A 72,089-nucleotide genomic window follows, 5' to 3' on the forward strand; every position below is an offset into this window, starting at 1 on the left:
CCCTAGTTTCTCCATCCTCCCCTCCAACCATGAGATCATGCCGGGCGGCAGTGTGAACATCCCGTGCGTGGCGGTGGGTTCGCCCGTGCCCTACGTCAAGTGGATGCTGGGCAGCGAGGACCTGACGCCCGAGGACGAGATGCCCATAGGTAACGCCTGATCGCAAATTGTTTGAGATAGTCGCAATTATTGTTGTCTGTCGAGAAACGGTGGAAATAGTCGACCTACAAGCGTATGCACTTGTAGATTGACTAGTTACGGTATTGAAAAATTATGTTGTTAAAGGAGTAGTTTACCCCCAAAATGACTTTTTTTTTCTATTTTTTTCTCTTGATTATAGCAAATGTACCCCCTTTGATTCCGGATGCAGACCCTTGGGTCTCCATCCGGAATCAATGGGGGTACATTTATTGTAATCAAATTTGTCTTAGGAAAGCGACAAATACAAAACAATATTATTGAAACTCAAGTCTCCATGGTGTGAGTAATCAATAGAAAACAAGTCGTTTTGGGGGTGAACTAATCCTTTAAGCGTGTCCATTCTCCTTCAGACGCCCAAACTTTTCTTTGTAAAGGAGGTGATATAAATAACAAAATGTACGTCATTCCAAGCTTTGGCTGGGCGATTCCAGAACTTTTCCTGGGAGACTGTGCTCCTCCAGATGTCCTGACTCTCCGAAAATATCCGGGTTCATAAAGTCTACATTACTGGTCCCGGTCATTGGTGCCAGTGAAATCATTTGTAGTATTTTTAAAACACACACACAAAAAAAGGAAAAAAAAAACATTGTGATGATGGTGCCATTCCTGCCCCGCAGGCAGCAACATGCTGGAGCTGAACGGCGTGATAGAGTCGGCTAACTACACCTGCGTGGCGATGAGCAGCCTGGGCATCATCGAGGCCACCGCACAGGTCTCCGTCATGAGTAAGTATAACTCGGCATGGCTCGGCATGGCTCTGGGGTAGAGAAACTGCCATAGAACACAGAGGGTTCCCGAAGGATTCCCAGTTCGATCCCAGGCTCCCCCAGAGTTAGTGCCGAAGAGTCCTTGAGCAAGACTCTGTCTGAACCTCTAGTTACTAGTGAGCAAGTGCCTTGCATGGTTTCCTCCGCCATTGGTGTATGAATGTGTGCGTGAATGGGTGAATGTAATGCACAATCTCTGTAAAGCGCCCTGGATAAATGCGCTAAATAAATGCACCAGTTACAATTTACCATATATAACTCCTGGATCTCCTTGCATTGAAAGCCAACATCCTAACATCCTACATATTAATTTGGGGGTCCTTGACATGAAAACGTTCTAGAACCACCGTCCTTAGTCAAACGATTACAGTTTTGGGGTTTTTATGTTTTTGTTGTTTTGTTAACTCGAGTTAATTGATCATTGATTGAACATCGGGCCAGCCATTGTTGTCGAGTTGTTTTTCTAACAGACAGACAGATAGACAGACAGACAGACAGACAGACGGGCTCAAATTAAATCCATATTCTGCAGAGAAAACCATGCTGCGTATTGGCTGAGGGGCTGAGAGACTTGTGTTTTCCCCATGCTTCTGTCAGTGAGTTGGCATTCTAATATAAAATAGTTTCATGGACGGGGTCAGTTATCAGAGCTGTAGTGTCCAGGGAAGCTGTTTAATATTGCACCATGGTTTTCTGGTTTTATCCCAGAATGATTCGTTACCAAACGCTTCAAAGACCATGAGAACACGACTTTATGCAGCCAGTATGGTATTGCGACGCCACAAAGGCCCCGAAAACAAGGCTCCAAACAGCCCAAAACAAACTAATTAGGGTCCTGCTTAACCTTCCTCCTCGGACTCACCTCACCGTTATTCACCAGTCTAGTCTAGTCTGGGGTGGCTCAAAGTAGATGACAGACCATCTTGCAATGGGCCTGGTGTACAGGATACACTACATCATTAAGATACCCATGTAACTGCAAAATACTTCAAGGATGTCCACAATTACAACACCAGAGGCAGCACCACAGACCATGGTCAACCCAGATTCAGCTCAAACAAATGGTCAAATTCATTCTCCTGCTAAACCACTGAAATGTGGAACGGCCTACCGAAGGCCTTAAAGGAGTGTACATCCCTAACTTCCTTTAAAAAACGCTCTGAAAAAAAGAAGAGAAAAAAAACATCTATTGTAAATACCATTTATTTTGCATTGGTTTTTTTTCTGATGATACTGCATAGTACTGTGTTCTGTCTGTCATTCAATGTTATATGAGTTAAAATGAAGGATCTCAATGGAAACAAGCCACAGCTTACCTGAGTTTCCTTTTTAGTTGACCTTGCACCAGTGAACAAGATATTGCTGTACCTTGTCCTTTTGCTATGCAAACTTATTATAAATACTTCAATCAATCAATCAATCAATCAATTAAAAAACTATACTCAGTGCGGCGTTCAGCTAGCCCATGGTTTCTCCAGGAAATACCTCATCTACTTTTCTTCTTCTTCTTTATCTGAACAGTTCCACCAAAGGCCATACTGAGAGTTGACCAAACAGATATCCCTGTAGGGGGCAGTGTTACACTGAGCTGCTCTGTGGAGGACTCATCTGAATGGAACTACTACTGGTACCAACATAACAAGGACTCACTGATCATGCAAGATGCTCTTCAGTACTCTACTGGACCAATCAGGGTGGCCGTAGGTGGACACTACTGGTGCAGAGGAGGGAGAGGAGAACCAGTTAAATACACTAGTTACAGTAATGCAGTCACCATAGGCACACCTGGTGAGTCATTTCATTTCATTTGCTTTGTTTGCTTTGTTTGCTTTGTTTGCTTTGTTTGTGCGTGCGTGCGTGCGTGCGTGCGTGCGTGCGTGTGTGTGTGTGTACATAACAGTGTGTCTGAGGCCTAAGCTGAATAGTGTTTTGTATTGTTTATTGCGACCGAAGGTCGCATTATACCCTGACAAACCTTGTCGCTTGTCTGTCTGTCTGTCTGTCTGACTGTCTGTCCGTCTGTACAGGAAGTGATGTCAGTGAGTCACAGTGATGTGGTACAGAATGACTCATATATGGGCATAAAAAGGATGTCACGTGACATCACTTCCTGTACTGACAGTCAGACAAGCTACAAGATTTCTCAGGGTATAAAAGTCCATATATGGTCATTCCCAGAAAAAGAAAAACCTGTTATGTCCATACATGGAGATTTCTGACGTCATAAATCCCAGGTCGAAAATGAGAATGTTAGGGTACCATATATGGCCCATATATGGAGTTCCACAGGCTTAAAACCAAGGCCCTAACTCACCAAGGCCCTGCTTGGTATTACTAATTAACATACGTTGTATGCCCATATATGGAGATTCCTATATTGTCAATATTAAGGACATTATTAAGGATATTATGTTATCAATATTAAGGACATATATGGGAATGCCCATATTTGGTAATGTCCATATATGGGCATGTTTTGACATAACATAAGAGAAATGCCCATCTCCATGTATCTGCATAACATTTATTGTATGTATATGGATACATATTATTATTAATAAAGGATAAAATAAAAAAGTCCATATGGGCATTCCCAGAAAAAGTTAAAAACCTTTTATGCCCATACATGGAGATTTCTGATGTCATAAATCCCAGGCCGAAAATGAGAATGTTATGGTACCCCCTTATGCCCATATATGGAGATCCACAGGCATCAAACTGTCCCTAACTAAGGCCCTAACTCACCAAGGCCCTACTTGGCATTACTTACATACGTTTTATGCCCCTGGAGATTCCTATATTGTCAATAGGCTATTAAGGACATTATTAAGAATATTATGTTATCAATATTAAGGACATATATGGGCGGCGTGTTCCTCCCTCCGCATCATCAGCGCCCACACCCTAGGGGTGGCGATAGGGCCTTTCTGTGTGGAGTTTGCATGTTCTCCCTGTGTCTCCTAGGGTTGATACCCTCACAAAAACATGAACAAACTCCCCCCAGAATGACAACAACTAACGCTGTGGTTGGCCAGATGGCCAAGAATTGGCGCAAACTCGCCCTTCTGGGGAGGTCGCACTCGCATGTCACCCTGAGGTCGCAAGTCACCTTGAGGTGTCTTACTAGTAAGTAGAATAAGTCAAGATCAGGCAGGATGGTTACTGATTTTAGCATTAGCATGGCACGTGTTCCATGTTTTAAGATTTGTTTTGGGGCTTTCATGCCTTTATTGATAGGACGGTAAACTGACAGAAAATGGGGAGAGACACGCAGTATACAGCAAGTCATCAGAATCAGGATTCGAACCCACGACACACTGTCAGGCATCAGAGGCTATGTATGCACCTGGACCGCTAGGCCATTGGGCACCGCCATTACAGTGCCAGTCGCCAGGTGGTGTACGTATAGGCCACATATTTATAAAGGGCACTAATCCACACTAGTTGACAAGTCCACAAACCGTCAGTTCATCAATTCGAAGAAGATGTCATCTAGATTGTGTAAAGGGTGACTTTGCCTCTTTTAAAGTAACTAATGATGAATGCAAAGCTACTCATGTGGCTTTCAGCTAGCCCATGGTTTCTCCAGGAAATACCTGATCTACTTTTCTTCTTCTTCTTCTTCTTCTTCTTCTTCTTCTTCTTCTTCTTCTTTATCTGAACAGATCAACCAAAGGCCATACTGAGAGTTGACCAAACAGATATCCCTGTAGGGGGCAGTGTTACACTGAGCTGCTCTGTGGAGGACTCATCTGAATGGAACTACTGGTACAAACATAACGATGATGCTCTTCAATACTCTACTGGACCAATCAGTGTGTCAAAAGGTGGAAACTACTGGTGCAGAGGAGGGATAGGAGAACCAGTTTACTACACTAAATACAGTGAACCAGTCTCCATAGGAACACTTGGTGAGTCATTTCATTTGCTTTGTCAAAAAAAAAAAAAAAAAAGATATGGTGAGCTTAAAAAACATTTTACAGTATAGCTGAGGCCTAGGCTCATGATACAGGCAATCATAACCAAGATTGCCGACCAAGACCACAACAAAGAGCGCTATTCCTATTTGGCCATAGGAGATAAGACTGTCAACGCACTAGTTTACTTACACACAAGTGGCCAGTTAATCAATTTGAGGGCAATGACATCGGGAGCGTTTCGCTGTTTCTACGTGTCATCTTTTCGACACCCAAACCTAACCCTTACCCTAACCCTAACCTCCATGGGGTGAGTCGCTAACCCTCCCGACGCTCCGTTGTCGAAATGATGGTCGTTCGAAAGAGCGAGATTTCCCCATGACATCTGGATTATTTAAAATATGTCTATTTGTAGTGAAGAGATTGTGTGTAGACGGGAAAAAAACTCAGGACTTGTATTGGGATCTGGGCAACAAAGTAGGCTATATAGGCAGTGTTGTAGTGCTAAATTTGGAAGTGTGGGCACGCACCGACGCACGCACATGCATGCGCGCCAATGCGCGTGCACGCGCGCCAATGTGCATGCACGCGCGTCAATGTGCACGCGCATTGCGTGACGTTTTAAAACAGGTCTGCGCGGCGCAGAAATAGACAGATAGATACCTTTATTATCCCAAGGGGGAAAATCAGTTGCCCAGAGGCAGCACAGCAGTAGGCTATAAGGTTATTTACAAAGTTACAGAGAAGAATGAAAAAGATAAAAGAAAAACAAGAACAGAGTACAGTAAAGAGCAAGGTACATCAAGAGAGTGAACAAATAATATATAAATATATAGGCCTATATAAATATATACATAAAGTGTCCTTAAGCACAACTATCAAAATAGTACAGTGTCCAAATCAAAAGTGACCATAGCAGTCAATGCTAGTTAGTGCAACAAGTCAATGCTAGTTGCTACAAAATAAAAGAAATAGCCTTGATATAGACCAGTGGTTCTCATTCTCAACCAATAATTTGATGACTTAGATCATCATCTAAACCATGCAAAATAGCTGCACAACTGCTATTTCCAATTCCATTCTCAAATATTCTATTACCATCTGCTGTGTCAATCATGCTCATTTCAGCACGACAGGCGAGCCTATTTCAACCAATTGCTGGGTCAGAACGACCTGTAATATAATATCAATATTTCCTATAGACTTTTCACAAGAGATATTTCACAATTCACACGGTTAATGCTAGCCATAAATTATAACTACCAGGAGAGGGTGCTAATATGCGGAGGTTAACCTCCGCATATTAGCACCCTCTCCTGGTAGTTATAATTTATGGCTAGGTTAATGCACGGCGGCATAACAGAACCGTTTTAGGCTTAATATAATAGTTTTAATATACCGGTAGGCATTATGTCTTACCTAACCAGCCCTCCAGTAAGAATAACACATGTTTATTTACTCACGTGTAGCAGCTGATGAGAATGCAGCACCACGTTGCCGTAGTACAGACAGTGCTGGTGGTGTCTGCATGTTTGACTGGAATAAAACTCGGGTAGATAATCCAAGGTAACAAAAATTCACAACAAACAAACTAACTAACTGCTAACAGGCTACAAACCGCTTTAATTTTGAAGAAGTAAACACAGACAGTGTAGTTGGTTGGTTGGTTGGTTGGTCAGTGACGTGAGTCTTATCCCATAGCCCGAAGGGGCAGTCAGCTTGGTGGTTGGTTGTCATGGCGATATTACAACCAATCGGTGGACGATCTGCTCTGTACCTGCTTCTGCACTCTGTCTGCGGTACAGTAGGTACTTGTCGTGCCCATGCATGATGTGGTTCTATTGGAGGTGGTTGGTTGTTGTCAGTGTTGACATCACGAGTTCACGGGTAATCGCGACCAATTAGATAGATTTTTGAAAGTTTAAAAAAAAATTAAAAAAAAAAAATTAAAAAAAGATTTTTTTCAAAAAAAAAATCTTTTTTATCCCCCAAATTTTTTTTCGGGGTGTGTGAGAAGTGTGGGCACGGCGTGCCCCCGCGTGCCCCCCCCACTACATCCCTGTATATGGGTTTAAGTGGGTAACATCATAGGCCTATTGCTTTGTTCAAGAACTGTAGGCTACACCTAATAACTTGGTATTCTTAGCTAAAGATTTGACATGGAGTATAGGCCGTTACAGGCTCTTATGTCTAAAAACAGATCTATATGTAATTTTGTATGCTAATTTGGATTTCATTTTATTTCATTCAAACAGAGGGCAGGTCTGTTGTGATACTGCAGCCCAGTTGGTCTCACATATTCATGGGAGAGACCATCACTCTCAAGTGTGAGATACTGGGGAGAAGTGACACAGACTGGATGTATGAATGGATCACAACGAGCTTAGCTTCAAACCAAGCAGAAAACCAGGCTGAATTTAGAATCAACGGTGCCTTTGTTTATCACAGCGGTGTCTACGCGTGCAAGGGTTGTGGCAAAAATGACCAGCAGTCTTCAACAGGGTGGAGTGATGCTGTTAAACTGAAGGTGTCAGGTAAGTCCGAACATATCTCCTTTATATAGAAAATGAGAATATTGTGAATTGGAGTGGCAACTTCAACTAGACTGCATTAAACTTAAATATCTTCAATAGACTATGTCAACAATGTTTCTAATTCCAAGAAATGTGCTTTCCAACAGCAAAACCCCAGTCTGTTCTGAGTTTGTCTCCTTCATGGTTGAGTCCTGCAGACTCTGTGACTCTGAGCTGTGATGTTAAAGAATCATCTGAAGGCTGGGGGTTCTACTGGTTCAGAGCTGTTCCTACACCATCACACAACAACTACACTTATGAGCTCTTACCTGGTACCCACAATGAGACTGTGGAGGGTTCCTACGTCATTCATGGTCCTACAGGCACAGGAGGATATGTGTGTAAAGCTGGGAGAGGAGACCCAGTTTATTACACCACATATAGTGAAACTCAGTTTGTGTGGTCTGGTGGTGAGTGTGATCATAATTCATCATTTGTTTTCTTACCTTCAACCTTCAGGACGGATCCAGTGAATGACTGACAGACTGACTGACTGACTGACTGACTGACTGACTGACTGACTGACCGATCAAATTATTCTTTCTCACCCTAACCCACTTCCCCGCCACCGTTGCCCCGATCCATGCCAAACTATGCACACACACTCCTTGGCTGCCAAACCACAACCTCCACCGCTCATTTCTCACATGGCCCTCTTCTAGCGCCACCATGAGGCATATTCTCGCAAAACACATTTTTGGACACTGCTCCTACAGATGTTGCCCTAAAATCACGCAAAGCGGTGCACAGTATCTCTACAGTAATGTCATCAACATCTGTCCCATCTAGCGCCACCATCAGGCAGATTTTTGCAAAACACAATTTTGGACACTGCTCCTATAGATTTTGCCCTAAAATCACGCAAAGCGGTACACATTATCTCTAAAGTAATGTCATCAATATGGATCTGTCCCATTTTCCATATTCCCTCCTGATTGCCTACCATTGCCTTCTAAAGTTTGTGTATGTGACCTGGCGGTCGCTTATCTCCCGATTAGGAAGTCTTACTGGTCTATGTATTTCTTTCACATTGTCTGATCTTGTTCTCAATTTCCTTGAGTTTATTTCACAATGTCATTGTAAGTGCTCTGTCAAGCAAAGATTGCTCTTAGTTTGACCTCTGGTCCTGTGTTGTGTTCTAGATCATCATTCTTCAGCCTCTCTCACAGTGAGTTCTGACAGAACTCAGCACTTCATCTCTGAGTCTGTCTCACTGAGCTGTGGGGGAAACTCAACCGAATGGAAAATCAAGGGTTATAATGATCGAGGAAAAGAGTTATCATCTGGGCTATTAATGAATGAATCTACATGGATGAGAAACACATCTACAAATGACAGCGCAGTGTACTGGTGTGAGTCTGCATTGGGAGAGTACAGCAATGCTGCAAACATCACAGTACATGGTGGGTCCAGTTCCTTCATTCACTATACAGTACCTAACAATATTGCAGTATATCAACTCAATAAAACATTATTTTTTTTATTTGTTCAGTGTGAATCCTAACATCCTGTTTCAAAATGATTAACTGTTTTTTACAGATGGTCCTGTCATTTTGGCGAGTCCTGTTCACCCTGTGACAGAGGGACTTTCTGTGACCTTTCGCTGCAAACATGAACGAGACATGCCACTCTCCAACGTGGACTTTTATAGAAATGAAGAACCGGTCCAAACTAAAACCAATGGAGAGATGATCATACCTGCTGTATCTAAGTCTGATGAGGGATTCTACATGTGCCGATATTCTGGAGGAGAGTCACCACGGAGCTGGATGGCAGTGACATGTGAGTATACTAGTAACTGCATACAAATTGCCATCATAGTGTCTATAGAGTACCGTATTTTCAGGACTATAAGGCGCATTTAAAAGCCTTTAATTTTCTCAAAAAACTACAGTGCGCCTTATAGTCCAGTGCGCCTTATATGTGTCCCAATCTCCCCAGGAGCCAGTCATTGCAATTTTTTTCATTTTCATTTTTTCATTTCATTTGAAAGCTGGGGATCATAGCTACAAAATGATATATTGGTTGTGGAGATTGACCCAACAGTTTTGAAGATATGGCTTATAGAATGATGCCATGCTGAAATAGGACTTTTGAGATATTCAAGTTTTAAATAAATGTCTAACCTGCAATGACCTGACTCCGCCACATGGGGAGCAATCTTCAATTCAATCTTCAATTCAAAGAAGCTTTATTGGCATGAGAACACAAACGTTTACACAGTGGTGGAAAAAGTACCAACATTTTATAATAAAGTAAAGTATCAATTCTGCAATGTAGAATCACTCTGTTACAAGTAAAAGTCCAGAATAAAAAATGTACTTGAGTAAAAGTACAAAAGTATTGGTATCCAAATGTACTTAAAGTACCAAAAGTAAAAGTACAAAATGTTTGAAAATAGCAGATCTACAAGCTCACAACGCGTCGCACCGCAATGCGTTGTGAGCTTGTAGATCGTCTATTTTCAAATAGCCTTGGTATAACATAGGGCTAAAGTGGTTTATGTATGTTTTAAACTTTAGTTATTGCTCTCTAAAAAGATAATGCCACAACAACAGCATCTCAAGCATTATTGGGCTAAATGTAAAGACGCTACAGTGCGCCAACCGTGAAGCAGTTTAACCAATTTGCTACATACGTCTACACAAACGGTCAGATTACAAAGATAAATTGCTTAGTGAAGGCTCACAGATGTCACCATAGGGTTCGCTCCAGCAGAATGTCCCGTAATGATCGTATTATTTAATGAGGAGCATTTTAATCCGATCGGTCGTCGTTTCCTTAAAAAGGTATTAATGTATCTAAGTGCAGTACACCTCGCAACCGATGGGGTCGCATGGCTGAAAAACAACAGAAAATGGCATCTGATCGGATTAAAATGCAGTTTATTAAACAATACGAAAGATACGGGTAATTCTGCTTGAGCGTACCATACTGTGACATCTGTGAGACTTCAGTAAGCACGTTATCTTTGAAATATGAAGGTTTTTGTAGACGTACGTAGCAAATAGGATTAACTGCTCAACACGAGGTTGAAGAGAACTTATTACGTGTGCAACAGGGCTAACTGTGCTAAATGTAGCATAATCAGTGTTTGTGTAACTTCAATCAGAAGGATTATTTGACCTGATAATAAAACACAATCTACAGGCTTAACCGCCTCGCGTTGTGAGCTTGTAGAAGAGAGCAACAATAGAGTTGGGTCACGTTTTATTTGTTTATAGCCTGCAGCTAGCGCTGCAGCTAGCGCTAGCTAACGCTAGCTAGCGTTAGCCGTTAGCCACTCATAGCCAGTCAACCAGAATAGTCTACTCTAAAGTCAACTTTCCGACGGCGAGTGAACGATTGCATTCCATCCATGTTTTCTTGGCTGTCAATTTATTGTCCAAAAAAACAAACACCCTGAACGTTAGAATTAGATAGTTTAGGACGACACTGATCTATTCAATGCTAAGCTAACTCAGTGACAAAGGAAGCTTCCGCACCGGAGCTTCACAGAAGACAAACGCATACGTCACAGACGCCTCCAGGCAGGAACGGATCATTTCACCAGCGTAGAAGAAGAAACAGCGGAAGAACGGCGGAAGAATAATAAATAATAATACACAAAATCATACATTACGTGGTTAATAATTGTTCATTTGGAACACACGTGGCATTAAATTAATGGGATAAATACTGTGGGTTGCTTCGCTAAGTAATGGAGTCCCGATATTACCGCATTTGGCTACAAACGGCTAACAAAGGCTGGCTAGTTAGCATTTTAGCTAATATAAACTGGGAGGACTAACAGAATTATGTACCGATCTCTCACATTAATTAAAAAAAGTCTTATTTACATGCAGAGTTAAGCTCTGGCGTTTAAGTGAAATGTAGCCTAGATATTATGAGATGCTGTTGTGGCATTAAAAAAAAAGAGCAAAAAAAAAAAAAAAAACATTTTGGCTACAGGGAATAATGACAGTCCCCGAGATGACTAGCTGCTGGGGGTGCTGGGACACATATATGGATCATTCATTGACATTGACATTCCCTTTAGCACAGCTCCATCTGTTGGATGCATAACGCAACGGTAGCGTCTATTATGTGCGCCTTATAGTCTGGTGCGCCTTATATATGAAAACAGTTTGAAAATAGACCATTCATTGACAGTGCGCCTTATAGTCCGGTGCGCCTTATAGTCCAGAAAATACGGTAAATGCTAAAAGTAGTTGTTTGTTTCCAATGCTGTTTTCATCCTTCAGTGTCTGGGACTGTGGAACAGAGTTCTCTACATGTAGTGGGACTGATTGTAGGACTTCTTGTTGTGATTCTTCTGACCATCTTTCTGGTCCTGCTGTGTCGATACAGAACATCCGAAGGTGAGAACGACTACATTAGATGGATCATCTACATTACAATCTAGATTATAATCACTGAACAACTTTCCATAAAACATACTGAGGCGGTTGAGGTTGTTCTGTACTGTAGTAACCCTTTTTATATTATCATTAAGACCACCATCAGACCACAAACATTATTTTGTAATAATTGTGTTATTTATTAGATTATTGTGTTTTTTTCTTTACAGGTCAATGGTGTGTCAGGTAAGTACAGTATTGATCTCTGTCTATTCAGTATATATATATATATATATATATATATATATATATATATATATATATATATATATATATATATATATAATATTTTAATTGCAGGACCATTCCAGGAACCAATCCGGACTCAGCTGAATACCAGAACACCAATCAAATTGGGGCTCCTGCAGATGTGTACCTCCCCCTCCGGCACAGTCAGTCTTTGAACTAATCATTATGTTCTTCTGTGAAAGGACAACTGATTCTAATCTGAATTAATTATAACTTAAAAAATGCGTCTTCGTTCATGAAAACAAAAGGGTTCTTTTTGGAAGCACATTCAAGTCAGTTAGTTGTTCCTAATTAGCAGAACAATGAACTAAATTGAAACCATGTTTAAAATAACAAAAGTAACCACCACATTAATGTCTATGATTATCTCTAGGGGACCACGCCATCTATGAAGAACTCCAGCTCCCCAGTGACCATGCAAATGGTACAGCATGCTTTCAAAGATCCAATCCAATTATTGTAATCCACTTGCATTTTAGTTTTAATGGGGATTCTTAATGTTTTATTGTATTTGGTTCTGTATGAAAACAGTACAGTATCAAACAAATGTTTAAATGTTCTCACGCAACACTCTTGTCCAGAGTTATTCATATTTTTAGGCCAAGTAGTAACTTTTTTTTCACCCCTTTTTTCAGATGGAATTGGAATTGAACAAAACCCTGGCAACCAACTGCAAGGTGAATACACTAACAGATTCATCAAACTGTTCTAATTTAAGCCTCATTCAGCAAAGCCTCTAATTGTCTTTCAACACATTTTCACTCACAGAATCACCAGGGAGGCGTGAGATTCCATAAAAGGAAACGCCTTGATAATGGATGTGGAGGTAATGCTCTTTTCTTATTTGCATTATTTTTTATTTTAACTTTTTAATCCAGAGAAAAGAGTTATTGAAGAGTGGCGTTCTAACCTGTACATTTATACTGTAACTTTGTTTCAGGTCCTTGGATAGAAACGTGTATAGTACAGTAGGACAACCCAAATTGAAAGATGGTTGGTCATATCAACTTGGAAGTTATGTATAAATAATAATATATAGCCTATGTGCTAGCATAACGGGAACTGACTGGCACTATACATCAAATATGACTTTTATCTTAGTTTTTTCTTAATAAACTTCTCTCAATGAAACAGTAATTGGAAAGTGGGGGAAATGGAATTGTTTCTATCTAGACTAACTGGCTTAAATATTATTTGTATTTGGTGACTATAGAACAATTAGCAGCCAGCAGTATCGCTTCCTCAAGATCTGCAGCCAACACTCTGAGTTTAAAGATGACAGTTATGAAATACATTAGGATTCACATTAATAATAACATAACAGCGAGAGGAGTCCCTGTTAAACTGATCCCCATTCCATGTCCCCTTTACAATATGTACATATGTATGATATGTTTAAATGATCACACACTGCAGTGGGTTCTCCATACAAGACCATGATGATAATTCATTAATTATGTTGTATATATACAGTACATACAAATCATATTGTTTTTCATATCTGGTAATCTGAAGAAAAAAATAATGTGCTTCTGTGTCAAACATTCCATGAGGACCACGTTTGAAAATGTGTTGCTATATGGTTTCTATAGCAAAATTCCTCAGCTGTGATTCTGTGATCTCAGATGTACTGGAGGACAGTGGTTAATGACTATTAATACAGCATAATCATTTTAACCACATTATCCATATTGTACTGGCTATTCAGAAATAGCAGATATACAAGCTCACAGTTTGAGAACATTTTGAGGTCAGGAAACCTATGTGCTTTGTAACGTTATCTGAGGATCTAACAGTAGCAAGGTCAGTGTCATCTTTCAATTACTTCTGAAAACCTACTTTAATTTGTGTATTTGATTGTCTCTTCTAGCCATGCTTATTTCCTTCTGTCTTTTTTTAATTGATTTTCATTACATTTTCTTTCATATTTTTTAAAATGTACTTGTTTTTTCTTGTTTTCTTTTGTATGTTTTATCTTGTTTTTAATTATGACTTTACCCCTTTTTGAAAAATGCTTTGAAATAACTTTTTTATTATTATTTTCTAAATATATTCTAATGTTTGTTTTAATTTTTACATGTTATGCTTCGTGAAGTGCTTTGTAAGACTGTTTTTTTTTAAACTCATATACAAATAAAGTTTATTATTATCATTATTATTACCAACGTATATCTCTAGTAATGATCTACAATCAATACATGATTATTATTCACTAATAAATTCAGGGTAACAGTTTTTGTGACATGATATTAATCAATAAATGCAAGGTAACAGTTTTACATTTGACATGATATTAATACTTGCAGGGTAACAGTTTAATAGATGACTCATTCATGATATTAATCCAGAATGAGTCATCTATTAAACTGTTACCCTGCAAGTATTAATATCAGCAAAATTGATATAGCCTACTTTGATTCCATTAATGGTTCAACCATAGACATGAGCCTCCCGTGGGCATTGGGCCATGTGTAACCTTTGACCCCCTGAAGGCAGGTTCAAAGATTAATGCCATTTCATCACCATCCTCAGATCACGCACACGTACGCATTGCGTCCATATGGCATATGTACGTGAATAAAAAACTTCAAAATAAAAGCAATGCAGCTTTAGTCCATGCATGAGGTAAAATTAGAAAATGTGTTTATTTTGTCATTTGCCATTAACCCTACACGGGCCGGTCAGAGTGAACCACAGGCCCAGGTCTGCTCTAGTCTTTGCTATAGTGAGTCCCCTGGGCTATGAGACAACAATTACAGTATATGTGTATATAGCATTTATGTTAAATACATAATGATAAAAACGTGTTGCACCAAGGCAGTTAAAATAGGCCTACAAATAAAATCTAATAAAGTAAAGAAGGCAAAACGTAACATGAAGAAGAGTCCAAGTCACAGTTAAAACAGGAAGAGTGTTTTTATTAAAGCTATACTGTGTAAGTTGCTCAACTGGTGGTCTGTAGCAGTATAGCAAACCGCGGTCGCGTTTGCTTTTTCCGTCCGTTTTTCGCTCGCGGACCGGGCCGTCAGACCACCGCGTCCGCCTCGCCTCGCCGAGACGCTTTTAATGAGGTCTCCCGTGTCCTTCTACGAGCAGCGGTTGGGGAGTTACATGCTAGACTCCTCCAGTGTAAACACTGCAGTGTACTTCCTGAAGGCGTGTTTCCTAAACCCACCAGAGAGCCCGGCAGTGTATGTTCTGCGCTGTGATTGGCCGGCAGTGTATAACCCTCGCTGTGATTGGCCGGTAGTGTGATGACGCAATTTTTCCGCGAAAACCGGTCCCGGGCAGGGATCATAGAAAACATATAAAGAGAAGGCATTTTAAGATTTGTTTTATAAAAAAAGTTACATGGTATAACTTTAAGACAAATGCTGAAAATAAAAATGAATCCATCTCCTTTGTAGTGTTAATGGAAGAGTGTGCAGGTGATAAAGTATGCTGGTGTGCTAAGGGATAAGGAGTCCTGGATGGGGGATGAAGTATGGCTATGAGGCTTGGTAATACATTGGCGTGACCTAAAGTGATAATCTAAAATGACACAGATGCTTTTATAGGGTTGAATATAAAATATAAATTGTTATTTACGTGTTTCTATAGTCTAGTTGCTCATTTGTTTGCTCTTTTTTGTGATTATTGTTTACACCAATGGTTCTCATCATTTTCATGTCAAGGACCCCCCCAAATTAATGTATATTTGTCCACAGATCCCCATCTGAAATTATACATTTGTGCAGGGGACCCCTGTATCAGATTTGTTTTATGATAAAAAAAAATCCCATATTCCTCAAGATGGTTTTGAAAATAGCTGGGCTACAACAACTCACAACAATATGACAATATGACCCTGGGCAAAGAACAAACTTTGAGCACTGTGTGCCAAGATGTAGGCCAGATGTAGGCCACACTTCGGGGCACTTCGTCCCAGACAAAGACAGATGTTGGAGCTTATCTCCTTCCAGGAGTGCCGCTCAAAACATTTTGGCCTTTGTCAGGAATACACCCACCATGCAAACAAAACAAAAGAAATTAGCCATTTCCACTTGGGGAATACTCTGCAAAATATGTCTAAAAGTGGCTTTATTTAATCACAGTCACTGGGTCAGAGTAGAAATAAATTGTCTTTGTAAACAAAATGTTTCACTATAAAGAAGTCAGAAGAATCTAAGCTGTACTGTTGATATGTTGCTGGATTAAATGATGAATTAACCATATAAAAAATGGGTCTGAGACAATGTGACATGTCACTTTTATTGTGTGAACAGTTTCACAGTCGACCGGTATGCAGCTGCCATACCCTGGGTCCAGGGGGGAAAATAAAAGTTACTTTTAAATATCAATCCATGAATGTCTATCTATCTGTGCTGGTTATTATGTTGTTAAATTACAGTAAAATAACTACAAATGCTACATTTTACAAAATGTTCACAAGGTATTATAATTATATTCGCCACTTATATTCTCCCCATCTTGACAAAATAGTACATTCCCAGGTTCCGCAGGTCAGCTGCACAGGTGCAATGCATTATTGTTAATTGTGGCACGTTTACTAACATGCCAAGTTTGGCTGCACTTGAACAACCGTTCCAGGCTGCCATATCAAGCCCAAGAAACCATAGAAACCCAGGTAAAAACGGACACAATCCGATTCTTTGCACACGCACTGTGGGCATCTTTACCATACCCCAGCTTTTGCTGAACTGACGCCACTGCCGGAGACTAGCTGTAGGCTACACAGATGCACGCACACAAGCACGCACACAGGCTATCTAGAATCTAGATAGATACAGTAGATAGATAGATGTATGTTTATCATGCAGCTCAGTCTAACAGGAAGCTGTAACAGCTTCTAAAATAGAAGGTGACACAGGATGTGGCAGGTTGTTGTTGACACACGCTAGCGGTGGTGTTTACCTGCTATCCTGGTTCCTCTGTAGCACTAAACTGTTTTATCTGCACTCGGCGGCGTCAGTTCAGCAAAATCTAAGCCGGTATGGCAACATGACTGGCGTCTTGCACGCACGCGAAGGCACGTGCACAAGAAACCTACCTAAAACATACCTTGCCATACCTAATTGACGCCTCTGTCTGCACTTGACGTCACTGAACATTTACCCTGGAGAGACATTTACCGTAATACTGAACTTCTGAGAAGCTCTGGCTAAGAGTGTGAGCTGAATGTCTGAATTGTAAAACCTACTTAAAAAGCATTAGTTTGACATAAATGTATCAACATTTCAAACACCATATTTGAATCCAAAAATTATTATGAATTCACAGGGAACCAAAAGTTACTGAGTTAAACAGTTCATGATTTACTGGAGGAGAAGTAGATGATATTTATCTGTTATTGATATATTCTGCACTGGCTATGTTTGTGTATTTGTTATTTGCAGCCTACTGTACCAAGCTGTAGATTCTGAACAGTTATTTATTTGAATGTATTTGTTTCCCTGGCACAAAAGGGGGAAATAAATATATATATATATATATATATATATATATATATATATATATATATATATAAAATATTGGTATTAAATACCGGTTATGGGCTAAATGTTATTTTGGCTAAATTGTTATTATTGTTAATTCCATATTTGTACATCCCTAAGTTAAACCATTGCTTCACAAAAATGACTTATAATAAGTCATGTTCCATATCCCATATGCGACGACAACAGATGCAAAAGTGCATGAAACTCTACTGTTTGTTTTGGTAAAGTAAGTCATATAGACAGCCAGAAACACAAAAACTATATTATTTTTTACTAATCACTAATGCTATTGGCCTGCATAAGTCTTTAATGCTAAAGATTTGTTAAACGATAACAGTGCATGCTTCAGCCTGCCTGCTGCTGCTGCTGCCTGCAGTACAGACACACGTCATGGAATGACAACAACACCACCGCAGCATGCTTCTGCACGCAATGTGTGTGCTGAAGCATGCAGCCATGACGCACATAACAGCAACCATTACAGCCTTGGCCAATATATATATATTATATCAATATCTACGCTATCATTATTATAACACTGGCACATGGCCTGTTAGTTCTGCAGATGAAGATTATAGGCTACTTACCTTATTATGTTGGTCGATGTTCTTCCAAACAACTCCACGTTGATAACATGGTCAATCGTCAGTAAACTGTTTATCCATTGTAGTTTTTAGTTGTAATTTGGAGATTGAAAGCTCTGGCTTTGGTGATGTGAACTTACTAGCCTACTGTTGTAAACCCTAAAGCCATGCAAGCTTTACTAAATAACGAAATGTGTCTTTGGACAGTCTGTTTAAATCATATTCACAATTCTACATGTTTTTCGTCTTTCCGTGTTTGAACTCCACGGTTGGGTTTATATCCTGTTCATGTTTGCTTAAACTTATGTAACAGCACTGCCAACAAGTTGCTGATGACAAGGCCATTTATAATGGCAGTGGTCTTCCAACTAAGATCTGCGCCCCTCTTGGCTCTATGGCCCAGGTGCCAGACAGTGCTACACTATAGAGTCTGGAACTACACCTCCTGAATGCTATAGTCTGGAACTACACCTCTTGAATGCTATTGCCTGGAACTACACCTCCTGAAAGCTATATAGAGTCTGGAAATATAAAGTCTGGAACAACACCTCCTGAATGCTATAGTCTGGAACTACACCTCCTGAATGTTATATAGAGTCTGGAACTACACCTATAATGATATATAGAGTCTAGAACTACATGTTATATAGAGTCTGGAACTACACCTCCTGAATGTTGTATAGAGTCTGGAACTATACCTCCTGAATGCTATAGAGTCTGGAACTACACCTCCTGAATGCTATAAACTGTAGGCCCAATTCCAATCCTCTCCCTTACTGACTCACTGACTTACCGGTAGGTGCACGTTCACGTGAAGTCAGTGAGGGCTTGAGGGCTGTTCCAATTGAAATGGGTCAGTGATTTTACTGAGGTTATGTTGTGCTGTTACTATTATTATTGATTTGGCATCGAGAAGCAGAGTCTGACATCATTCATTCCTCCTACATTCTGAAACAAGTGTTCTGTGTTAATAAACACATGTATACAACATATGTTGTAATTTTTATTATCATTAGGGCTTTGATACAAATTCTAGGTAAAGGACTCTCATCTCAACTACGCAGCAACAAAAGGGGAAAAAGAGAAGAGTCGATTGACACATTTATAAAAGGCCTCGGCACGTCAACTCGCATACTGAGTAGTTCACATCCCTAGTTTAGGCATAGCTTTACTGGGGTTGTGTTTAGGAATGAGATTAAGATAAAATATATATAGGCAGCATAGTTTTTCTGAGGTTAAGTTTATGAATAGGTTAAGACAGTTTTACGGGGGTTATACGTTTAGAAATAAGGTTAGGTTTAGGCATATAGTTTTACTAAGGTTACAGTTAGGAATAAGGTTAGGTTAGTGGAGGAGGGTTGTGGTTGGAGAAGTGATGTGTGTGTGTGTGTGGGGGGGGGGGGGGGGGGGGGGGGTTCAACAACCAACCACATCCTGTATTAAATGTTCCATTTAAGAAACACTCCAACGGACGCCTTGATGACACTTTCCTGTCAGAGTGTGTGTGTGTGTGTGTGTGTGTGTGTGTGTGTGTGTGAGTGTGTGTGTGTGTGTGTGCGTGCGTGCGTGCGTGCGTGCGTGCGTGCGTGAGTGCGTGCGTGTGTGTACTGTACGAGTGTGGGTGACACGCATTGTGAAATGTGTAGGCCTTATTTCACTATTAACGCGTTTGTCTCCGCCAGGCCGAAAGGCATGGTAGAGACTATGTTTTGCACCCTGTCCTTCTGTCCGTGGCTTGAGTGCAGTGAAACCGTGCACACACACTCCCTGGATGCCAGAGCAGAACCTCTGCCCCAATATTTTCCACATGTGCCTGCTATAGCACCTGCAGGAGGTTTTGACATTGTGTCTGTACTCTGGTGACAGAGAGGGCCAAGTCATGTCCCCCCTGTCTGTCTGCCTGCAGGTCATTGTCTACATCAATGTTGGGAAAGTTCACTTAAAACATAAACTAGTTCAAGTTCAATACTACATTTCATAGTTCATAATTCCACATTTTGAACTAAAGATCATGGTTCCCCCTAATAAACTGACTTCGTTTTTTAACCATGAATTCAAATGTATTTATTTTTTTAGACGTTGCTGCAAGCTATTATTTGTCAAAATGATTGACACAGCCCATATAGAACCACACACAGCAATTATTTCATCCAACTTAACATTGAGGTGTCCACAATATTTAGGTGCCCACAGTCTTCCTGCACCCTTATTGTGAAGGCAGAAGTTTCTAAACGTTGCGCACATCTGCATGTTTCAGCGTTAGCTGATCTACAAGCCGTGGATATGGCGACGCATTGTGAGCTTGCAGATCAGCTATTTTCGGCATGCAAAATACGTCATACGACGAAGTATACTCAGGCTTTACTTGGGACAAGTTGGGAGACGACATAACAAGGTGGAGGCTCACACACAGCGCTTCATGTGAAGAGAAGCTCCCAGCTGCAGACAGCCCCGCTCACATATCAATGTTCGCGAGGTCTGCGAGTCTGCAGCTGGGTGCTATTGGAGCATGTGAATGCAAAGAAAGACGAAAGACAGGTGACCGCCGCATGAACGGGCCGACGAGTGCCGCTCACAGACGCCAGAATGAACGCGTTCGACAATAACGTTCAACAATAACGTTCATCAAGCGTAAACAAAGAACGTTCCGTTCACGTTCGCCAACATATGAACGTGTTAATAAACAATCGTTCATTGAACGTGTTCAGGTAGGCCTACAACACTGGTCTATATGGAAGTCAACCTGTCTCTCTGCAGGTCAAAGGTCAAACACGGAAGTCAACCACACTGTGTAAGGTGCCCTCCACACTAGGCGCGGTTGCCGTCGGGGCTGCCGCTAGGATCAGCGGTGGCCGCACTGCGATGAGACACAAACACACTCGCTCAGTGAGTAAACACCGCACGGTATTTCACAAAGATGAACACAATCCATCTCTCACTGCCCGCGTACGCATGCACAAACGAGCACGCTCATGGTGGATTTCACGGGACCACGCCCGCTTGCCTCGCCGCCCCAAAACTTCGCTGCGCGGCCGAAAAAGCCGCCCGCCTCTCATTGAAAATGAATTGCTAGGAGGCGGTGACCGCGCCTAGTGTGGAGGGCACCTAAAGGTGGCGGCACTCTACCCGACAATCAGGGCATTCGATTACCCTCCCGTCAATCGGGCTGCCTGCGACTGAATCGTGGCCGACTATCGGGCAAAAATTTCATCTAGTGTGAGGGCTCATCCAATCTCAGCCCAGCCGAGTGGCTCAGAGGGGGCCAGCCCGACTCTTTTCAAAAATGTTTGATATTTTCTGGATCACTACTGCTCTGGAAGACTGGAACAGCAGCGGGGGACTGAGAGAAAATACAGCCGCTGATGGATGCAAGTCTAAGCATAGTATCTGAGCGACAGATCTCTCTCTCTTTTTCTCTCTCCATCTCTCCCTCTCTCTCTAACACAAGCACACACAGACACACTTTTCATACCATCCGTCCGTCCACTAGGTTGTATCATCATGATTGGGATGGGAATTAAAACTCAACGGTTGCGAGTTTGTTTTAGGCCTATATCAAACACAAACAGCAGAAATAACTGCTACCAGTCACTGCAGTCAGTCACACCCGTCACAGACTGCGAAGTTCGAACAACAGCACACATCTCGCTTTGCCCTTGCAAGTCAAAGTACACGCCCAGCCTGATCTACAAGCCCTACAACGTGGCGCGGAGGGACACAGTTTTGGGGGACACAGCCTGTTCAGATTATCTGGTCAGATAATCTGAAACAATTATCCTGTAGTGTTTAATGCTACCCGATTCAATTGCGCCCGATTATCTGCTAATGTAAGGCCAGCCTAAGTTGTAATGTTGGGAACTTGTAGATCATCTAACTTAATACGTGTAAATACATTTTTATCGACTAAACTCAAATGATATTCATTCAACTAAAACTAGTCTTAACATTACAGATGACTAAAACATGACTAAATCTGAATGGAAATGTATTCCAAAGACTATGACTAAAACTAAATCAAAATCTGTTGTCAAAATTAACATGTTTTAGGCTACAATTCAGACATTCAGCTGATGCTCTTATCCATAGCATCTCAGAAGTTCAATATTACAGTAAATGTGCCTGGGTAGCTCAGTCGGTAGAGCTCTCGCCTCTGTACCGCAAGGTCATGGGTTCGATTCCGGGCACCGCCAACTCAGCGTATGAGTAGCACGGCTTGTCGTGCGGCAAGTACTGGGAGCTGATGGTAGGTGTGGCGCTCCACCTCAGCAGTCCATCTCCCAGGGGTCTAGCGCATTGTAACGGGGACAGACTCCCGCGTGTTACAGGCTGTTACCGACAATAAGCCACTCCCCCGACCTACAGTAAATGTCTCTCCAGGGTAAATGGTTCATGTAAGCAAAATGCAGATAAAACAGTTTAGTGCTGCAAAAGAACCAGGATGGCAAGGTAAACAACCTGCCACATCCTGTGGCACGTTCTATTTTAGAAGCAGCACAGTGTCACTTGTTGATGACAGCTTCCTGTTAGACTGACAGAGAGATAAGAGCTGCTTCACAGTCAAGACACTCTCTAATGAAGAGAGCAGGACAGCTGAGCTGTTAAAGACAGAGGACATTCCAGCGTCACATCCAGTGAACAGTGAGTGGATTCCAGTATCCAGTGAACAGTGAGGGGATCCCAGCATCACATCCAGTGAACAATGAGCTGATTCCAGCATCCTGTGAACAGTGAATGGATTCCAGCATCACATCCAGTGAACAGTGCTGAATATCTGGAGACACAATGGATCCAACAGCGATGCTCTTCATTCTGCTCTGGACCTTGAGTACATTTACTCAAGTTCTGTACTCAGGTAAAATTTAAATCTATATCTTATTCAAGTAGGTGTGGTGTCAGGTAAAGTGGGCCATCAGGTACATTGAGCCAATTTCAGTTCCGAAGGCCTTTATCTAACTATAAACTAGAAAATATTGTTCCTTCAAAACAATTGTGGGCTCGCTTCAAGCCAAAAAAACAATGGCTATATAATAGTGGAAAAATTTCAAGATCGCAGGCAGTGCTTTCTTTGACATTACTGACATAAAATGGTAATCGAACTACAATGCAGACAAGCAGTGTTATTACATGAACGGTATGGACAATTAAATCAAAACAAACATATAGCTGCAATCAGCGATAAAGTGGCCAAGCCAGGAAAAAGTAGGAAAGGAAAAAAGCAGCAGATAAAAGCAGGAAAAGCAAGAAAAGAAAGTGGGAAAAAAAAGTGGGAAAAGAAATCAAAGAAAAAGAAGCTGTGTTCTTCCATGAACAGATCTCCGGCAGGTCAGGTAGGTTTTCTTTGGCCTACTGGTGGCACTAATAATAGGCCAATGTGAAAAGGGTGCCACGTGTTCTTGGGCCTTTCACAGCAATTGGATGCTGCATGTGTGATTTGAGGCATTTTGTTCCAAAAATGTGTTATGCAAACAGGCCAATGTGAGAAGGGTTGCATCTGTTCCTTGACCTAGTGGGAATGTTAAAAGTTTCTCGCACATCGCAGACTGTGTTCAAGATTTGAGGCACTTTAGGCCAATTTATCGCTGCTTGCAGCTATATTTATTATTATTATTATTATTAGGCTATGACCCAAAAAAAGAGGTCTTAAACGCAGTCCCGTTCACGACGAGAAACCTTTACCCGGCGCAGCTCCTGCTCTCCATGGTGCTGATTGTGGTCACCAAAGTTCAAAGTGATGAATGCAGAAAGATCAGCAATCAGTGAAAATGGAAACATCCCGGTCACAGATGGCCTTTTTAACACTGACAAATCACAATCTAGAATCAGAATGGGATCATTTATTTTGATCTTAATTGATGGTTTCCCATTGGTCAGCGTGGCTAATATATAGAGTCCCGTGCGCTTTGACAGGCCTTTCATCTCCAGTTTACCACGCCGAGATGGCTTACGTACAGCCAGGAAACCGTGGCGGAAAAGTCCTTATCCACGAGGGGTTTAGATACCAATTAAATAAAAAGATGCCTGGAGGCCGCAAATTCCACTGGCGGTGCTGGAAACAAACGTGTAACGTTTTTCTATCCACTGCCGGCTTTAACCTGGATGAGCCAAACGTGCGCATCGAAGTGCTGAACACCTCACCCCATAACCATCCCCCTGACACTGCATTAATTGCATCCGATGCACTCAAACAGCAGATGCTGGCCACAGTACGGGCCGACCCCTCAAAACCCATCAAAAGGGTTTACGACGAGATGGTGAGGGACATAGATACGGACTCGGAGACGGAGGTATTTGAATTTGGCCATGTGCGGTCAAGGCTGCAGAGGGCCCGTGCGTCCCTTCTGCCCGAAATCCCCGATAGTGTGGAGGATGTTGAAATTTTGGGTGAGTGGGCTAACACCTGGAGTGGGAGACGATTTCTCTCCCACCAAAATAATGATGTGGGTGTTCTGGTTTATGCCACTGACAGCAATTTCGCTAAGCTTGCGAGGTGCCGCGATGTGTATATTGATGGGACTTTCAAAAGTTCCCCCCACCCCTATTACCAGTTCTTGACCGTGCATGCAAAATACATGCACAGGGTTGTGCCCCTGGTCATGTGCCTGGTCACCGGAAAAACGGTGGACCAGTACATGCACATCTTGGCGCACGTGAAGCGCGAGGTGCGGCGTGTCACTGGGCACCGGTGGAGACCAGAGCGTGTGGTCACCGATTTCGAGAGCTCCCTCCTTCAAGCGATCCAGACGGAGTTACCACGCAGCCAGGCGTCGGGGTGCTACTTCCACTTCACCCAAAGCTTGTGGAGAAAGGTGCAGGAGTTGCGCCTTGCAGGTAACTATTTATTTCTTGCGCACATTTCTTTTTAATAGAAAAGTTTGTTCTGAGCCCTAAAACGTTCCCATTTCAGAATTGTGGGCAAGCAAGGCAATACAAACCTGCATGCGTCAATACTCTCTGCCCACACAATAAAAAGCCATATAGGATAGGCCTATACCAATGTCAGGTCCGACTTTCTTTTTTTACACTGCATTAAACTGCTCTTCAGTCTGTTCACTCTCTCTCTCTCTCTCTCTCTCTCTCTCTCTCTCTCTCTCTCTCTCTCTCTCTCTCTCTCTCTCTCTCTCTCTCTCGCTCGCTCAAATAATCAATTAGGCTACATCTGCTGCAAAGCTCCGCAAATCTAGGTCAGATCAGATCAATTAACTCCCGAGCACAGCTGGTGAGACTGGAGTCCCAAAGCACCACTACTGACCATGCACTAACCAGCTCTCCTCAGTCCTCACATTAAACCATAATTTATCTTATTATCAGCCAACATATTGTTAAGCCTACTCTGCATGCTCCATCCATACCGACCACTGCGCAACGATGATACAGTCAGCCTTCACAATCAACCATTGTACCACGCAATTTGCTTATTTTACTTTTTGTAGTACATCCCTATTCCTTTAACAGTAAATGTTCCTTCCCAGGAACCCTAACCCTAACACACACACACACACACACACACACACACACACACACACACACACACACACACACACACACACACACACACACACACACACACACACACACACACATAAATACAATAGATAAATAGATAATTAAACAAATAAATAAACAAATAAATAAATAAATAAATTCATAAATAAATACAAGCAAGCTTAATTGCTTATATGTTTCTTGCTTTACATATAGCAGTTTACAGACAACAGAGGTTATAGGTAGGCAGATGTCATTGATTGACAGTATTTTGTCATGTTTTCCTGTTATTAATTGTGTTGTTGTTGTTGCTGCTGCTGTTGTTGTTGTTGTTATTATTATTATTATTATAAATAAATATTCAATAGCAAAATGAGTGCATTAATAGAGCAAATTATTGTCAGTTCCTAACTGTAATGATACATTTAACTTTTTAGTAAGGAACTCATAATTAACTAACTATTACTCATACTCCATGCATCAATTCATAATGAATGCATGTTTTTGACTGCTTTTTTCCCCACAGGCCTAATGAATTAATTCATTAATGTATTAATTTATTCATTCATTCATTCATCCATTCAGGGCATTACCGGAGGCCAAGAAATGGCCCTCTGCGGCAGTGCATCCAGAAGTGCATGGCAATCGGGTTCCTGCCCGAACCCTTGGTTCGCCCAAATTTCCTGCAACTGACAACAGATCCAGCGACCGTTGCTCTGACTAGGCGCTTCCGTGGTCTGGCAGAATTCTTCCTTTACCTGTTGACGAACTACATTGATATCGGGTGCCAGTTCCCACCGGCCATGTGGAACGTCTTTGAAAGACATTCGGACAACAGGACGAACAACTTCGTTGAGTGTAAGACAATTATTACACATGCAGCTTAACTGAAGTATTGTTCATTTTGTGAAGAAATCAATTAATTATTAATTAACAATAATTAGCTTATACTATTTGTTTGGCCTAAGTACTGCAAGATTTTGCATAGTAGGCCTAATTCTTGTTGTGTTTGTTTCAAATGTTTTAGCGTTTCACAAAAGGTGGAACCAGAAGTTGGACAGGCGCCATCCATCTCTTTGGATCTTCCTCAGGCAGCTGAAAGACGAGCAGCGCCTGGTGGTGGTCCAAACGAGGGCTGCTGAGAGAGGAGAACCCCGACCACCCCAGAAAAAGAAATGAAGGGACCTGGAGGAGAGGATTCACCGGCTCAAGCAGGATTACAACCAGGGGGTTCGCAATGTGGAGGAGTATTGGGATGCTGTGCAGTATTCTGTGCACAATTATCTGTGATCTGGATTGATGTATGCTGGTTTGAGGGTGTAATTTAATTATTTTTGAATAGGCCTAAACTTTTTTTATTTTCAAGGACACCATTGTTTTGTTTGTATTCAGTGGTTCTCATCCGTTTCAGACTGTGATCCCCCAAAATCATATTTTAACTGGGGACCCCCCACCCTGACGAGCACTAAGAGTTGAGGCCACTAATATTTGACAATTTGTCAAATATTGTATAATTTGTCACTTTAGAAATGTGCAGATACGCTCTAGGCGTACAGTTTATGTTGGTTTGTTTACTGTTGAGTGAGAAAAATGGTGCATATTAAGTTAATCATCTGGAGACCCCCCAAATACGCTCTATAGACGTACACTTTATGTTGGTTTGTTTACTGTTCAGTGAGAAAAATGGTGCATATTAATTAAGTTAATCATCTGGGGACCCCCCAAATACGCTCTATAGACGTACACTTTATGTTGGTTTGTTTACTGTTCAGTGAGAAAAATGGAGCATATTAAGTTAATCATCTGGGGACCCCCCAAAATAATTAGGGTCCCAACCCACAGGTCTACCTGGGGACCCCCCCCCCCCCACACCCTGAAGAGCACTAAAAGTTGAGGCCTCCGACAATTTGACCAGTGTTTAATTTGTCACTTTAAATGTGCAGAATGCAGATACATTTTTTGTTGGTTTGTTTACTGTTGAGTGAAAAATTGTGCATATTAAGTTAATCATCTGGGGACCCCCCAAATACGCTCTATAGACGTACACTTTATGTTGGTTTGTTTACTGTTCAGTGAGAAAAATGGTGCATATTAAGTTAATCACCTTGGGACCCCCCAAAATAATTTGGGTCCCAACCCACGGGTTGAGACCCCCTGGTAGTAGCCCCCAGTTACGTCCACAAAGGTGACTTATGTAAAAGGCTAATCCTTCTTTATTAAAAAAAGGAAAATCTCTCTTGCCTGTTTGTCCTTTCATTAAATGGTACTGCTTTTGTCTATAAGACATTTAGAAAGGTTCAGTATTAAGTTAACCCAGTTCTCTGACTTTAAAAGGAGGACACAGAGCTACGTTTAGCCTCTATGGGCATATTGAAGTTGTGTGTGGTGGACAGAAAATGAACAAAGGTACAATATTTGGTATTAACATAGGCTATCAAATAAACTACCAAAAATAATGGCTAATTTAATTCATATAAGATAAGCTAAAACACTTCATTCTACATTTCATGAAGGGAATGCACTGCTGTTCAAGGATAAACAATATAGGTCTGAATGGTGTCAATGAATCAATAGCACCGGTCATTAACTGCTTTCAAGGAAAAATAAACAATAGGCCTAGGCCTATAGTGTGAATTGCTCCAGTCAATGGACCAATTAGCTCCCGCTGTGTGATCAAACAAATCTGATGGTCTATCCAAGGATCAAAGGTATTTTAAATTGGTTTGTAGACAGACGCAATGGATGCATGCAGCGGTGTCAGTTCAGAAAAGGCTAATAAATCAAGAGTTTAAACACTTTTATCAAAAACTCTACTCATCTGAAGCACAATTTTCAAAAAATGATTTAGACTCCTTTTTTGCAGACTTGGACTTACCTAAATTAACAGAACAACAAACAAGTTTAATAGACTCTCCCTTCACTCTGATCGAAATATATAATGCACTTAAAGAAATGAAACATGGGAAATCACCTGGCCTCGATGGCATTCCGCCAGAGCTGTACCTGACATTTTGGGATGAATTGGGTCCTCTACTACTTGAGATGTTCCAACAAGCCATTATGAAAGGGAGTTTTAATAGAGACATAAGTACTGCAATTATTTCACTATTACAGAAAAAAGGGAAAGATGGGACTATTTGCGCCAATTATCACCCACTGTCCCTCCTAAATGGAGATATAAAACTATATGCTAAGGTCCTCGCTCGGCGTCTAGAGACTATACTGCCAATATTGGTTCATCCAGATCAAACAGGTTTTGTCAAACAAAGATTTGCATCAGATAATTTAAGACGACTATTACATATTATTGACGGGGCCCCTAAAACATCAACATGTGCAGTGTTGTCTCTCGATGCCGAGAAGGCTTTTGATAGGCTGGAGTGGGAGTATCTATGGCATACCATGAAAAATATGGCATTTGGAGATACATTTATAAATATGCTTAAAGTACTGTACCATAATCCAACAGCCATGGTTATAACATCTAACCAGTGCTCTACACCCTTCCCCATTGGACGTAGCGTTAGGCAGGGTTGCCCTGCCTCCGCACTATTATTCGCGATATCTCTTGAACCCCTGGCCCAAAAAATCAGAAACTCCCAAGAAATAAAAACAATAACAGTAAATAACACATACCATAACATATCCCTGTATGCGGATGATTTATTATTATTTCTCGATAACACTCCACAGTCACTACCCGCAGCTTTAAGTATCATTCAAAAGTTTAGTTTTATCTCAGGCTACAAGATCAATCTGAATAAGTCAATTTTACTTCCATTAAATACAATACCAAGTAATCCTCAGTTGGATACAGATACGCCAGTGGGTTCATGTTTCAGATATTTAGGTATTGACATATATCCATCCATTGATAAAATAGTGTCAAAAAATTACAAAAGTCTTAAAAAAGTAATCAAAGATGAATTGCACCGCTGGTCACTGCTTCAGATCTCCCTTTCAGCCAGGCTTTCAGTGGTTAAGACCCATATTCTTCCTAAAATAAATTTCCTTGTTAGTATGATTCACTTACCACCACCTCCGGGACTCTGGGAGAAGCTACAGAGCTTGGTGTTTAAATTTACATGGCGCGAACAACACCCACGAATTAGTAATCTAACACTTCAAAATAGTAGGAACGCAGGAGGTTTATCGTTTCCTAATTTTGAAAGGTATTATTTCTCTTTTATGCTCAGGCCCTTGATGAGATGGTTTAATAATGATGTTGAGGTACCATGGGTTAATATGGAGAAACACATTGTATCTCCATATACATTTAAAGATATTCTTTTTTCTGGTCTGTCCCCAAATCTATGTCAGACAAAATTTGGTCCAATTATAGCACATTCAATCTATGTTTGGACACATATTGCCAAAATGGGACAATGGGATACCAAATGGCACCTAGATACCCCGATTTTTGATAACAACTTCCTACTTCTGGGCAGGAAAACAGTTAGATTTCCCAATTGGCAAAATCAAGGTATTCACAAACTATCAGATATATATAGCGAATACGGTCTTAGATCATTTCAAGAGCTCAAACAAATGTATAACATCTCTGGTACTTCCTTTTTCTTTTATCTACAACTGCGCACTGCGATGCGCACTTATGGTGTCCCATGGAATCAACCCCTGATTGTACATCCTCTATTGCGTATACTGAATGGTATAAATGTAAAAACTGGTTTTGTTTCCGGGCTATATAACAAATTACAAGAAAAAGTAAATGAAACTATGGGAAATATCATCGTTTGGAATATAGATCTTAAGGATTATACACCCGAAATAAATTGGCAACGGGTATGGAATAACATCCCATTAACATCTCGGAACTATAATAACCAATTAACACATTACAAATTAATCCAAAGATTTTATTTAACGCCCAGGAAGCTCTGCCAGATCAAAATTTTACAAAATCCCTTCTGCTCCTTATGTCCGCAAAGAACCTTGGGAACATATGTACACATGATGTGGGAATGTCCAGGAGTGTTGACCTTTTGGGCTGCGGTCGCATCATTTTTGTCTGATATAATTGAGCTGGAGGTACCTTGTTTACCACACATTCTATTACTTAATGATGACTCAACTTTAAACATAATATCCCATAAGAAGAGAATTTTTCTGGCTGGTTTAACGGCAGCAAAAAAAATGCTGGTAATGAGATGGAAACCTCCCCATAATCTGAATATCCATCGCTGGAAAACATCTTTTTACGAGGTTCTGAGATTAGAAGCATCCAGTGCCCGAGCGCAAGGTGCAAATACAGAGTCTATTCAAACATTACTCACTGCAGCCCAGAAGGTAAAAACATTACTCAGCTAAGATACTCTACATGTTTTGTCTACATGTTTTGTCTGCCCTATGCTCTCTCACTTATCTGCTGTAATTTCTTATTTCTCTTTCTCATGATATGATTCTGATCTAGAAGCGGTACGATGATGTATACACAGTGCATGCAGGCCATGTTTCCCTTTTTATTGTAGTCTGTGCAAATGTGGGGGTATGGAGATGGGGATAAGAGACTTTGTCCTCGTAGGAACCCATTACAATATATATATATTGAATTGTTAAACGAAAAGAAATCTAATGTTTTCCTACTCTGTTTTAAAGAAAAATAAAATAAAAAGTTGGTCACAAAAAAAAAAGAAAAGGCTAAGGTATGGCAACATGACTGGTGTGACACCAGTCATGTTGCCATACCTTAGCAACAGGCACGGTTACAGTAGCCTACATTTTATTATTTCCCCCTGTAGCCAAGGTATGGCAGCTGCAATAGCTTGCCATACCCAATTGACGCCTCTGGATGCATGGTGATTGAGGGTTTCGGTGTCGGGAGGTTTGTAGAAAGGAATGAGTGGAGTTTTTGGTGTGGGGATTCGACCAGAGATGACATGCGCTTGTTTAAATTAAATAGCCTACATTCCTCCAGCTGTGTGCGGCCGGGGAACGAGCGGCCATTCAATTTTGAATACAGTATGTAGACTAAGTATTTTAGTTAGTTAGTTCCGCACTGCGGATCCGTAGAAGAAGAGTAACAAGTTACTTTGCAGATATAAATTATAAATGTTATAAAACATACCATATAAACGTGCCTATCATGGCTATTTGGGAATAGTTGATCTACAAGCTCACAATGCCTTGTAGGCTACTTTTCTTGTGTTGGTCTAAACCAACCCTTACATTTTGTTTTCAGACTTTTACTTAAACAGAGTATTTCTACACTGCAGGATACTCAAGTAAAACATTTGAGTAACCTACTTTTTCTACCGCTGCTTTTACTGCATAGCCTGAATGATCCCAATGCCCTATTGATGTACTGATTGTATTACCTTGCTCAAGGACGTCTGCTAAATGCAAACATTGTAAAATGTCATGATGGAATGATGTGTGGGTAAATGCGCGCTGCGTCCCTTCACAGTTCACACACAAGACGCAGAGAGAGAGCACACACAAGAAGCAGAGAGAGAGAGAGAGAGAGAGAGAGAGAGAGAGAGAGAGAGGGGAGAGAGAGAGAGAGAGAGAGAGAGAGAGAGAGACGCACATGCACAAAGAGAGCGAGATATGCGCTCCTTGACCTCATTACAATACGTAACGTAGCCTAGGTCTTTTGGCAATTTTGGCCATAAGTAGACCTACGTGCTGGTTCTCATTTGTGCACGATGTCTATTGTGCTAGATTGTCTTAGTATAGGCTCTACTCTGACTGATATTCGCTATAGAGTAGGCTAATATTCTCCAGTATATTTCTATCTATCTTTGAAGAAAATAGACTTGAATTGGCGAAATGGTTCTCCTCCTGCCAGCGAGTGTTGAGACCGAGAAACGGGGGGGGGGGGGGGGGGGGGGGGGGGTCCCCCGTCGGAACAACGGGCCGTCGGAACACCGGCCCGTCGGAACACCGGCCTGTCGGAATTATGGGTGGGCCCCAATTATTACAGTGCCTCTTGTCCATATTTTTAATCTTTCAATTTATCAAGGTGTTTTCCCTAGCTTATGGAAAACAGCTCATGTGACCCCTCTGTTCAAAGGGGGTGATAGGGAGGACGTTAACAATTATAGGCCAATATCAAAATTACCCTGTCTGGCTAAAATATTGGAAACCCTAGTAAATAACCAACTCAAACCATTTCTTTCAAAATTCTCAATTTTAAGCCGACAACAATCAGGCTTCAGACCAAATCACAGCACTATCCCAGCAGTCACCTTAGTGAAAAATGATATTGCCACAGCATTAGATAATAAACAGCACTGTGCGGCTATATTTGTTGACCTTTCTAAGGCATTCGACACTGTGGATCATGGACTTCTTATGGAGAAATTGAAAAATATTGGCCTCGATATTAATGCCCATCGTTGGTTTAGTGATTACTTAACAGGGAGGCGCCAATGTGTTAGAGGAGGGGATTCCCAATCTGAATTTTTGCAAGTCACTAAAGGTGTGCCCCAAGGTTCAGTCTTGGGTCCAGTCCTTTTTACTATTTATATGAATAATATAGTATCCAAATTAAAAAATTGTAAATCCCATTTATATGCAGATGATACTGTTATTTACTGTATAGCCAATTCGGTTGAAGTAGCAATGGAAAAATTACAAAATGCTTTTAACACCCTGCAAGATGCTCTCATCTCACTTAAACTAGTTCTAAACTCAACCAAAACAAAATTCATGCTATTTTCAAGAGCCAAAAATATAAATACCGACTGTCTTCATATTGATACTCTAAGTAGATCCTCCATTGACAGAGTTACAGAATATAAATATCTGGGTATTTGGCTAGACGATAAACTAACATTTAATCATCACATTTCAGAACTTTCAACCAAACTAAGACAGAAAATTGGATTTCTATATAGAAATAAAGTAAACTTCCCAATGATCTGCAGGAAAAGGGTTGTGGAAGCTGTCTTTATGTCAGTATTAGATTATGGGGATGTTATCTATAGAAATGCTGCCCCTACTACCCTTTTACCCCTTGACACAGTATACCATTCAGCACTTAGATTTATCACTGGTGAAGGCTACTATACCCATCACTGTACCCTCTATGAGAGAGTAGGCTGGCCATCCCTTGCTGAGAGAAGAACAAGGCACTGGCACCAGTTTATTTTTAAAGCTATTGATGGGAAGTTACCACCTTATATCACTTTACTACTTGACTGGAAAATAATAACTTACCGGACTCGCTCAAGTGACTGGCTTTCACTTAAGGTTCCACCTGTTCAGTCCGAACTAGGGAAAACAGCTTTTTGTGTTGATGCTCCTGTTTCATGGAACAATCTACAATGCATGCTAAAAATGAATGCTCCAATATCGTATGGTCAATTTAATAACATGCTTTTAAATCTCCCTACCTCAGTATGCAATTGTTTTTAACCTACTATTTCCTTATGATGTTTTATTTTATTTTTTGTTGTTGTTGTGTATTTGTATGTCTTAATTGTTGATTTTTGTGTTTGTAATCTCATCAGCATTGCAAATAAGGGTGAACCTCAATGCTCTTTTCGAGAATAAATAAAGGTTTCAATCACTGTCACTGCGGTCCGTCTGTGTCAGCCATACTGGATTTGGTCTATGTGAAACTGGCGAATATAAGCTGGAGAATATAAGGCGATCTCTTCAGAATAAGAGTACCCCTCAGCCAATTGAAAAATGTTGAAAAACGATTAATTTTCCCATGATATGCACATTCAAAACATAGATTAAGAATTTAAACGAACATACACAATGATAATTTTGTTTTTGGGTAAAATAAAGTTTTAATAACAAAAAAAATATATAAATGAATAAATGCTGTTCAATGGACTGCATAGCCTTTACAAATTGGACTCTGGACAGTAGACGGTTCTTTGCGTCAGCAGTTGGAACACATGCACGCGTTCGGGGAGACCTCCTCTACCACACCACACTCTCCGCTAAGCCAGAGAGGTTTAAAAAAATATTTGCTGGCCGTTTAGTTCGGCCAGATATACAAAAAGTCCCAGACTCTAGTGGGCACTGGACGGGAGTCGGCTCTTTGCGTCGACACTTTGAACACACACACACACGTTCAGGGAGACCTCCTCTATCACACCACACTCTCCGCTAAGCAGGAGAGGCGTAAAATAAATTTCTGTTGGCTTTCCAGTGCATCCACTCGCTCAAAAAGTGACATTTTCAGTCATTTTCAGACACTAGTTGGCGCTGGAGAGCAGGCGGCTCTTTATGTCGGCACTTTGAACACACGCACACGTTCGGGGAGACCTCCTCTATCACACCACACTCTCTGCTAAGCAGGAGAGGCGTAAAATCAATTTCTGTTGGCTTTCCAGTGCAGCCACTCGCTCAAAAAGTTACATTTTCAGACATTTTCAGACTCTAGTTGGCGCTGGAGAGCAGACGGATCTTTGCGTCGGCACTTTGAACACACGCACACGTTCGGGGAGACCTCCTCTATCACACCACACTCTCCGCTAAGCAGGAGAGGCGTAAAATCCATATTTTCTGGCCTTCCAGTGCGGCTGGACATAGAAAAAGTCCAATTTTCAGACTCTATTGGGTGCTGGACGGGAGGCGGCTCTTTGAGTCGGCACTTTGAACACACGCATGCGTTCGGGGAGACCTCCTCTACCACACCACACTCTCGCGCCATCTAGTTTGCATGACGTTTCCATAGACTAAATATGTATACATAGTTTTTAAATGTAGGCCTAATAATATTATTTGTCAAATAGGTAGGCTACTATTATTTTATTAATTACTATAGGGCGCCTAAATTGCCTTAACGACTAGGCCTACTGCATAAGTGGTTGGGACTCTGGGTTCCTTTGTGGGGGTCTAAATTGACCTATACAAGTCTGTAACAATAATGAACTAAATGTTGGTTCCATTTTGTACACTGTCAGAGTTAAGGGGAGACCTTGAAATGTGACTGAAATCCAAAGTGTCCTATCAATAAGCTAACAGGTGCTGCTGGTGTTTTTAGGATGCTGTGCGGACCTTCTCGAACACGGGCAAGTGGACGCAACTTTTGGGAATTCTCACACCTTCACACCCGCCGTGGAACCTGGAGAGAGCTTCCTGACCATAGCCTGGTCGTTCAACTCAGGGGACGAACTCACCCCTATAGTTACCGTGGTGGCCCCCAATGTGGAGAATATCGCCGATGATTACAAGGGACGTGTGGCCGTCAATAAGAACAACGGCATCCTGACGCTGGGCCCGCTGAAGAGCACAGACAGTGGAGATTATGCAGTGACTATGATAAGCAAGAAAGGAGTCCAGCAGACAGGCGAAACCCATCTCCGAGTTCTTGGTGAGTGTGTGTTCCTCACCATTTATTTCATGTTGAATATTACAGTTGCTACATTTTAATTTATGTTATTTTATTAGAAACACGTAAATTGCTAATTGTAGGTATAGGTAACAAGAAAAGTGATACCTTTACAACAGAAAATGAAAAGCAAATGGAAAATGTATTTATTTTCAAAGTGGACATAACATACATTAAACAACATTTTGAGCATTCAGGTATTTTACTTGTGCTCTTCAGGGTGTGGCCCTATAGCTACCCCTGGAATGATGTCACAGCACAGGCCTCATTTATAGTTGCAGCAATATAACATCTGCAAAGTAACTAGTAACTCAAGTTTAAAATAAATTGTAGATTTGGTTCCGACATGCAATGGAGTAGAAGTAAAAGTATTTGAAATTGGAAATACTCAGTAAAGTACAAATACCTCAAAATTGCACTTAAATAGGCCTAAATACTTAAGTAGCCTACATGTAGGCCTACTTAGTTACTTTACACCACTGGCAGAAGGTGCTAATTGTGGCAATCATCACATTGTGGTCAGAAGTTGTATGGAAAATGGGCTAAGTACCCATTTACTGGGGATCAATAGCCAATTTAAATCGGTAAAAACTTGTTAGGGCACTTTAAAGTACACCAGTATAAGCAATTTAAAAATACACATATTGTAAATGTATTCTTTTAAATAAATGTAGGTCTTTACAAACATTAATTACTGACATCTTATTTTGAAGGTCTTATATTCGCCAGCTCCTACACCGGAAGTCCTATATTCGCCAATTTCACGCTGCTCTGGATTTGTTTTTTGCTGGCTGGCTGGTGGGCGGTCCACGTTTTCCTCTTCGTCTGCTATATTTTCGGCAGAGCTCAACACATTCTCCCGAGTATGGGTACGGTCACACAGTAGACGCTTCGGCTCGAAACTCCCATCCACTCCCATTATAAGGTAAAAAACGGACATGACGTATTGCGCGCCGGCGGGGGCGCGTTGGAGGCGTTTCCCGTCGGGCGTTTCCGGCCACGAGCTGGGGGTTCATGGTTCAGCACTGCTGTACTATCACCCGGCAGTGATGCTCACTATCCAATGGGACAGAACGTCCTGTGGAGCTGGATTTTACCTTGTAGTTTTCTTGCAGTCACCCAGCTCTCCAAATACAGAGGGAATGTATGGAAAATAACTCAAAACAAACGGCCAGACACATGCTTCAACAAACACATGTGCTTCAATAAATGTAAACATCCTTATTTTTGTTGAATCGTCAGACTAATTTCCACTGTTTCTCCCATCTAAATAGCTTGTGTGAGCATATAATAACTAGAAAAGAAAATTTTGAAGAAATTTTAAGTGTGCCTGCAGCTCGCTAAGTGTGTGCAACCTTGTGTAGCGGTTATTTTTTTTGGTGTTAGCATTAGCGTTAGATTAGCGTTAGATTTTTTTACATTAGCATTTTTTGCATTAGCTTTAACATTAACGACTGTAGGACGAACGGTTCATGACATATAGAGGCACTTCCTGTTTGGCGAAGGGAACTTCCTGTTTGGCGAAGGAAGCACCAATTAAGGTTAAGGACTCTTTATCAAGTCATATGACACCACCCATGCGTCTGTACGACAAACGGTTCATGAGATATAGAGGCACTTCCTGTTTAGCGAAGGGCACTTCCTGTTTGGCGAAGGAAGCACCAATTAAGGTTAAGGACCCTTAATCAAGTCATATGACGCCACCCACGCGTCTGTACGACAAACGGTTCATGAGATATAGAGGCACTTCCTGTTTGGCGAAGGGCACTTCCTGTTACAGCGGGGGCGGGGCTTAATCAATTACAGCTCATCCCTATTGGCCGGAAAAAGACCAAAGTTGTGTGTGCATTTTAAAGTTTAAGTGACGTTGCTAGGCAAAAGTATGTCAGAGTAATGTGGGGCCAAAGTTTCTGGGTTTTTTTCAGAGTCCCCCATTCAAAGTCAATGGGGGTTTTTGAGCGTAGTTTTTTTACGAATTACATTGCCATGGTAACGCGGATCGTAAAGAAAAGTAATAGCAGACCATTCCCGGCCGAGCCGCACATTTTGATGTATATATTGCGGGGGTGGCGTAAATCGTGCGGCAGTTATTACGTGCCGAAATTTCCCCCATTCTAAGACAATGGGGTTTTTTGGCGTCGTTTTTTGCGAATTACGTCGCCATGGTAATGCGGATCGGAAAGAAAAGTAATAGCTCCCCATTCCCGGCCGAGCCGCACGTTTTGATGTATATATTGCGGGGGTGGCGTAAATTGTGCGGCAGTTATTACGTGCCGAAATTCTGTCGGAACATTATATAAGTATGGCGGATTACAATAAGTGTTTTGCCATTGCATTGCATGGCAGGCACACTTAATGACGTTGCTAGGCAAAAGTATGGCAGAGTTATATGGCGCCAAAGTTTCTGTTTTTTTTGGGGGGGTCCCCCATTCAAAGTCAATGGGGGTTTTTGCGCGTAGTTTTTTAAGAATTACGTTGCCATGGTAACGCGGATCGGAAAGAAAAGTAATAGCACACCATTCCCGGCCGAGCCGCACGTTTTGATGTATATATTGCGGCGGTGGTGTAAATCGTGCGGCAGTTATTACGTGCCGAAATTTGTGGCGACATTTTATAAGTAACTAGAATTGACAGAGTCAATTTTTACAAGTGTGCCTGCAGCTCGCTAAATGTGCGACCTTGTGTAGTGGTTTGGACGGTGAGAAAATCCGCCAAGTTGTCTGCGTTTCGTTTTGAGAGGGTCGGTCCCCCTGAAAAACGCGTTCTGGCACGAAACGGTTACGTTTGGCGCGTTTGTGACGCCTCCTATGGGTCGAAGTGGAAATGCTTTTGGGGATCTGTTGAGTATGCCACCCGTCGACCCATAGTTAAAATTCAGTGTTGACTCGACCTATTTTTTTTGTGATTTATGGCTATTTTTTGCCAAACGGGCCCCTCCCGCTAAATTTGGCAGCCCGTTATGAACGAACGGTATGGACTATCGAAATATCCCTTGACTATGTTCATTGCATGGGTTCATAGATCATGTGTACCCATTTTGGTGACATTTGACGAAAATATGTAAGAAAAGGAGCAAAAAGTGTGTTTTGGAGAAAATTCAAAATGGCGGAAAATCTATCCTGACCCAAATGGGCGGGGCCTATATGGGGAGGTGCGTCTTGACCCAAGGAATCCAGGGAAAAAAATCTTTTTCATTTTCTGACCTACGGTTCAAGAGTTACGAGGCAAGTGGGCCGTTATAGCGCCACCATGAGGCCGAGTGGAAATGCTTTTGGGGATTCGTTGAGTATGTCACCCGCGACCTCTCTTTAAAATGCAGTGTTGACTCGACGATTTGTTTGTGATTTATGGCTATTGTTTGCGAAACGGGCCCCTCCCGCTAACTTTGGAAGCGCGTTACGAACGAACGGTATGGACTATCGAAATATCCCTTGAGTATGTTCATTGCATGGGTTCATAGATCATGTGTACCACTTTTTGTGACATTTGAAGAAAATGTGTAGGAAAACGAGCAAAAAGTGTGTTTTGGAGAAAATTCAAGATGGCGGAAAATCTAGCCTGGCGCAAATGGGGAGATGCGTCTTGATCCAAGGAATCCAGGGAAAAAAGAATTTTAATTTTCCGATCTATGGTTCAAGAGTTACGGGACAAAACGTAAAGTGGGCCGTTATAGCGCCACCATGAGGCCGAATGATGTAATTATTTTTCGATTCATTATTACAATCATTATGAATCTCCTCTCCGAGGTTTGAAACTGTAGCTCCTATGCTTTGCGAGAGAAAAATACTTGAAAGTGATTTCTTGCATTGTCCCATTATAAGTCAATGGGGACAATTAAGCGTCGTTTTTTGCCGATTACGTCGGCATGGTAAGGCGGATCGGAACGAAAGGTAATAGCACACCATTCCCGGCCGAGCCGCACGCTTTGATGTATATATTGCGGGGGTGACGTAAATGCTGCGACACTAGTTACGTGCCAAACTTTTTGTCTGTCCGTCCGTCAGTCAGTCTGTCTGTCTGTCTGTCTGTCAGTCTGACATAAGTATGAGCGAGTACAATAAGTGTTTTGCCATTGCATGGCAGGCACACTTAATAATGACAATATCTAAAGTGTGCTCGCCTTACAGGCGAGCCCACTAATAATAATAATAATAATAAACTTTATTTATATAGCACCTTTCATACAGCGACTGCAGCTCAAAGTGCTTCACATATACAAAAATCACACCTTGTTGTGAACTGAGTGGTGGTCAAATAAAAATAATCAAATAAAAAGAGTCAAATACATGGATTACTGTTGCAGCCACCCATTCGCGGACATTTGTGTGTTATTGTGTGTGTGTGTGTGTGTGTGTGTGTGTGTGTGTGTGTGTGTGTGTGTGTGTGTGTGTGTGTGTGTGTGTGTGTGTGTGTGTGAGAGAGAGTGTTGAGTCTGCCTGCTCAATAGCGCCCTCCTTTAACGTGTGTGTGTGTTTGTGGTCTGTTTGTGTGGTCAGGAGAGGTATGGCAGGCGACAGACATACACACACGGCCAGCCACACACACGGCCAGCCAGTAACATCGTGAAACCTGATTACAGGAGTGGCGGTGAGACCACCACTCAAAAACAACATCACAATTGCTTCACAAAAAAGTAGAAAAGCAGTAATAACAATACAATAAGGCAAAGCATGGCAATAATAATAATAATACGGGTAATAATAATAATAATAAATATAGCTGCAAGCAGCGATAAAGTGGCCCAGCTATAAAAAGCAGGAAAGTAAAAAAGCAGCAAGGGAAAGCAGGAAAAGCAAGAAAAGTGGGAAAAGAAATAAAAACAAAACTTGAAGCAGTGTTCTTCCGAGAACAGATTTCCGGACGGTCAGGTAGGTTTTTTTGGCCTCCTGGTGGCTCTATAATAGAACAAAGTGAAAAGGGTGCGACGCGTTCTTGGGCCTTTCACGGCAATCGGACGCTGCATGTGGGATTTGAGGCAAAAAAATGTTCCAAAAATGTGTTTAGCAAAAGTTGACCCGCTGGTGGCGCTATAACAGGCCAATGTGAGAGAGTGGCATCTATTCCATCTATTCCTGTGTGTGCAAATTTTCACTCACATAGCAGGCTGCGTTCATGATTTGAGTAATTTTGTTCAAAAAGGAGCAATCCTGCAAACCTTGATATTCAAAGTTAGTCAATTAGATAGAATATGATATCGGACAAATCGTCATGATTACATCACTCTAGAGATACTGTGTACTGATTTGTGTGATGACTTATGCCCATTTAAAGTTTGAATTTTCAAACGCTTTGTATAGTGCCCCGTTTTCACAGAGTCAAACTTCTGGACGTTTTTTCAAAAATTACGGCAATTTTGAAATTCACGCCATGTGAAAACGGCCACTTATTTTGTGTGCCGGAAGTTTTGGCATCCGAAATGTTATGGCAAAATACCTAGTAATTTTTGCTCAAAGTGCCGGGAGACAACAAATTTCCCTGCAGTGAAAACGGCATAGGCTACCGTGATTTCTGACTTTTTTAGGACAAGCAGGTGCATGCAAGGAGCCAATATTAAAGGGATCCCTGGCTAATATGACAAATATGCCATAATAAACATTATAATTGTATAAATACAATGTAAAATTAAAAATCGGTAAAAATCTGAAAAAATGCTTCAATTTGAGTGTGCGATTCGTATTTCATCCGCGGTGCTGAGAAATGCAATCTCTCGCTAGATCAATTAATTCATGGTTCAAACTTATTTTATTCTATAGCCTACCCTATTTTTAATTAAGCTGTGTGGTTTTGATCCTCCAGTCCTGTCTGACTGGAGTCTGGGACAATGCGCTCATAATGCTGAGCCTGTGATGAAAACTGGAAGCTTCATAATAGTTAATAGTTTCTCCTCGTCGTTGTGTGATGATTAAAAGTTTTACAGAGCAGCGAGCGTCGAGTCTGGTCATATCGTTCACGGTGCCGCGTAAAAAAGAAAGAAAAAACACACAGCTACAACATGTTGCATCAGCGATCCTTTCTGAACCTTATATGTGTTGTTGCATGAAGAATAAGTCTTGTAACTTGTTAAATCCAGGACCATTTGTAGGGTTCAGGCTTCAGGGTGAGAGAGAGTAAAGAGGCTGACAACGAATTGAAGCAACGAGCAGCAAGCGGTCAGTGTGATGCCGTTGCCATGTCTGCTAATTATAAGCGACTCTGGGCTTGATTTCCGTAAAGTTGCTTGCATACATTGATAGTTGCTGGTTGCATTTTATTTGTTGTGAGCTTGTAGATCGGTAATTTTCAAGTAGCTGTTGTGGCGATGCATATAGCTTTAAAGCTTGTGTGGCCTCCTAGATAATATCACTTTTTAGGACTTATTTTTGTACACCTGATTGCTTATTTTTCTCACAAAGTCTGGAAACTGTTCTGTCATGCCGCCACAATGGTGTGAGTGATGTATTTTACGGCTTAACCAGCATTTTTGCTGCCAATGAGGGCATGTGAAAACACCCAAAAAACAAAACTCCTGGCAAGTTGCAAATCATTATGCTAATTATTTTGCAGGAAAAATTCCGGGACTGCAATGAAAAGATCCCTTAGGTTTTGTATATAAAAAATATATAAAAAAAAGTCTGGGTCTAACACTCTTCCAGCCATGTCCAACATTCAAAGCTCCCACATCTGGCTTTGTCTTTTTCTATGGATGTACGTAAACGTAATCAGAGGTGAAAAAAGTACTAACACGTCTTACTTGAGTAAAAGTATCAATACTGCAATATAGCAATACTCTCTGTTAGTGTTGAAGAAATTACGTAAGATTACGAAAGCGATACGTCATCCTAACAGTTAGGGTGCCCTCACACCAAAATACCTATGAGAGTGGAATCCGCGTTCCGCCAATGCATTTCAATGAGAGTGAAGCGGTTTCATGCCAGCAGAGGATTTCTGCAAAAAACGCTCCCTTCTCATTGAAATGCATTGGCGGAACGCGGATTCCACTCTCATAGGTATTTTGGTGTGAGGGCACCCTTACAAGTAAAAGTCCGGAATTCAAAATGTACTTGAGTAAAAGTACGAAAGTATTGGCTTCAAAATGCACTTAACCCTTAGATGCATGAGTGGGGTCAGAAATTACCCCAGGGGTTGTTATTCTTCAATATCTTATTAAGTAAAAGTGTTAATATTTTCATATTCCAGGTATTCCTCATAAAACATGTTTGTGACATGAGGCCATTTGCAATTTTATTTATTCTTTCATTAATTTTGAGAAAATGCAGTTTTTGTATCACTACCCCACTCTTCCATGAGTGGGGTCAAAATGACCCCAATTAAAATCAATGCATTTTTGCAATAAACTACTTTGCTCTCACACATAACTCTGCCATACTTTTGCCTAGCAACATGATTTAAACTTTAAAATGTTCACACGACTTGAGCCTTTTTTCCGCCAATAGGGACGAGCTGTAATTGTTGAAGCCCCGCCCCCTCTGTCTACTAAACGCATGCAGCAGCTGTCACACTTTGCTGTCACACTTTGCTCTCACACGTAACTCTGGCATACTTTTGCGTAGCAACGTGATTTCAACTTTAAAACGCTCACATGACTTGGCAGTTTTTCCGGCCAATAGGGACGAGCTGTAATTGTTGAAGCCCCCCCCCCCCCCGTCTTCCTATTAGCTGGGCTTTAAACAGCCATAACTCCAGTTCGCAGCATGGTACCGTCTCAAATCTTGGTGTCTCAAATCTTGGTGACTTAGACCACCATAGGGATGAGCTGCAATTGTTGAAGCCCCACCCTTTCTTACAAGTCTGTTGTTTCCGCCTGCCCTGACGGTCACTTCTTTCCCTTAGGGTGTCTTACTGGTAATAGTAGTAATAGTAGTAATAGTAATATTAGTTATAGTATTAGTAATAGTAGTAATAGTAATATTAGTAATATTAGTAATAGTAGTAATAGTAGTAATAGTAGTAATAGTAGTAGTAATAGTAGTAATAGTAGTAATAGTAGTAATAGTAGGAATAATAGGAATAATAGTTGCGACCATAGGTCGCAAGTTTATATGTGAGCGGTCACAGCTTGTCCGTATGTATGTATGTATTTCTGTCACGCCTGAGACTGTGGTTCTATGGGTTTGTCGCTCTGACATCATGCTCTGATGTCACTGTGATGTCAGGGGAACCATTCTAACGGAATGGGTTTGCCTCTCTGACAACACGCTCTGTTTTATGCCCATACATGGAGTTCCCTGTCATTAATATTAAGCCCATATCTAACAGGTCTTCATATGGGAATACCCATATATATGGAGACCACATTGGCCACATACCACACTAATAGAATCCATATATGGCCAAGACAGCCCATATCTGTGTGGCTGGTTCTACAGACAGGGATCTCTATGTATGGCCATAAAAGGGATTCTGTGATGTCAGAGCAGCAAACCCATTTTGTTAGAGTGGTTCCCCTGACATCACAGTGACATCAAAGCATGATGTCAGAGCAACAAACCCATAGAACCACAATGTCAGGCGTGACAGAGATACATACATACATACGGACAAGCTGTGACCCGTTCACATACTAAACTTGCGACCTACGGTTGCAACTATTATTACTATTATTACTACTATTACTATATTATTACTACTACTATTACCAGTAAGACGCACTAAGGGCGAGAAGCGACCATCAGTGCGGGCAGAAACAACAGACTTGTTACAGCTCGTCCATATTGGCCGTCTAAGTCCAGACACCAAGTTTCGAGACGGTACCATGCTGCGAACTGGAGTTATGGATGTTTAAAGCCCAGCCAATAGGAGGAAAGAGGGGGCGGGGCTTCAACAATTGCAGCTCATCTCTATGGTGGTCTAAGTCCAGACACCAAGTTTCGAGATGGTACCATGCTGCGAACTGGAGTTATGGCTGTTTAAAGCCCAGCCAATAGGAGGACAGGGGGGCGGGGCTTCAACAATTACAGCTCTTCCTTATTGGCCGGAAAAAGTGACAAGTTGTGTGAGCATTTTAAAGTTGAAATCACGTTGCTACGCAAAAGTATGCCAGAGTTAGGTGTGAGAGCAAAGTGTGACAGCAAAGTGTGACAGCTGCTGCACGGCAGAGTTATGTGTGAGAGCAAAGTAGTTTATTGCAAAAACGCATTGTTTTTAATTGGGGTAATTTTTGACCCCACTCATGGAAGAGTGTAGGTATTGGTTGGTCATGCATCCAAGGGTTAATGTACCAAAAGAAAAAGTACAAATTGTTTGAAAATAGCAGATCTACAAGTTTCTACCTAGGCTATTTTCAAATAGCCTATGTACAAAATAGGGCTAAAGTGAATTAATGTATGTTTTATAATATAATCAAAACTAAAGTTTTCTAATAAATGCAGTGAAGTAAAAGTACAATATTTGGATCCGAAAAATAATGGAGTAGAAGTAAAATGATTGCAAATCAGAAATACTTGAGTAAAGTACAAATACCTCAAAATTGGACTTAAAGGGGCACTTCACCACTTTTCAACCTATGTTCATATAATTGGTCCTCACTCAAAACTGCAGGCTTTCTATTCCTGAAAAGTTGACATTTTAAAGTGGAAGCCATTGTTCTCGCGATAATAAAAATCTAAATATTTTTTTCAAAAATATTGATAATTTTTTTTTTTTTGGAAAATGATGATGTCACAAGACGATGGATTCTGAACTTCCCACAGCTCTCCTATGAAGACAGGTTGAAAAGTGGTGAACTACTCCTTTAAGTACAGTACTTAAGTACTGTAAATGTACTTAGTTACTTTACACCACTGTAGGTAATACGTACGTATGTATGTCCACACTTGACCCATTGGCCATGCTTTGCGGGACGCTTTATGAAATGAACTTATAATTTAAAAAAAAGCACCACTCACTTCACCCATTTTTTTCTTTCATGTTCAGGTCCAGTGAGGCTGGTGGGTGGTGGTGGACGGTGCTCTGGCAGGGTGGAGATCTATCACAACAACAGATGGGGAACAGTCTGTGATGACTCCTGGGACCTGAATGATGCTGAGGTGGTTTGCAGAGAGCTTGGCTGTTGGACGGCACAGGATTCTCCTAGAGGTGCCCGTTTTGGCCCAGGGACTGGTTCAATCTGGATGGATGATGTGCGATGTTCAGGAAGTGAAAGCTCTCTCACTCAGTGCTCACACAAAGGATTTGGTGAACACAACTGTGTTCATGGTCAGGATGCTGGTGTGAACTGTACAGGTAAGAATGGATGTCATCTATCTATAAATTAGTGAAATCTACGTCTGCATGTCTGCGTGTCTGTGTGTCTGCGTGTCTGCGCTGACGTCATCCAATGAGAAAACAGGTCCAGGTCCAACACTCTTTCTTTCTTTCATCTTTCTTTCTTTCTTTCTTTCTTTCTTTCTTTCTTTCTTTCTTTCTTTCTTTCTTTTCCTGTGCCATCCAGACTATAAATAAACAACACATTCTCACCCCTTGTTCGTCAGAGGGTTGACGCGCCGTCTACCCAGCTAACAATTTTCCCGATATTTCTGACGTGAGAACGTCGTCACGCCGCCTCGCGATCGCCATTAGCGTGTCGTTCGCCAGGCGTGTTACGCTGCGCTGACGTCACGTCCTTGATCAGCGCACGCCAAGCTTTACGCCAAGCCTCCAAACGACGTCACTCCGGCGGAGCCCGGCGTGCGGCGATAGCGAGCGAATAGCGTGACACCGTCGTATAGCAACATCATTATGCCCCCCCCCCCCACCCCACCCCCCATATTGTGTACCCTCCTCCCCTCCCTTCCACCCATATTTATACAATCAGTTGAGGCACAGACATTAACTTCGTTTTCTTCTTTTTTTATTAAAATGTACACAAGCAACAAGCAATCACAATTATGTACCAGGCAGGATGATATATCAGTTGTACAGATGTGAATCTCTTATTTCGTTCTTTTTGTTTACAAGTGCTTTACAATTACTGTGCATAGTACGGTGTACTGTCTGTCATTCAATTTTATGAGTTAAGAGCAGTGGTCCTCAACCTTTTCTGGCCGTGACCCCCAAAATAATCATTTTAACTGGGGACCCCTACCCTGACAAGCACTAAGAGTTGAGACATTACATTTTGTAGAACACAGTTCTATTGTGAAAATAGCAGATCTACATGCTCACAATCTGCATGCTCACAAGCATGTAGATCGGCTATTTATTACCCTTTATTATCAACTATGGTATTCTGGGCTGTGCTGCTTTCGTCTAACGTCGGAGGTCCAACTTGGTGTCGCGTAGCCATGCCAACATCTTGGGTCCTAGGTCGAGAGGCTTTATATGGTCAGCAGTTCAGTTGCCGGCGTGGTAGGTGGCGAGACTTGAGTCTGCTTAGAGGCGCTGCTGGTGTGGTGTAGGATGTGCCAATCAGTGCTTTCCTGGCCAGGACGAGGGTGACAGCCTTCCATCTGACGCCGGCCGGGGCTGTGCTGCGTCTTGTCGTCAGTTAACTGTGTCATCGGCTCTGGAATGATAAAGAACAGATCATTTAGTGTGTATTTTAGTTATCACATTATGAGTACAAATTCTCTCCGAGCCAAAAAGGCTTATCTACAAGCTCACAACGCATCACGCTGTGACGTGTTGTGAGCTTGTAGATAGTATATTTTTGTCTTACTGTGAGCTTACCAGGGAGCTGGATGTAGGACTTCATGCAGGAAGGTCTTCAGCTAGGTGTGGGGACCGGGTCTTCCTGCAGGAGGATGTACAACAGAGAGAGTGTGTCAATAATTGAATAAATGCAACAAAAAAAAATAAGGTGCCAAAAAGAAATAGAGCAATGATAAAGGGAGGTTTAAAAAAAATGTGTCCATAACAGTCACGTACTACATAAGCATCTCACCTTGGGCTGCAGTGAAGATGGCATAGTGGTGGTCGATTTAGACTTTGGGCCAGGAGGTGAAGGCATGGAGACCTAAGATAGATAGATAGCTTTATTATCCCACAAGGGAAAACTGACAGTGCACACTGTCTGTCAGGGTCCAGTTGGTTCCATGTGTACACTCTCAGAGTTACAGACCTGTTAGGGTCCATTTGATTCCATTTGCACACTGTCAGAGTTAGGAAGAGTGTTTTCTTCTGGTGTTTCAGTCAGTGTATCAAAGGGTGCGTTCGGAAATGCGCACCGGTTCTGGTTAGGGTTAGGGTTAGGTTTAGGCATAGTTTTACTGAGGTTAGGGTTAGGGTTAGGCATAGTTTTACTGAGGTTAGGGTTAGATTTAGGCATCCACTACACTGAGCACACACCCGGTGCGCATTTCCGAACGCACCCTTTGAAACACCAGCAGAAAACAGAGTTACAGAGCAGTAAGTGTAAGGGTCCATTTGTACGCTCAGAGATACAGACATAAGGTCAATTTGGATTCATTTGTACACTGTCAGAGTTACAGACATGTAAGGGGTCCATTTGGATCCATTTGTACACAGTCAGTCTGAGTTACAGACCTCTAAGGTCCATTTGGTTCCAAGAGTTACATAAGTAAATTACAGTAAATAAAATAGTTACTAAAACCTACCATGACTTCTCCAAATGGTGGACTGTAAGCTGCAGTGAAATACAGGGAGAAAAAAAAGAAAAAAATAATGATGATGAGTAGAGTTTGGTTGTTTTTGTGGGTGACAAAAACATCACAGTAGTATATCACACATCGTTATCACTACAATAAAAGCATTACAGTAGGTGCAGTCAGGAACAGAGATAAAAAAGCTAAGAAAAAAAAAACATTTTAAAGACGAAATTAAGAAAATAGCCTTTTCTTTCTGCTGACAAGTCTAGAAAGTTGAAACTGGTGTTGCTGATGTACACACACACACACACACACACACACACACACAAACACACACACACACACACACACACACACACACACACACACACATGTTTGTATGCATGCATTACGGGGACCAACCGCGGACGTACGCACACACGCATGTATGCATGCATTACGGGGACCAACCGGGGACCAAGTCCTTGAAAGAAAGTCCACCATATGGGCTGACTTGAAGCCAACATCATTGTATGCAAATATCTGACCTGTGATTGGCTAGTAGTGTGTGAATCTCTCATTCTCCCATTCTCTCACACACTCAACGGCGCATGCTGACACTCACACACAAACTGCAGTACCAACTATCGTCTGATGGGGGCTGTCCTCACTGTGTTAACACACCTGTCATATGACATGAAAACGTGAATTGAGGGACTTGCTTAAAAAAACAAAAAGACACTTCAGCAACCTGTCCCCTATCTTCCTGAATGATAACATTATGGGGACCTACGATTTTGTCCCCACTGTGTCAGACGTCCCCAGCATGTGAGTGTGTGAACATGCGTATGGTCCCCATAAGTATAGCTAGACAAACGCACACACACACACACACACACACACACACACACACACACACACAAACAAATAAAATATATATATACATCACAGATCTGCCTACCAAGCTGGTACATAACATTGTTAACCATTACTTGCTACCAAGCTAGCTAACAAGAAATGCAGAAGACAAAGAACGCGGTCTTTTGATAATACGGGGACAATTATCCTAAACAGTACACACGGCAGACATCTCCGCAGATGCAAAAAGCCAAAAACACACTCACCTTTCAAAATGAATTTCCAGGAGAAGGATTTAGTATGTTTATATCAGCATTTTAGCTGATCCGTTGTTGTCTAAGCCGACGGAGTAGAGACGCAGACCGGAAGAGACGACGCGACAACAACAGGTCTGCTTCCTCTCCTTTTTCCTGCCTGTGGAATCCATCGAGTTTATTACCCATTACCGCCACCTACTGTGTATATATTATATATACTAGAATTTCGGGCCCCCTTCGGGGGCCCTCAAATCTAGAGCTCGGGCCCCCTCCGGAGGCCCTCACGGTATACCAGCAATCAAATGGATTTGTAATGGGCAAATATGGGTAGTTCTTTTTTTGAGAGAAAATATTTTTTTGAGGAAAAAAATTTTTTTTAGAGAAAAAATTGTGTTTTGAGAAAAAAATAGTTTTTTGAAAAAAAAAAAAGTTTTGGCCTAATTGTGTTATTATTATTACTATAATAGGCCTGCCAATGTTTTATTTTCATTATTTCAATGTTTTCATTTTAGCAACACACACACACACACACACACACACCCCTACACACACGCACACACACACACACACACACACACACACACACACACACACACACACACACACACACACACAGACAGACAGTATGTTGCTGTGAAGAGGTGAGTGGGCCGAACTCTAGAGGTGAGTGGCCCGAAGGGCCGCCAACTTCTTGTAAGATACAGGCTCTCGGCTAGCTAGGCTCTTGCTGCTGCGCGCCCGTCACTGCTGAAGCAAACTGTAACCTGATACTTTGGTGACGAAAATTGCGTAGGAGACACTCTGGGGAAAGATTTGCATAGCAAACCCACACATTACTTTTCTACAAAGTGTACATCGTGCGAATACAATAGCTTCAGGAGAAGCTGCTAGGAACATTGGGGTAAAAATGCACGATTTTTGTGCAAAAGGTGGAGTCTTGGGTGGCGTAGCGTGAGGACGTGAGGAGGTCGTTACACTATAGCTATACGCCACTCAAAATCGCACGCTAAGGAATTCTAGATAGCGGGATTGATCGGTGTGAGGAGAGCTGAGCGTCGGCGTTTCCCGCTCGGCGTGGACCCGCTCTTAAAATACCAGCGTCACATGGGCTAAAACAGTGATCGTCACGTGACCGTTTCAATATTCCGGTGGTTTAGTTAGGCATTTCCATTCAATGCATTTTTATAACATTTAAAGCCTTAGCTTTATAAAATGTTTAATTGTAGCTCCCTTCAATTAATTGCTAAGATTTTGTAATGTTCAATGCATTTCTTTCATGTATTTATTTATTTATTTAATCTTTCATGTATTTATTTTGAGCCAACCGAAATGACAATAATGTAATTTGGGCCAGTGTGTTTATTCATTGTTATTTATAAAAATAAATTATAATTTGTTATGATTTCACAGGAAGTTCAGTCGGCGGAAGTTGCGTGCGTCGTTCACCAATGAAAACAAAAACACCCCAACGGGAGAGTATTTTTTGCAGGTCTTTCAGTCCGAGTGTATACAAACAGCATCTTGTTAAGACGGCCAATCACAAGCTCCGGCTGCCTTAACCCAGTTGCTTTTTTGATACACTCGGACTGAACCACCTGCGGTTTCCTATCTGCTCGTGGATTACTTGTTTCACAAGAGCAAAGAAGCATCGCTGTCGTGGATATCTGCATATAGCGAGTCCATTCAGGTAAGAGACAATAGGCATCATCTAGAATGACTCAATGGGGGTTTATTGTTAAAATGTTAGGCTGTTCTACAGTAGGTCTGTAATGTTTTTCTTTACCTAGCAACACATGCTAACTCTCATGCTAACTGAAAGCTATTAAAGCTAACAACAACACCCCCCTCAGCCAGGGACCCCTTCTTAGCTGATAGAGAGTTGAAGCAGGGACCCCTTAGCTGAGAGAGAGATGAAGCAGGGACCCCTTAGCTGAGAGAGAGATGAAGCAGGGACCCCTTAGCTGAGAGAGAGATGAAGCAGGGACCCCTTAGCTGAGAGAGAGTTGAAGCAGGGACCCCTTAGCTGAGAGAGAGATGAAGCAGGGACCCCTTCGAGAGACAGAGAGAGAGAGAGAGAGAGAGAGAGAGAGAGAGAGAGAGAGAGAGATGAAGCAGGTACCCCTTAGCTGAGAGAGATGAAGCAGGGACCCCTTAGCTGAGAGAGATAAAGCAGGGACCCCTTAGCTGAGAGAGATGAAGCAGGGACCCCTTAGCTGAGAGAGAGATGAAGCAGGGACCCCTTAGCTGAGAGAGATGAAGCAGGGACCCCTTAGCTGAGAGAGAGATGAAGCAGGGACCCCTTAGCTGAGAGAGAGAGAGAGAGAGAGAGAGAGAGAGAGAGATGAAGCAGGTACCCCTTAGCTGAGAGAGATGAAGCAGGGACCTCTTAGCTGAGAGAGATGAAGCAGGGACCCCGTAGCTGAGAAAGTTTGAGAACACTGTTCTTTACTTCAACAGTGGGTCCGGGACCCCTAGGGGGTCCTCGGAGTTACTACTGGGGGTCTTCCAAATCTTTGAGTGATAGAAACTTTTTTTTACTCCTTTTTTATATTAACTACTTGAACCCTAGTGTCCATATTCTGAGAACTGTAGCCCAAAATAGCAGATCTACAAGCTCACAACGCCTCAATCGGCTGTTTTTGGCAAAGAGCTTTGGTGTAGAGGGGAAAAGGAGCAGACCAAGTACAGAGTGAAAGGTCAAGTTTATTAAGTATTGACAGTTCAAGTGATTAAATATCTGAAAACACAAATTGACATATACATATGGAGATCCATCTACTACTGTATATAGTACATGCCTTTTATGCCCATACATCCTGTTAGATATGGGCTTAATATCGATGCCATCAGGGATCTCCAAGTGATTTATATCAATAACAACAGGGATCTTCATATATGGGCATAAAATCTACAAGCTCGCTACAAAATAGCAGATGTACAAGCTCTGAGCTTGTACATCTGCTATTTTTCAATAGCTAAACTATAAAATAATTAAGGCCCCTCCACCTTGGGCCCTAGTAACTCAGTCCCACCTTTCCCCCCCTTGTGACGCCCCTGCCTGTGATGCCACAGTGATGTGAAAAGGGAACCAACCCATAGACTCTAAAACTGTGTACACACACGTCTATACAGAGACAAGCTGTGGCATTTCTCATGGTCAATTGCGACCGAAATTCAGAATGAATTTATACTAGTCTGAATCTTCACACACGTTCTGTTTTTCTCCACAGCTGAATACCTGCCAGGAAGGTCAACACTGCGACAACAGGACCATATCCGCCCGGCTGCCTGAAGCCCACCCTCGTGTTCCAGGAATTGCTACGGCCGAGCCCTCCGACGCGACCATGTCCTGCATATTACGCTTGGATTAACAGAATTTGGTGTTGATTTGTGGACAACATGGAGTATTTATCTGCTACTACGGACAATGAAAGAAAATGGACAGAACGTGCTCACCAAATGTCTACCACTCTCAAGCCTCAAAGTTCCTTAAGGATAGTACTTTGCATTCACTTATTCCTTCCCACAATATGAGAGTCCTATGGGCAGCTTGAAACGTGGGCGGGAGTACTTGCCTTGACAGACAGACTCCTCTTACCCAGTGGTTCTCAACTATGTGGGTCGGGACCTCCAGGGGGGTCCCCAAATTATTTTGAGGGGTCCTCAGATGATTGACTTGATGTGCAACATTGTTTTCTCACCCACCGGTAAAAAAGAAATAATAATAAGTGTATAGAGGTATATGAACATTTCTAAAGTGACAATTTAAGGAATTTTAATACCTCTAAAATGACAAATTAAACATTGGCCAAACTGTCAAATATTAGAGTCAGAAATTGTGAAAATAGCCGATCTATAGCCGCAAATTGCAACACTAGATTTTATTTTAATCGGATGAATCTAGGGTTGCAATACCTCCCATAGGCAGCCAATGCATCAAAACAGTTTTTTTGCTATCTGATTGTAATAAACAACTTCAAATTCAGCTATATTGGGGCTCTATGGAAAGCTCAGAGTGTCCTCTTTCTATCTGCAAAGTGTTTGTTTCATAAAAATCTGCCGTAGACATTTTAGGAGCTACTTCAAGAAATTGGAGCAGACATGGTTTATTTTCTACGTGTTGAACTTTGGAAGCGCTCGTCTTCTATTACGCAGCGTCCCGCTGCCTCCTGCATTAGGTGACATTTAGAACCAGGTGGTACACATGACTGCTGAGTGACAAGCGCTTCCAAACTCCAGCACTTGGAAAAAATAATCACCTGAAGCCAATATCTTGACAGAAAGTAGCTCATAACGTTATTCTACGGTGGAGTTTTATGAAAGAAACTCTTTGCAGATAGAACGAGGATACTCCAAGCTTTCCATACAGCCCCGATATTGGTGAGTTTGATGTCGTTTAATACAATCAGATAGCAAAAAACTGTTTTGATGCTATGGCTGCCTATGGGAGGTATTGCAACCCTAGATTCATCCGATTAAAATAAAAGCTAGTGCTGCAATTTGCGGCTAGCCGATCTACATGCTCACAACGCCTCGCAACGCAAGGTGCTGTGAGCATGTAGAACTGTGTTATACAAAATGTAATGCCTCAACTCTTACTGCTTGTCAGGGTGGGGGTTCCCAGTTAAAATATGGTTATTTTGGGGGTCGCGGCCTGAAAAGGTTTGAGAACCACTGTTCTAACCAATCAGCGTAGCAAAACATCTGACGTCATCTCAGTGCAGCCAGTCGGAAGAACGGCGAACACATATTTTCGGCCGATGAACTCCGCTAGCACATACTCTTGTTCCTTTTTAATTGTTGTAATTGATTCCAACTCTGAAATAACTTCACTTATTGCTTGTTTTATCGTTACACTTGTTGCATTGTAATGTTGCATTATGTTGCTTTATGTATCTATTTCTGTCTGTTATGTGGATGAATACATGGAAAATATATTTCCAAGCTGTATTACGATACACAATTTTATCAAGATTCTTTTTCATGTTGGTTCCTCTCTCTGCAGTTGTAGGATACGTTGTGTGATTATTGCCTTATTATCTGTCATCTGTTTCAAGAACAATAAATTCTAAGAATCTGTATGTTGTTGATTGTCTGGAGTTGTTTTACAGTAACACAGCCAGTTATAGTGTTGTAATAGTGTTATTATTACATAGTAATAGTGATACATCTTTCTGAACAGTTAACATAAGCAGGTAACTGGAGTGCACCTCATGGTAGAGCAAGGGTCTTCAGCCGGGGGCCCGGGACCCCTAGGGGGTCCTCAGAATTACTACAGGGGGTCTTCCAAATCTTTGAGTGATAGGGGGAAAAAGTGTTTTTATATGAACCACTTGAACCCGAGTGTCCATATTCCGAGAACTTTAGCCAAAAATAGCAGATCTACAAGCTCAGCTGTGAGCTTGTAGATCGGCTATATTCGGCTATAATTGACATGAATCCAAAATACACTGATGGTTGTTAATAAAAATCTAATTACAAATCAGTCAGATTTTTCTTTCTCTCTGTGAGCTTCATAAAGTTTAATGTATATGATAAGATGTCATTATACAGTATGAACTTCTCACTCACATACAGCTCACAGTTGTGCAATACTCATTGTATCCTTCTTTATTCTTTATTCATACGGATCCCCATTAGCTGCCACCAAAGTAGCAGCTACTCTTCCTGGGGTCCACAAAAAACATAACAATACATAGTACAATACATAACACAACACAATACAATAAAAACATGTAGTCTTACAAAAAAAAAGATTCAAGACAAGGAAACCAACTACAGGTCAATTAATTTAAACTAAAATGAGGATAATTAGTCAAATGTCTTTTAAGGAGTCTCTTAAAACTAGCCTTACTGGGTGCTTCAGTGATCATATTTGGTAACGTGTTCCATATAATAATTGCCCTATACATTACAGATCTGCATACTGCATTTGTTCTGGGTTTTCCTTTAACCATGTCACCCCTAGTAGCCTGCCTAGTAGCATGATTATGACGATCTCTCACATATTGTATTCGTGAGTACAGACAAACTGGTTGCTTACTATGACAAATATTCCAAAAGAAACTCACTAAATGACATGCCAACCTCTCCTCTACTCTGAGCCATGAGAGACTGGCATGCAATCTCTCAGTACTCTGCCTCACACCCAATGGACAGTGCAGTGCAAGCCTTGCAGCTTTATTCTGAGCTATTTGAAGTTTAGACAGATGTTTCTGGTCTGCGCCGGACCATATTGTTGAGCAGTAATCGAGGTGAGACAGTACTAATGCCTGTGTCACTAGCACTCTAGAAGATGGGGTCAAAAACGAGGAACACTGTCTGTGTCTGTGTCCCACTCCCTTTCATGCCCACACATTATATGGAGAAAGATCTCTTATCTCTGTCTGTCTGGCTCTCTTTTATGCCCATATATGGTGTTCCATGTCCAGGCCAGTCTGTGACCACTCTGTGATGTCAGTCATTTTGGGCACTGTTTAGTATCAGTGATGTCAGAAATGATGTTGGATGTCATTCATGACAGATATAATTTGTGCATTGTTTCAACATGCAGCTGTTACCATGGGGAGACACTGTTTAGTATCAGTGATGTCAGCATACAGACAGACAGACGGCGGACAGACAGACAGACATTCAGTCCATTAATACGGTAGTTAGATGGGGTGCATAGCGTTGTTTCGATGTATTGGTGAATGCTAACCTGGTGAATGATAACCCTAGCTAAGCCTCCACACTCCTATCTAACATCAGGGTCTAGAGCTCTACAAGAGCCAGGGGTCTTCAACGTTTTCAGGCCAAGGACCCTTTAGTTGAGAAAGAGAGATGAAGCAGGGGCCCCCACAACATATTCAGAGATTTCATAGTTCCATTCATTGTTTGACAGCACAATCATCAGTGTATTTTGGATTCATGTCAATTTGTGTTGACAGATATTTAACCACTTGAACCGTCAATACTTAATAAAGTTGACCTTTCACTCTGTACTACTACTTAGTCTGCTTTTTCCCCTCTACACCAAACCTCTTTGCCGAATATAGCCGATCTACAAGCTCACAACGCCTCGCGCTGACATCACTGATAATAAACAGTGCCCAAAATGACTGACATCACAGAGTGGTCACAGACTGGCCTGGACATGGAACACCATATATGGGCATAAAAGAGAGCCAGACAGACAGAGATAAGAGATCTTTCTCCATATAATGTGTGGGCATGAAAGGGAGTGGGACACAGACAGACAGAAGGATACAATGAGTATTGCACAACTGTGAGCTGTATGTGAGTGAGAAGTTCATACTGTATAATGACATCTTATCATATACATTAAACTTTATGAAGCTCACAGAGAGAAAGAAAAGTCTGACTGATTTGTAATTCGATTTTTATTAACAACCATCAGTGTATTTTGGATTCATGTCAATTATAGCCGAATATAGCCGATCTACAAGCTCACAGCTGAGCTTGTAGATCTGCTATTTTTGGCTAAAGTTCTCGGAATATGGACACTCAGGTTCAAGTGGTTCATATAAAAACACTTTTTCCCCCTATCACTCAAAGATTTGGAAGACCCCCTGTAGTAATTCTGAGGACCCCCTAGGGGTCCCGGGCCCCCGGCTGAAGACCCTTGCTCTACCATGAGGTGCACTCCAGTTACCTGCTTATGTTAACTGTTCAGAAAGATTGTATCACTATTACTATGTAATAATAACACTATTACAACACTATAACTGGCTGTGTTACTGTAAAACAACTCCAGACAATCAACAAAGACAAGATACAGATTCTTAGAATGTATTGTTCTTGAAACAGATGACAGATAATAAGGCAATAATCACACAACGTATCCTACAACTGCAGAGAGAGGAACCAACATGAAAAAGAATCTTGATAAAATTGTGTATCGTAATACAGCTTGGAAATATATTTTCCATGTATTCATACACATAACAGACAGAAATAGATACATAAAGCAACATAATGCAACATTACAATGCAACAAGTGTAACGATAAAACAAGCAATAAGTGAAGTTATTTCAGAGTTGGAATCAATTACAACAATTAAAAAGGAACAAGAGTATGTGCTAGCGGAGTTCATCGGCCGAAAATATGTGTTCGCCGTTCTTCCGACTGGCTGCACTGAGATGACGTCAGATGTTTTGCTACGCTGATTGGTTAGAACAGTGGTTCTCAAACTTTTTCAGGCCGCGACCCCCAAAATAACCATATTTTAACTGGGAACCCCCACCCTGACAAGCAGTAAGAGTTGAGGCATTACATTTTGTATAACACAGTTCTACATGCTCACAGCACCTTGCGTTGCGAGGCGTTGTGAGCATGTAGATCGGCTAGCCGCAAATTGCAGCACTAGATTTTATTTTAATCGGATGAATCTAGGGTTGCAATACCTCCCATAGGCAGCCATAGCATCAAAACAGTTTTTTGCTATCTGATTGTATTAAACGACATCAAACTCACCAATATCGGGGCTGTATGGAAAGCTTGGAGTATCCTCGTTCTATCTGCAAAGAGTTTCTTTCATAAAACTCCACCGTAGACTAACGTTATGAGCTACTTTCTGTCAAGATATTGGCTTCAGGTGATTATTTTTTCCAAGTGCTGGAGTTTGGAAGCGCTTGTCACTCAGCAGTCATGTGTACCACCTGGTTCTAAATGTCACCTAATGCAGGAGGCAGCGGGAAGCTGCGTAATAGAAGACGAACGCTTCCAAAGTTCAACACGTAGAAAATAAACCATGTCTGCTCCAATTTCTTGAAGTAGCTCCTAAAATGTCTACGGCGGATTTTTATGAAACAAACACTTTGCAGATAGAAAGAGGACACTCCGAGCTTTCCATAGAGCCCCAATATGGCTGAATTTGAAGTTGTTTATTACAATCAGATAGCAAAAAAACTGTTTTGATGCATTGGCTGCCTATGGGAGGTATTGCAACCCTAGATTCATCCGATTAAAATAAAATCTAGTGTTGCAATTTGCGGCTATAGATCGGCTATTTTCACAATTTCTGACTCTAATATTTGACAGTTTGGCCAATGTTTAATTTGTCATTTTAGAGGTATTAAAAATTCCTTAAATTGTCACTTTAGAAATGTTCATATAGGCCCTACCTCTATACACTTATTATTATTTATTTTTTACCGGTGGGTGAGAAAACAATGTTGCACATCAAGTCAATCATCTGAGGACCCCTCAAAATAATTTGGGGACCCCCCTGGAGGTCCCGACCCACATGGTTGAGAACCACTGGGTAAGAGGAGTCTGTCTGTCAAGGCAAGTACTCCCGCCCACGTTTCAAGCTGCCCATAGGACTCTCATATTGTGGGAAGGAATGAGTGAATGCAAAGTACTATCCTTAAGGAACTTTGAGGCTTGAGAGTGGTAGACATTTGGTGAGCACGTTCTGTCCATTTTCTTTCATTGTCCGTAGTAGCAGATAAATACTCAATGTTGTCCACAAATCAACACCAAATTCTGTTAATCCAAGCGTAATATGCAGGACATGGTCGTGTCGGAGGGCTCGGCCGTAGCAATTCCTGGAACACGAGGGTGGGCTTCAGGCAGCCGGGCGGATATGGTCCTGTTGTCGCAGTGTTGACCTTCCTGGCAGGTATTCAGCTGTGGAGAAAAACAGAACGTGTGTGAAGATTCAGACTAGTATAAATTCATTCTGAATTTCGGTCGCAATTGACCATGAGAAATGCCACAGCTTGTCTCTGTGTAGACGTGTGTGTACACAGTTTTAGAGTCTATGGGTTGGTTCCCTTTTCACATCACTGTGGCATCACAGGCAGGGGCGCCACAAAGGTGGGACTGAGTTACTAGGGCCCAAGGTGGAGGGGCCTTAATTATTTTATAGTTTAGCTATTGAAAAATAGCAGATGTACAAGCTCACAGCGCGGCACCGAGTGCCGCGCTGCGAGCTTGTAGATCTGCTATTTTTTTAAACGTCGTGAAAACGTGTGCAAATCTTTGAATATATGTATTTTTTAAGTGAACATTTGTAACTCAAATTTGGCTTCTGGGGGATCCCTGGAACTAAATATTTTGAGATGGGGGTCCGTGGCCAAAAACACATCATTTTGGGGGTCCTTCACATCAAAACAATTTGAGCACCACTGACATAGAAACATAGGTTTTTCAAAAAACCTTAGAAGTCCCATTTTCACGATTTTTCAAAAATAGCAGATCTACAAGCTCGCAGCGCGGCACTCGGTGCTGCGCTGTGAGCTTGTAGATATTGTGATATTGTAGATATTGTGATATTTTTCAATTGTTAAAGCGCAAAATAATGCGTTCCCAGTCTAAATGGGTTAAACCCCCTCCCCCTAGAACATTCATGGGGGGCCCGCAGTGAATCCTTGTACCCAGGGCCCAGAATTTTGTGCGACACCCCTGATCACAGGTGATATCACGGGTGACATAACCTATGTAAAAGTCCATATATGGGTATAACCCAGAATCCCTTTTATGCCCATATATGAAGATCCCTGTTGTTATTGATATATATCACTTGGAGATCCCTGATGGCATCGATATTAAGCCCATATCTAACAGGATGTATGGGCATAAAAGGCATGTACTATATACAGTAGATGGATCTCCATATATGTATATGTCAATTTGTGTTTTCAGATATTTAACCACTTGAACTGTCAATACTTAATAAACTTGACCTTTCACTCTGTACTTGGTCTGCTCCTTTTCCCCTCTACACCAAAGCTCTTTGCCAAAAACAGCCGATTGAGGCGTTGTGAGCTTGTAGATCTGCTATTTTGGGCTACAGTTCTCAGAATATGGACACTAGGGTTCAAGTAGTTAATATAAAAAAGGAGTAAAAAAAAGTTTCTATCACTCAAAGATTTGGAAGACCCCCAGTAGTAACTCCGGGGACCCCCTAGGGGTCCCGGACCCACTGTTGAAGTAAAGAACAGTGTTCTCAAACTTTCTCAGCTACGGGGTCCCTGCTTCATCTCTCTCAGCTAAGGGGTCCCTGCTTCATCTCTCTCAGCTAAGGGGTACCTGCTTCATCTCTCTCTCTCTCTCTCTCTCTCTCTCTCTCTCTCTCTCTCTCTCTCTCTCTCTCTCTCTCTCTCTCTCTCTGTCTCTCTCTCTCTCTCTCTCTCTCTCAGCTAAGGGGTCCCTGCTTCATCTCTCTCTCAGCTAAGGGGTCCCTGCTTCATCTCTCTCTCAGCTAAGGGGTCCCTGCTTCATCTCTCTCTCAGCTAAGGGGTCCCTGCTTCATCTCTCTCAGCTAAGGGGTCCCTGCTTCATCTCTCTCTCAGCTAAGGGGTCCCTGCTTCATCTCTCTCAGCTAAGGGGTCCCTGCTTCATCTCTCTCAGCTAAGGGGTCCCTGCTTCATCTCTCTCAGCTAAGGGGTACCTGCTTCATCTCTCTCTCAGCTAAGGGGTCCCTGCTTCATCTCTCTCAGCTAAGGGGTCCCTGCTTCATCTCTCTCTCAGCTAAGGGGTCCCTGCTTCATCTCTCTCAGCTAAGGGGTCCCTGCTTCATCTCTCTCAGCTAAGGGGTCCCTGCTTCATCTCTCTCAGCTAAGGGGTACCTGCTTCATCTCTCTCTCTCTCTCTCTCTCTCTCTCTCTCTCTCTCTCTCTCTCTCTCTCTCTCTCTCTCTCTCTCTCGAAGGGGTCCCTGCTTCATCTCTCTCTCAGCTAAGGGGTCCCTGCTTCAACTCTCTCTCAGCTAAGGGGTCCCTGCTTCATCTCTCTCTCAGCTAAGGGGTCCCTGCTTCATCTCTCTCTCAGCTAAGGGGTCCCTGCTTCATCTCTCTCTCAGCTAAGGGGTCCCTGCTTCATCTCTCTCTCTCAGCTAAGGGGTCCCTGCTTCATCTCTCTCTCAGCTAAGGGGTCCCTGCTTCAACTCTCTATCAGCTAAGAAGGGGTCCCTGGCTGAGGGGGGTGTTGTTGTTAGCTTTAATAGCTTTCAGTTAGCATGAGAGTTAGCATGTGTTGCTAGGTAAAGAAAAACATTACAGACCTACTGTAGAACAGCCTAACATTTTAACAATAAACCCCCATTGAGTCATTCTAGATGATGCCTATTGTCTCTTACCTGAATGGACTCGCTATATGCAGATATCCACGACAGCGATGCTTCTTTGCTCTTGTGAAACAAGTAATCCACGAGCAGATAGGAAACCGCAGGTGGTTCAGTCCGAGTGTATCAAAAAAGCAACTGGGTTAAGGCAGCCGGAGCTTGTGATTGGCCGTCTTAACAAGATGCTGTTTGTATACACTCGGACTGAAAGACCTGCAAAAAATACTCTCCCGTTGGGGTGTTTTTGTTTTCAGTGGTGAACGACGCACGCAACTTCCGCCGACTGAACTTCCTGTGAAATCATAACAAATTATAATTTATTTTTATAAATAACAATGAATAAACACACTGGCCCAAATTACATTATTGTCATTTCGGTTGGCTCAAAATAAATACATGAAAGATTAAATAAATAAATAAATACATGAAAGAAATGCATTGAACATTACAAAATCTAAGCAATTAATTGAAGGGAGCTACAATTAAACATTTTATAAAGCTAAGGCTTTAAATGTTATAAAAATGCATTGAATGGAAATGCCTAACTAAACCACCGGAATATTGAAACGGTCACGTGACGATCACTGTTTTAGCCCATGTTGCAGAACCGGGATGCTGTTTTGATACACGAGTGTATGTTTTGATACACGAGTGTATCAAAACAGCATCCCGGTTCTGACAACGGAGCGCTCCGTTGACGCGTTGCCATGGTAACCTTACTAGCGCGACTGAAAGAGTGAACGGAGAGCCAACACGTCTCGAATGAACGCCATGAGCAGCTCTCCCTGCTTCTCGAATGAACGCCATGGCTCATGAAAAGCTCTCCCTGCTGCTCGAATGAACGCCCTGAGCTACTAGACGGCGCGTCAACCCTCTGACGAACAAAACAAACACGTAAGGCATAAACAATTAAGGCTGCACACAGGTAAGGACGAGTAAGGACAGGAAAGGACTGGGTTTTGTATATAAAAAATTAAAAAAGGTCTGGGTCTAACACTCTGCCATGTCCAACATTCAAAGCTCCTACATCTGGCTTTGTCTTTTTCTATGTTTGGATGTACGTAATCAGAGGTGGAAAAAGTACTAACATGTCTTACTTGAGTAAAAGTATCAATACTGCAATATAGCAATACTCTGTTACAAGTAAAAGTCCGGAATTCAAAAAATACTTGAGTAAAAGTACGAAAGTATTGGCTTCAAAATTTACTTAATGTACCAAAAGAAAAAGTACAAATTGCTTGAAAATAGCAGATCTACAAGTTTCTACCTAAGCTATCTTCAAATAGCCTAATAGGTTATAAAACAGGGCTAAAGTGGATTAATGTATGTGGAGTAGAAGTAAAAGTATTGACTTGAGTAAAGTACAAATACCTCAAAATTGTACTTAAGTACAGTACTTAAGTAAATGTACTTAGTTACTTTACACCACTTTACACCACGTAATACGTACGTATGTATGTCCACACTTGACCCATTGGACATGCTTTGCGTGACTCTTAATGAACTCATAAAAAGCACCACTCACTTCACACTAGGTGTGATTTTTTCTTTCATGTTCAGGCTCAGTGAGGAGGCTGGTGGGTGGTGGACGGTGCTCTGGCAGGGTGGAGATCTATCACAACAACATCTGGGGAACAGTCTGTGATGACTCCTGGGACCTGAATGATGCTGAGGTGGTTTGCAGAGAGCTGAGCTGTGGGACGGCACAGGATGTTCCTGGAGGTGCCCGTTTTGGTCCAGGGTCTGGTTCAATCTGGATGGATGACGTGCGTTGTTCAGGAAGTGAAAGGTCTCTCACTCAGTGCCCACACAGAGGATTTGGTGAACACAACTGTGTTCATGGTCAGGATGCTGGTGTGATCTGTACAGGTAAGAATGGATGTCATCTATCTATAAATTAGATTAAAAATCAGACCTCGGTTCGAAGTGAAGCGGTGAACTGTTATTCTATGTGTTCTAGAGTTATGAACTCTGTGATCTGTACATTCTTTATATTCTGAATGAATGAATGAATGATTTTATCTGGAGGGCCGAATTGTCATGTGAAGCTTGACAAATCCTCAAAGTATCCAATCATCAGACCAAGACGGACACGACTACACACATATTCTGGACGTACGGGACATATAAAATCTGTTCATTCTGGACTGAAATGACCATATATGGACATGAGGTGACAGACATTTTGTTTTTGATAAAACCTGATCATTCTGGACTGAAATGGCCATATATGGACATGGGACACACATTTTGTTTTTGAAAAAACCTGTTCATTCTGGACTGAAATGACCATATATGGACATGGGACACACAAAGCCACTCCATGGAAGCGGCTTTCACCGCTTCAAAAATCTAAGTCTGCGTGTCTGTGTGTCTGCGCTGACATCATCCAATGGGAAAACCCTTGAGAAAACATTTGTGTATATTTAATAGTCCAGGTCCAACACTCTTTCTTCTTTCTTTCATCTTTCTTTCTTTCTTTCTTTCTTTCTTTCTTTCTTTCTTTCTTTCTTTCTTTTCCTGTGCCATCCAGACTATAAATAAACGCGTAAGGCATAAACAATTAAGGCTGCACACAGTTAAGGACGAGTAAGGACAGGAAAGGACTGGGTTTTGTATATAAACGTTTAAAAAAAGTCTGGGTCTAACACTTTTCCAGCCATGTCCAACATTCAAAGCTCCTATATCTGGCTTTGTCTTTTTCTATGTTTGGATGTACATAATCAGAGGTGGAAAAAGTACTAACATGTCTTACTTGAGTAAAAGTATCAATATTGCAATATAGCAATACTCTGTTACAAGTAAAAGTCCGGAATTCAACATGTACTTGAGTAAAAGTACGAAAGTATTGGCTTCAAAATGTACTTAATGTACCAAAAGAAAAAGTACAAATTGTTTGAAAATAGCAGATCTACAAGTTTCTACCTCGGCTATTTTCCAATAGCCTAGGTATAAAATAAGGCTAAAGTGAATTAATGTATGTTTTATAATATAGTTCAAAACTAAAGTTTTCTAATAAATGCAGTAAAGAAAAAGTACAATATTGGATCCGAGAAATAGTGGAGTAGTTAGTAAAAGTATTGGAAATCAGAAATACTTGAGTAAAGTACAAATACCTCAAAATCTTACTTAAGTACAGTACTTACTGTAAGTAAATGTACTTAGTTACTTTACACCACTGTACGTAATACGTACGTATGTATGTCCACACTTGACCCATTGGCCATGGTTCGCGGGACGCTTTATGAAATGAGTACCACTCACTTCATATTGGGTGTGATTTTTTTCTTTCATATTCAGGTTCAGTGAGGCTGGTGGGTGGTGGTGGACGGTGCTCTGGCAGGGTGGAGATCTATCACAACAACATCTGGGGAACAGTCTGTGATGACTCCTGGGACCTGAATGATGCTGAGGTGGTTTGCAGAGAGCTGGGCTGTGAGACGGCACAGGATGCTCCTAGAGGTGCCCGTTTTGGCCCAGGGACTGGTTCAATCTGGATGGATGATGTGCAATGTTCAGGAAGTGAAAGCTCTCTCATTCAGTGCCCACACAGAGGATTTGGTGAACACAACTGTGTTCATGGTCAGGATGCTGGTGTGATCTGTAGACGTAAGAATGGATGTCATCTATCTATAAATTAGGGAAATCTACGTCTGCAAGTCTGTGTGTCTGTGCTGACGTCATCCAATGGGAAAACCCTTGAGAAAACATTTGTGTATATTTAATAGTCCAGGTCCAACACTCTTTCTTTCTTTCTTTCTTTCTTTCTTTCTTTCTTTCTTTCTTTCTTTCTTTCTTTTCCTGTGGCATCCAGACTTTTGAGGAGAAGTGTATAGATGAGTGATAGATAGATGAGGATAACATACGTGTGAGCGAGCCCACAATTAACACACCACTTACTTCACACTGGGTGTGATTTTTTTCTTTCATGTTCAGGTTTGAGGCTGGTGGGTGGTGGTGAATGGTGCTCTGGCAGGGTGGAGATCTATCACAACAAGACCTGGGGAACAGTCTGTGATGACTACTGGGACCTGAAAGATGCTGAGGTAGTTTGCAGAGAGCTTGGCTGTGGGCCGGCACTGGATGCTCCTGGAGGTGCCCGTTTTGGCCCAGGGACTGGTGCAATCTGGATGGATGATGTGCGATGTTCAGGAAGTGAAAGGTCTCTCACTCAGTGCCCACACAGAGGATTTGGGGTAAACAACTGTAGTCATAGTGAGGATGCTGGTGTGATCTGTACAGGTAAGAATGGATATCATCTATCTATAAATTAGGGAAAAATCTATGTCTGCGTGTCTGCGCTGACGTCATCCAATGGGAAAACCCTTGAGAAAACATTTGTGTAAAGGTGATACACCATGAAATTTCACTTTTCCTATTTTAAAACCTTTTTTGGGGGTCCCACTAGCACCTTCTATCCTCACAAAGTCCCATTTCTGACCGTTGTGTCTATCTCTGGTTTTGAGAAGACGAAGGTTAAAAGTATCCCACGGGTTCTTAAAACAGGCTATCCAGATTTGCTGCCGATTGTGACGTCATTTTTCCACAGTTTTGAGCAGTTTGTAAAATGCTTAAACCCGCATTTATTTTTTGAATTTTCGTGTCACGTGCACAACACTTTTTTTACATGAACTTTGGACCAATATCTAAAGGTCTGTCGGATCGGATTTATTTTAATTGAAACATGCTTTTTTAATAATTCAATGAATATTGCAGTTTTATGCAAATTATTCTTCTGCCTCTAAATCATACATGCAAAGTAACATGTTCATGGCATTTGGCAAAGATGTAGAGTGTTAGTCCAAATATCACTAAAACCAATCTTACCCCAATTGGCCAAAGGGGGGCGCTATATCATTTTGAGCAGTTTGTGAAACGCTTAAACCCGTTTTTATTTTAGGATTATTTTTATTTTTTTGCAATTTGTATGAAACATTCTACACACAATCTAAGGACCTTTATCTAACATGCCTATGAAGTGCACAGTGTTTTTTAAATAATATTAATAATAATAAATATAGCTGCAAGCAGCGATAAAGTGGCCAAAAACACCTCAAATCATGAACATGAACATGTGTGTGTGAAATCTTGCAAGCATATTCCCACTAGGTCAAGGAACAGATGCCACCCTTCTCACATTGGCCTGTTAAAGCGCCACCAGCGGGTCAACTTTTGCATAACACATTTTTGGAACAAAATGCCTCAAATCATGCATGCAGCGTCCGATTGCGTCAGTAACGTCAAAGAGAGCACTGCCTGCGATCTTGACATTTGGTACTTTTATAGCCATTGTTTTCTGGCTTGAAGCGAGCCCACAATTGTTTCGAAGGAACAATATTTTCTAGTTGTAAGTAAATGTACTTAGTTACTTTACACCACTGTACGTAATAAGTGCGTATGTATGTCCACACTTGACCCATTGGCCATGCTTCGCGTGACGCTTGATGAAATGAACTCATAAAAAGTATCACTCACTTCACACTGGGTGTGATTTTTTTCTTTCATGTTCAGTTGTGAGGTTGGTGGGTGGTGGTGGATGGTGCTCTGGCAGGGTGGAGATCTATCACAACAACAGATGGGGAACAGTGTGTGATGACTACTGGGACCTGAATGATGCTGAAGTGGTTTGCAGAGAGCTGGGCTGTGGGACGGCACAGAGTGCTCCTAGAGGTGCCCGTTTTGGCCCAGGGACTGGTTCAATCTGGATGGATGACGTGCGATGTTCAGGAAGTGAAAGCTCTCTCACTCAGTGCTCACACAGAGGATTTGGTGTACACAACTGTGTTCATGATCAGGATGCTGGTGTGATCTGTACAGGTAAGAATGGATGTCATATCTGTCATTTCAAAATATATTTGTGTATATTTAAAAGAGTCCAGGTTCAACACTCTTTCTTTCTTTCTTTCTTTCTTTCTTTCTTTCTTTCTTTCTTTCTGTGCTAACAGGGATAGGCCCAGTTTGCCGCCTGTCAGTCACTCATAAGGTTTAAAAAAAAAAAAAGCAAATTCGCCCCCGGTGTGTAAAGACCTTAAGAAAACTCGCTACATGCTATTAGATTAGCATCTAGAGCTACGTGCTGCAGCTTACACTCAGAGGGGACAACTCTGTTTACACGGTGGAAGGGATTGCTCGTTATGGCTCACTTGACTTTTGTTTGCACCACAGCAATTATTTGTATTCGCACGGGTGCTCCCGCACAGATTACATTTTAGGCGCATTTGTGACCAAAATGGCCGCAATTTCAAGCCCTGCTTGGGCTAAAAACGGCCACACAAAACTATTGTTTAGTGATGAGTCATCACATTTCACAGTTTTGTGGGGGCCGTTTTTAGTCCAAGGAATGTTTTTCATGCAAAAACCGGTCATGGCCAGTCCCAGGGTTCACGTGGTTTCCCTTCCTTATATTTTAACTTCCTTGGGTTTCTCCAGGAAATACTTGATCTACTTTTCTTCTTCTTCTTGAACAGATAAAAAGGCCATACTGAGAGTTGACCAAACAGATATCCCTGTAGGGGGCAGTGTTACACTGAGCTGCTCTGTGGAGGACTCATCTGAATGGAACTACTACTGGTACCACAAGCACTCACTGATCATGCAAGATGCTCTTCAATACTCTACTGGACCAATCAGTGTGTCAGAAGGTGGAATCTACTGGTGTAGAGGAGGGAGGGGAGAACCAGTTTACTACACTGAATACAGTAATGCAGTCACCATAGACACACTTGGTGAGTCATGTCATTTGCTTTGTTGAAAAAAACTAAAAAATAAATTTTACAGTAGGCTATAGCTAATGCCTAAGCTCATTATACAGGCAATCACAACCAAGACTCGGTGCCGACCAAGACCACAACAAAGACCTATTTGACCATAGGAGATAAGACTGTCAACGCACTAGTTTACTGACACAGAAGTGGTCAGTTCATCAATGTGAGGGCAATGACATCTGGATTGTTTAAAAGATTGCTTTTTGTAGTGAAGAGATTTAGTGTGTAGGCTACATAGGGTTTAAGTGGGTAACATCATATTGCTTTGCTAATAACTTGGTATTCTTAGCTAAAGATTTGACATGGAGTATAGGCCGTTACAGGCTCTTATGTATAAAAACAGATCTATATGTAATTTTGTATGCTAATTTGGATTTCATTTTATTTTATTCAAACAGAGGGCAGGTCTGTTGTGATACTGCAGCCCAGTTGGTCTCACATATTCATGGGAGAGACCATCACTCTCAAGTGTGAGATACTGGGGAGAAGTGACACAGACTGGACGTATGAATGGATCACAACGAGCTCAGCTTCAAACAAACCAGAAAACCAGGCTGAATTCAGAATCAACAGTGCCTTTGTTTATCACAGCGGTGTCTACATGTGCAAGGGTCGTGGCAGAAATGACCAGTGGTCTTCAACAGGGTGGAGTGATGCTGTTAAACTGAGGGTGTCAGGTAAGTCCGAACATATCTCCTTTATATAGAAAATGTAAAGAGAATATTGTGGAGTGGAGTGGCAACTTCAACAAGACTGCATTAAACATAAATATCTTCAACAGACTATGTCAACAATGTTTATAATTCCAAAAAAATTGCTTTCCAACAGCAAAACCCCAGTCTGTTCTGAGTGTGTCTCCTTCATGGTTGAGTCCTGCAGACTCTGTGACTCTGAGCTGTGATGTTAAAGAATCATCTGAAGGCTGGGGGTTCTACTGGTTCAGAGCTGTTCCTACACCATCACACAACAACTACACCTATGAGCTCTTACCTGGTACCCACAATGAGACTGTGGAGGGTTCCTACGTCATTCATGGTCCTACAGGCACAGGAGGATATGTGTGTAAAGCTGGGAGAGGAGACCCAGTTTATTACACCACATATAGTGAAACCCAGTTTGTGTGGTCTGGTGGTGAGTGTGATCATAATTCATCATTTGTTTTCAGGTTGTTTTCTTACCTTCAACCGTCAGGACAGATCCAGTGAATGACTGACTTGGCCGACCGACCAAATTATTCTTTCTCACCCTAACCCACATCCTCGCCACCGTTGCCCCGATCCATGCCAAACTTTGCACACACACACTCCTTGGCTGCCAAACCACAACCTCCACCCCTCATTTCTCACATGGCCCTCTTCTAGCGCCACCATGAGGCTGATTATTGCAAAACACACTTTTGGACACTGCTCCTACAGATTCTGCCCTAAAATCACGCAAAGGGGTACACATTATCTCTAAAGTTATGTCATCAACATGGATCTGTCCTATTTTCCATATTCCCTCCTGATTGCCTACCATTGCCTTCTAAAGTTTGTGTATGCGTCTATGCGACCTGGCGGTCGCTTATCTCCCGACCACTAATAATAGTAATGATGAAGTCCAATACCAATAAGTGGCCTTCGGGCCTTCGGCCTTGGCCACTAATGATGAAGTCCAATATCAATAAGTGGCCTTATTGATATAAGGGTTAGGGTTAAATAAACTCACTTTTCTTGAGTTTATTTCACAATGTCATTGTAAGTGCTCTGTCAAGCAAAGAGTGCTCTTTGTTTGACCTCTGGTCCTGTGTTGTGTTCTAGATCATCGTTCTTCAGCCTCTCTCACAGTGAGTTCTGACAGAACTCAGCACTTCATCTCTGAGTCTGTCTCACTGAGCTGTGGCGGAAACTCAACCGAATGGAAAATCAAGGGTTATAATGATCGAGGAAAAGAGTTATCATCTGGGCTATTAATGAATGAATCTACATGGATGAGAAACGTATCTACAAATGACAGCACAGTGTACTGGTGTGAGTCTGCATTGGGAGAGTACAGCAATGCTGCAAACATCACAGTACACGGTGGGTCCAGTTCCTTCATTCACTATACAATACCTAACAATATTGCAGTATATCAACTCAATAAAAAATCTTTTTTATTTGTTCAGTGTGAATCCTAACATCCTGTTTCAAAATGATTAACTGTTTTTTACAGATGGTCCTGTCATTTTGATGAGTCCTGTTCACCCTGTGATAGAGGGACTTTCTGTGACCTTTCGCTGCAAACATGAACGAGACATGCCACTCTCCAACGTGGACTTTTATAGAAACGAAGAACTGGTCCAAACTCAAACCAATGGAGAGATGATCATACCTGCTGTATCTAAGTCTGACGAGGGATTCTACAAGTGCCGATATTCTGGAGGAGAGTCACCACGGAGCTGGATGGCAGTGACATGTGAGTATACTAGTAACTGCATACAAATTGCCATCATAGTGTCTATAGAGTAAATGCTAAAATGAGTTGTTTGTTTCCAATGCTGTTTTCATCCTTCAGTGTCTGGGACTGTGGAACAGAGTTCTCTACATGTAGTGGGACTGGTTGTAGGACTTCTTGTTGTGATTCTTCTGACCATCTTTCTGGTCCTGCTGTGTCGATACAGAACATCCGAAGGTGAGAACGACTACATAATCACTGAACATGCAACTCCATAAAACATACTGAGGCGGTTGAGGTTGTTCTGTAGACTGTACCTTAGTAACAGTTTTTATATTATCATTAAGACCGCCATCAGACCTCAAACATTATTTTGTAATAGTTATTTATTAGATTATTGTTTTTTCTTCCTTTCTATTTGTATCTATTTGATATATTTCTTTCATTGTGATCTTTATTGCATGCTACTCTTGCTTTCTCTGTATCTATAACGACTGCTGTTCATCTTATTGTTTTGTATTTACACGTCAATGGTGTGTCAGGTAAGTACAGTATTGATCTCTATATATTCTAATATATATATATATATATATTATAAAATCTTTTAATTGCAGGACCGTTCCAGGAACCAATCCGGAATACCAGAACACCAATCCAATTGGGGCTCCTGCTGATGTGTACCTTCCACTCCGGCACAGTCAGTCTTTGAACTAATCATTATGTTCTTCTGTGAAAGGAACACTGATTCTAATCTGAATTAATTATAACTTAAAAATGCGTCTTTCTTCATGAAAAAATTATGAGGGTTCTTTTTGGAAGCACATTCAAGTCAGTTAGTTTTTCCTGTTTTTCCTAATTAGCAGAACAATTAACTAAAATAACAAAAGTAAGCACCACATTAATGTCTATGATTACCTTTAGGGGACCACGCCATCTATGAAGAATACCAGAACACCAATCCAATTGGGGCTCCTGCTGATGTGTACCTTCCACTCCGGCACAGTCAGTCTTTGAACTAATCATTATGTTCTTCTGTGAAAGGAACACTGATTCTAATCTGAATTAATTATAACTTAAAAATGCGTCTTTCTTCATGAAAAAATTATGAGGGTTCTTTTTGGAAGCACATTCAAGTCAGTTAGTTTTTCCTGTTTTTCCTAATTAGCAGAACAATTAACTAAAATAACAAAAGTAAGCAACACATTAATGTCTATGATTACCTTTAGGGGACCACGC

At 41.6% G+C, this 72,089-nt stretch overlaps 1 long non-coding RNA gene across 1 annotated transcript; it reads right to left on the reverse strand.

Moving 5' to 3' along the window:
* Positions 1–47,215: 47,215 nt before the first annotated feature.
* LOC308298911 lies at positions 47,216–49,716 on the reverse strand. Its single transcript, XR_013962743.1, has 5 exons — positions 49,614–49,716; positions 48,520–48,548; positions 47,847–47,918; positions 47,633–47,696; positions 47,216–47,468 (listed from the first exon to the last, which is right to left on the reverse strand). It is a non-coding gene; the product is annotated as an uncharacterized lncRNA (long non-coding RNA).
* Positions 49,717–72,089: the final 22,373 nt, after the last annotated feature.

This window comes from Nannobrachium achirus, assembly GCF_963921795.1.
Source record: "Nannobrachium achirus genome assembly, chromosome: 15".
NCBI classification, from domain to species: Eukaryota; Metazoa; Chordata; class Actinopteri; order Myctophiformes; family Myctophidae; genus Nannobrachium; species Nannobrachium achirus.